Source organism: Spinacia oleracea, chromosome 3 (genome assembly GCF_020520425.1).
Source record: "Spinacia oleracea cultivar Varoflay chromosome 3, BTI_SOV_V1, whole genome shotgun sequence".
Classification (NCBI taxonomy): Eukaryota; Viridiplantae; Streptophyta; class Magnoliopsida; order Caryophyllales; family Amaranthaceae; genus Spinacia; species Spinacia oleracea.
In genome coordinates, this window is record NC_079489.1 from 98,085,781 (window position 1) to 98,157,869 (window position 72,089).

A 72,089-nucleotide genomic window follows, 5' to 3' on the forward strand; every position below is an offset into this window, starting at 1 on the left:
ATCAAGCTTTCTACTTCTCCTTAGTCCCTGCGAATTGGAACATAAGTGTGAGCCACAACCAGTATCTAATACCCAAGTAGTAGAATTAGCAAGATTACAATGTATATAACATACACACCTGAAGTAGAAGGAACGTTTCCGTTCTTCTCATCTTCCTTTCTCTTCAAGCAATCCCTCTTCCAATGCCCCTTCTTCTTGGAGTAGATGCATTCAGAGTCGACAGGAGAACGAGTCACCCTCTTCTGTTTACCAGAACTGGTGCCGTTGGACTTAGGTGAGGGCGTAGGCTTGCCCTTACCCTTCTTACCCTTTCCCTTGCCTGATTTCTTTAAGCCTTTGCCCTTATGCACCATAAGCACGTCGTGCTTATTCTCTTGCTTGAGCGTCTTTTCAGCATAGCATGAAGCTCAGTAAGAGTTTTCTCCATGCTGTTCATGTTGTAATTCAATTTGAACTGATCATATCCACTATGAAGAGAATGGAGAATGATGTCAATAGCCATCTCATTTGAGACGTCATAATCTAGATCTCTCATGTTCTCAAAGAGTCCGATCATTTAAAGAACATGTGGGCTCACTAGTTCTCCTTTCTTGAGCTTAGTCTCAAGGATCAACCTCTGAGTCTCGAATCTTTCGATTATGGCTTGGTCGTGAAACATGTTCTTTAACTCCGAGATGATTTGGTAAACATCCGAGTTAATGAACGTTTTCTGAAGTTCAGGATTCATGGATGCAAGCATCACACATTTGACACCCATGTTGGCCTGGATCCAACGGTTAAGGGCAGCTTGAGTCACCTCCGGCCCGACGGCCTCTAGTAACTCTTCCTCGAGGACATATTCTTTTTCCTCATGCATTAGAACTATTTGCAAATTCCTTTGCCAGTCGAGGAAATTGTTGCCGTTCAACTTCTCTTTGTCGAGAATTGAACACAGGTTGAACGAGTTGTTATTGTTTGCTGCCATTTGATTACTACATTTGAAAAGAATTTGCAATAAATAACCATTCATAACATAATAACTTCAAAATAAATGCTAACATGCAATAATTAAAGCTATGAAAAATTTCATTCATACAAAAGCAAAACATGGTCCAAAAATTAATGAAACGATTCCAAGACCCTAAAAGTCCTAAATCCTTAAGCAGCTTTGGCATGTCATAAGATTGGTTAATAAATTAATACCATAATTTATCCCATTGCCACAACATATGCCATTGTTGTTTGAGTTAAAACCACAATCAACGTGTTCCTTTGGGATACCTTACCATCTAAGTCAACTAAAATAGCACCTCTCTTTGGCGGAAACCTACTACCTTAGATCCCTAGATTTTTGTAAGTGCTTGATTTGGAAGGCAATTTTTAAACTCAATATTACTTTGGACCTAGTTGTTTCTATGTTGGTTTGATTATTTAGTGAACTAAATCTAATCGAGCATACAAACAACATTCATGCATAATATATTCATACAAGCATTATATAGTGCATAAATAAATTGGTGAACTAGTATGGCCCAAAACTCTTGTCTTGAAGCATCCAATCTTCTTCACTATCTTGTTAGCTTGGCATCGTCTTGAATCTTCATTCAATGCTAACTTAAAGTTCTAAACTAGAAATAATAAAATTACATCAAAATTTCAATGGTACGCAGACCATATTTTAAACTTTACATTCAAAGATAAAACGGTTCGCCGACCGTATTTAACTATCCTAGATTGGCCATACTAGTCACTTGGAGTACCTGCATTACATATTATATACATATATATAAATATATATATATATATATATATATATATATATATATATATATATATATATATATACATATATATGTATATATATATACATATATATGTATATATATATATATATATATATATATATATATATATATATATATATATACATATATATATATATGTATATATATACTTATATTCTATGCATTCATCCATTCGTATCCTAAAACGAATGACCCAATTAAATATGCAAGTATTTACGTGACTTATTTAAAATTCACGTTCACATAAACGCGTCCTAAAAGATTAATCAATTTCAAATTATTAATCCTTAGAATTTATTCTAATTAAAATTTTATTTAATTAAAATAAATGCCCTACGAAAATAATTAAAATAATTATTTTATTTTAATTTCATTAAGCGGCTCCCACTCATTAATGCTGTGCTCGTCACTGTGATGCTCGTCGCTGCGCGCAAGGCAAGGCAGCCTTGCCCCTTGCTTGCTCGCAGCTCGCAAGCCAAGGCCTGCCTGCCTTGCTTGCTCACTCGGCCAATGCGCGCGGCACGCAGCTCGCTTGCTGTTGCCGGCGTTGCTGCGCCTATGCTGCGGGGAGGCAGCCCGCATGGCTACGACGAGCCACACTCACTGCACACCCCTTTGTTCGTGCCTTTGGTCCGTGCTAACGAACCAACTAATTAAAAAAAAAATCAATTTCACGAACATATTTGCATTTAGTTATTTTTCAAAAAATTAACAATTTTTATTTTCGAAATATAACAATTTTTAAGATTTAATTAATTTTTACAACAATCCAATTTCCCAAAATTTATTAAATCTAGGCTAACTATTTTCAAATTTTAATGAACGAACAATGTCAACAAAAAAATTTGAACATTTTGATAATCGAATCTAAAATTTTAAATCGTTCTAAACATTTAAATTTCAGATTTTTACCAATTTTGTTTAAGTGTTGATTTAAATTAAAGAATCTAATCAAAATTTTAATCCAATAATTTTTAAAAAATTCCACTTTATATAAAATTATATTCCCTTTCACAATTACCCAAATTTCCAGATCTAAATTATTTTAAAAATCAATTAGCGATCTAAAATTTACGAATTTGGGGAAAGTGAAATTAGGGTTTATTCTTAACATTTATGGCCGAAAATTTTACCATAATTTTAAAATATACCCAACAGAATTAGGGAAAAATTTCAATCAATTCCGAGTAGTTTAGGTCGACCAATTAATTGCAAAACTTTCCAAATTTGTTAATTTTAATTCGTTAATTAACAAAAACGCCCAAAAATGCATTCTTCGAGGTCTGTTTTTGCAATTCTGTTCCCATTAAATGATCTTAGAAAATCGTTTTAAATCAGATTAGGGTCATAAAAGTCTAAATTTTAACAATTTTCGAATTCAGAACTGCTTCCTGCGATATATCCAATAATCCAGAAACATTCGAAAAATTTACGAAAATTATAAGAAAATTCGACAACATACAAAAACATATAATCATGCTAAAAAATTGTTTGAATACATAAGGCTCATGATACCACTGTAGGGGAATAAAGTTAAAAACATATATCATGTGCGGACCATCCCCAAAGCCAGGAAACATGTATAAAGCACAGATTAAGCGTACTTACATTCGAAGCGTGTTTTCCCGAGTTTAGTGTCGACGAACACGAACAAAGAACTCCAATTTTCGTTCCTCTATTTGGTTCACAGACACGTTAAGATCCGTCTTGATAATCGTAGATTAGACAATATTGAAGAGTGTTTTCTTTTTCGGGAAGAACAATTTTGTGTAGAGAGCAAAACTGAAAACAACGTAATTTCAGAATTAGGTTTATGGTTCGAAAAACTGATTAGTGTGTGTGGAATATAACCCTAAGGTTATATTTGTGTAACCGGCCAAGACAAAAGGCCTTGACCGGCCACACACTCACACTCACCGCAAGCCACACACGCAAGCCCACTGCAGGCCGAAGCCCACAGCAGCCGAGAAGCAGCTATGGGCCGCGGGCCTCGCTTGCTTTTCTCTCTGCTTGCTACCCCTTGTGCGTGCACACTTGTGCCGCGGGATGGCTTGCTTGTTGCGCGCAAGCTTGCTAGCTCGTTGAGCCTTGCGCGCATGCGTGGTGAGCGACATTTATGTCTCTCTAAACTTAGGTTTTTGTAGTATTTTATTATGATTTTTTGTAGTTTTAGATAGATTTTTTTGCATTTATATGTCCTTATTCCATCATTGAACTTTTCAGGGAATTATTGGAGAAAGATGGAAAACAAGTGGAAAATAGCTCGAAGCAGGCCTGTGCGATCGCACGGAAATTTCGTGTGTTCGCACGGGTCAGAAAAGTTGGTATTGAAGTCAAGCAGACTGTGCGATCGAGTTCCAGCAAATTAGAGAGGATAGTTCCTAGTTTTTCAAGCTTGGTAGGAGAGAGAAACTTCAATTTGGGGAAGATTCAACTTGTAATTCTCTTTAAACTCTGAATTCTTTTTGCAATTTCAATTCAATCTTTAATGCTTTGCTATTCTTCTTGAGTTTTTGATTGTTCAATTGCTTTGATGTTAATTTTTGTTGATTCTTATTTCCCATTGATTCTCAATTGAATTCTTAGTTTCTTGATTCTTTAATTCAACTTTTCAATTCAATGTCTAGTTGCTTTGAACCCTTGATTTCCTTAGTTAAAGCCATGAGTAGTGAGTAGTTTCTAGTTAGGGGTAGGGGTGAAACTAGGGCTAAATTGGGGGAAATTGAAGGATGATTGTTGATTATTGATGTCATAAAATTTGATTTGATGATAGGATTTCCATGACTAATGAATTAGTAGTTGCAAATGTTAGTTTAATTAGGATTGATTGGTGTGCTTCATCTTGATTTGGCAAGAGATTGTGAATCTCTATGATGCATGTGAAAAGTAGGTCTTCATTGCGATTTGTCTAGTCCTAGGATCATGCGAGAGCTTTTCTTAGATTAGAGGACTTAGCGCGCTCTATCCGAGAGGTGGCGAGCTCGTCAATAGTTTCTTTTCCCCTATATGTCAAGTCATTGCATCGTAATTGTGTGATTAGCCTTTGTCCTTCCCCGATTACCCTAGTCTATCCCCAATTCCCTAACGCTTTCCTTTATTTGCAAAACTTGTTTGATAGCTTAGAATTGTAGTCGATAATTCAATTTCAAACTCCGTCCTAAACTAGCTTAACAATTGAACTCACTTCACTCCGTTTGCTTGGGACGATCCCAATCTTACCACTATAGCTAATATAGTCGGTTAGGTAGGTGAATCTATAAATTTTGTTTGATAAAGGTGTATTCATTCAATGACGGAAAATACCTCTATCAAAATGGCGCCGTTGCCGGGGAACGGTTGTTGTTTTTGAGTTAAGTTGAGTCTAGTTTGACCATAGAAAATCCAAAAATATTTCATTCTTGCTTTAGTTTTTCCTTTGCATTTCTCACGGTTTGTTTGAGTTTTGCATGCAAGATAGGGGTTGAACTCGTCATAGGCCTCTCTACCCTCTCGACCTAGAGTTAGAGAGGACTTTGCAAAGCTTGAGGCGCATCCGAACCCGTTCGTCGAGCTACAATAGATTCGAAACTTTGAGTGAAGCTACGGAACGAGAGTCAACAAGTCCAACCATTGAGAGAATGGCTTTTCCGGTTAAGAACCTTGGAATTCCGGGAGCCTTTGAGGCGACTTGTGGCATTCAAGCCCCGACTACCAATGCAAACAATTTTGAAATAAAGCCCGCATTTATTAATTTGGTGCAAAGTCATCCATTTTGCGGAAAGAGTAGCGAATCACCGCATGAACACTTGAAACAATTTGAGCACTATTGTGATGCCATTAAGCACAATGGAATGACTTCGGACTACATAAGGTTGACGCTATTCCGCTTCTCCCTCTTGGGGCGTGCTAGTGATTTGCTTGGCAAGGAGGTCAAGCCAAACTCACTACGGACTTGGAATGAAGTGACAAGTGCGTTCTTGAGCAAGTCCTATTCGCACGGGAAGAAAACGGAGTATCGTCATAAGATCCAATCATTTGAGCAAAAGCGGGATGAGTCTCTATTTGAGGCTTGGGATCGGTTCAAGGAATAACAAAGGGAGAGCCCTCATCACGGGATTCCTAAATGGCTCCTCCTATAAACTTTCTACTTGGGATTGAGCCGTACCTCCAAAACAAGTCTTGATGCGGGGGCGAGTGGTCCTATAATGAACAAGACGGAGGACCAAATAGAGGAGATCATAGAGGATGTTGTGCAAAAATACCAAGCATGGCATCTAGGAACAAGGAGCTATGATTGCAAGAGCAAAGGTGAGGATAGTAAAGGGTCGATTTATGCAATTGAGCAAGCGCGCATCATCGAGAAGATTAGCTCAAGGTTAGAAAAGCTTGAGAGCACTCCAAGTCAACCCCCATCACCATCAACAATTCCTCCACCATCAGCTACACTTCTCACTAAGGGGAAGATCAAGGTGAGTTCCTATAACACTATGCCATTAGATACATCCTTTTGTGAAAATTGTCATGAGTATGGGCATTTCCCTAACATGTGTCCTTTAGCGCATAATGTTTCATATGTGGATTATGGCCCTTATTATGGAGGAGATTTTGATGTGGAATATGCCAATGCTATGAATGAGAGGCCTAGATATGATGGCCCCCCGAAACAAAACTTTAATAGGCAAGCACCTAGAGACCCCCCAATGCATGGATCCTACCAAGGCATCGGCCAAGGAGGTGGGTATGATAGTCAAGGCCGAGGTAACTATAGGGCGCAAGGCTATCAAGGCCAAGCACCCTATAGTCAATCTCACGGTCTTGGCAATAAAACTCAATACAATCAAGGTAGTTATAACCCTAACCATCAAGGTGGAGGGGGTTACAACTATCTTTATGGTTAGTGTAGGGGTGCTTCTAGTGGGGGCTATCCGTCGAACTCGGGAGGACAATATGGTGTTTCTCAATTTCCTCCTCCCGGATTCAATGGGCCAAGGACCTATGGCAATCAATACCTTCAAAATCCTATGGGTTATGGAAATGCACCTCCACCACTCCCGCCTCTCAAGACTAACCTTGAGGCTCTTATGGAGTCATTCGTGGGGGCGCAAGCCAAGAAAAATGTAGAGTTTGAGGATGGATTCAAGCAATTCAACACTCATTTGAAAATGATCGAAGCCTAACTAGCACAACTTGCTAGCACCATCAAGGAACAACATGTGCATACTAGTCTCCCACCCCAATGTCAACCTCCTAGGAAAATGAATGCCATTATGACAAGGAGTGGGAAGATTCTAGATGGTGGTGCTAGAGCTAGTAAGGTTTCCGAGTCAAAAGGGAAAGATCAAAACGGGATTGTTGAGTCGAATGACGATGATGCGGTAGAAGAGGAGCCTCACATAGATGATGTGAATGATGTTTCAAAGCCAAAAGAGGCTACTCTTTTACCTCTCCCCACTCCTAAACTTCCATATCCCCAAAGGTTTATAAGGCATACGTTGGATGTTCCAATTGTCGAAATTCCTAGAAGTTCTTAGGAAATTGCACATTACCATTCCCTTTACGGACGCATTGAAGCAAATGCCTACTTATGGCCCCAAAACTCAAGGATTAGGGTAATTTTTCTATCACATGTGCTATTAAATTAAAGCCCTTGAGATTGGGAATGACCTATGTGATTTGGGGGCTAGTGTGAGTTTGATGCCTTATTCGGTGTTCACTACACTTGACATTGGAGAGTTGGTACCTACCAATATCACACTTCAACTTGCCGACCGATCGGTCAAATATCCAATCGGCAAGGTTGAAGATGTGCCATTGCGAGTAGGCAAGTTTGTCATCCCCGTGGACTTTGTGGTGCTCGATATTGATGAGGACGCTCATGTCCCAACAATTCTCGGGAGACCATTTTTGGCCACGGCGGGGGCTATTATTGATGTTAAACAAGGAGTGATCACACTTAAGGTGGGCAAGGATAGTCTCACATTTGACTTGACTAACACCATGCACTATCCTAGATCACTTAGTGAGGATTGCTTCTTTGTTGACTCCCTAGACCCCCTCGTTCACGATATGCACGAGCATTTGCTTGTTTCTAATGATCCATTTGAGCTTGCTCTCTTGAATAGGGTAGGTGTAGGATATGTAGGTGTGGAAGCGGCACAATACAAGGAGCAATTGAACACCACCCCACTTGGTGAGGAATGTTGCGTTTTTCTTGACCGAGAGGACGTCCTTGATGATCTTAAGCAACGTGATGGTGAGGAAGCTCCCAAGGTTGAGCTCAAGGCTCTACCTTCGAGCTTGAGGTATGTTTTCCTTGGTTCCAACTCTTCATATCCCGTCATTGTTAATGCTAGCCTTGATGATGGGCAAGTCCTTAAGCTCGTCCAAGTTTTGAGGAGGCATCAAAGTGCTTTGGGGTATACCATTGATGATTTGAAAGGAATAAGCCCGGCACTTTGCATGCACCACATCGAGCTTGAGGACAATTGTAATACCTCGTATTTTTATAATATTTATAAATATATTTTATTATATTTATATTTATAAAGCATTTTACGATTTATTATCATTTAAATAATATTTAAATGCATTTTATTTAATGTATTTTAATTTAATTAGAATATTTATTATTTTAATTAATTACGAAACGAATTAAATTCTTGAGTCGGGAAATTAAATGAGTTGCAAATGATTTTTAAAGCTTCGGGTTTTAAATAAAAAGTCCAGTTCGTTTTATTAATCAAGCCCAATCCAAACAGTTTAATTTAAATCCTAAGCTAGCCCAATTCATCTAATTCCTAAGCCCAACTCAAATATCATAAGCCTAGCCCATCAAGGGATTAGGGAGCCTATAAATAGACTCCCTCATCATTAAATGAACCCCCAAAATTTCATAAAGCCCCTTTTTGCTTTGCTTGCCCCTCACTCCATCTCTCCTCTCTCTTTTGCTCGGCACCCGCACGCCCTCAAGGCTCGTGCCCCCGTGCTGCGCCCGCACGCCAGCACGGCCTTGTGCCCTCGTGCCTGCCCTCGCCCACAACACTCGCCCTCGCCTCTCCTCTCTCGCTCGTGCACTCGTGCACACCTGCTGCCCCTCTCTCGCCCGTGCCCTCGCGCACAGCGCTGCACCGCTCGCCCTCTCTCTCTCGCTCGTGCCCTCGCGCACAACGCTTCCCGCTCGCCCTCTCACTCTCCTTTGCACCCAGCGCGCGCGCGCCCCCTCTCCCCGCTCGCGCTCGTCGCCCTTGCTGCGCACACACACGTTCGTGTGTGTGTGTTCGTATTCGATTTCTTTTTCGCCCAATCACATTAATTCATGGTTGTTCCGTGCTATAGGCCGGATTGGTATAATTCTCTTCTTCCTTACCTATTTTATTTAAATTCCGTATTTTAAATTATTATATTAATATTGTTTTGAGTAATTAAAATGCTGGAAACCGGTTATGAATACCGTGGTTTGAGGATTTGTGTGTTGTGATTCATTAGGGTTGTTTTAATTATTAAAGGATGAATTTTCAGATTTGTTTATTTAATAAAGCATTGATTTTTATGATATTAAACTAGTGTTATTGGGATTTTCAAGTTAGGGTTTTAACCTAGACCTAATGAGTCAATTGATTAGCATAATTAGGTGATGATTTTAATTATGATAATCAATTATATTTTCAGATTTGAATAAAGGTTTAAAATGTCGATTTTTATTGATTTTAAAGGCGGAAAAAGTATGTTTTCGTACTAGGGATCGATTTTGCAAATTGAGACGACTTTACTATTGAAAAACGATTGAATTCTAAAGTCTAAAGGAAGTTTTAATTTTTATAAAGTTGCTGGAAATTTAATGAACATGGAAATAATTTAAGTTTCATTATTTTGATGATAGGAGGTGATTTCTAGTTGAGTGCTCGTTATTGCAAAGTGGCCCCTACGCTTAGGTATTCAAGGTACGTATAAGTCTAGGGCGACCACACCTTTTTGTCAATGACATTTCATGATTGTTGATGATGTGAATTACATTATGTGGAATCATGTTTATTTTGGTGAACGAGCATGTGTTTTGTGATGTTGGATTTATTGGATTAATTGTTGAACAAGCATGTTGAAATTATTATGAGTATGGATTTCATTGTCAACCATGTTGTTCAATATTTATGCATGTATGGTTTATCTCACATGCAAGGGATGGATTAATTATTTGTATGCTATTGTACGGGATGTCTAGCATACTTTGAGCCATTTATTTGTACCTCGTCGTACTATTTATTTTACCACATGTGAAGGGTTAGCTCACGTAAGCCACCGCACATGTAGGGTTCAGTTGGGAATATTATATATGAAATGAATTAGGATTTGTCGTGCAAGGGCATAACCCTCATGTTAATATGCATGATGTGGAGTCTCACTTTGGTGAGGAGGAACATGGTAATAATATCACAAGTGTCTTGCTTGGTCGATCACAAGTCTTAAAGCATTAAAATAAGATTGTTTTGGTTGTTTATTAATGGTATGTATGCATGTTGTCGAGTCTTGAATTCGCCTTTAATAAAATATTAATAAACGTAAAGTGCAACCGGAACAAGCTTCAAAACTCTTGGAACGTATATACCTTGAGTATGAACAATGGGGGGAGTCTTGCCGGAAAGCTCGTACTCCTACTAATGATACAAGACGTTGTTTCATTTATACTATGCGCAGGAATTCCGTCGGTATGGCCCGACACTCGGTATGGCCCGACACTCGGTATGGCCCAATTTTATTATTTATTCTTTGGTGTATGGTTGGCTCCCATCACCTTTCCTTTATGGGATATTCTTTTGGCCCGTTCGAAGCTTATTATTATTAAATTGTGAGTCAAGAGTCGAGTCAAGAGTCGAGTCTTGTATCTCATGATTGTTTGATTTGTTATTATATGTCTTTTGCATGTTGATTAGTACTTAGGGAGTGATGCATGTTTTAGTTTCATTTACTCTATGCTTGTAAGTACTCAGCTTTTGCTGACTACGTGTTTTGTGTGTTTCTGGTCATGGCCTTTGCCTTAATGACCCTATGATGATCCATCATTTGCATTTGCATTGTTGGGGAGTAGATTAATATAGCAGGTTGGTAGATCAAGTACGATCGAAATCATGTGGCTTGGGATGATTGAGAGAGTTGCATGCTTTCGTTCTTTGAAACTATTTTATTTAATATTTTAATTATGTTTGAAATGTTTGAATTATTTATACTTTGGGTTTTGGGCCATTATGGTTCCAAATTGTAGGAGGCCTCAATATTTCATTAATTATGGTTTTTAAAAGTTAGTTGACATTTAATTCCGCTGCGTAATTATGGTAATAGCCTTAACCGTTATCACGGTGGCGGTAATGCTTTAGTAATTCCTTTATTTTAAGTTGGAAAATGGTTTTATAAAAGCAAGGAATTATTAGGGTGTTACAACAATGCCATCCCACATCGGGAAAGACAACACAAGCTTAATCCACCAATGGGTGAGGTGGTTAAGAAAGAAATTGTCAAGCTCTTGGCGGCCGGGATCATCTATCCTATTTCCAATAGTAGATGGGTGTCCCCGGTCCATGTTGTCCCCAAGAAAGGTGGGATGACGGTAGTTAAAAATGCACAAGGCGAACTTATTTCTACCCGGACGGTGACCGGGTGACGTATGTGCATTGACTATCGTCAACTCAATCTTTCCACGAAGAAAGATCACTTCCCCTTGCAATTGATTGATCAAATGCTCGAACGACTAACCAAACACAAGTATTTTAGCTTTCTTGATTGCTATTCCGGGTTTCTTCAAATCCCCATAAACCCGGAAGACCAAGAGAAAACTACATGTACTTGTCCATATGGGACATTTGCCTATAGGAGGATGCCATTCGGGCTTTGCAATGCCCCCGGGACGTTCCAAAGATCCATGATGAGTATTTTTGGTGACATGCTCGAGGAGGAAATGGAGGTTTTCATGGACGACTTCTCGGTGGGTGGTGCCACCTATGATGAGTGCCTCGTCAATCTTGAAAAGTGTCTTGAGAGATGTGAGAAGGTTCAATTGGTGCTTAATTGGGAAAAGTGTCACTTCATGGTGCAAGAAGGGATTGTACTCGGGCATAAGGTCTCACACCTTGGTATTGAAGTGGATAGGGCGAAAATTGAGGTTATAGAGAAGCTCCCTCCTCCGGTTAATGTTAAGGGGATCCGCTCCTTTCTTGGGCATGCCGGTTTTTATAGGAGATTCATTAAGGATTTCTCGTTGATTGCTAGGCCCCTTACCAATCTCCTTCAAAAGGAGTGTGATTTCCAATTTGATGCCGCATGCCTCAAATATTTCAACACACTCAAGCACGCCCTAGTTTCTACTCCTATTGTGTAAGCCCCCGATTGGTCCCTTCCTTTTGAATTGATGTGTGATGCTAGCGAATATTCGGTTGGTGGTGTCCTAGGCCAAAGGAAGGATAAGAAGATCCATGTGATATATTACATGTCCAAAACTCTCAACCAAGCCTAATCCAACTACACTACCACCGAAAAAGAGTTTCTTGCCATTGTACATGCCTTTGAGAAATTCCGAACCTATTTGGTGGGTTCGAAGACTATTGTGTACACGGACCATGCGGCAATCAGATATCTCATGGCAAAGAAGGTGGCCAAGCCTAGACTAATTCATTGGGTGCTCCTCCTCCAAGAGTTCGACATCGAGATTCGTGATAAGAAAAAAGGAGCCGAGAATGTGGTAGCCGATCATCTCTCTAGGCTAGAACTTGGGGATGGGGCTAAGGATGATGTGTCTATTGAGGATGCTTTGTGTGATTATACCTTGTACATGGTAGAGAGCTCCCCACTTCCTTGGTTCGTTGATATTGTGAATTTCTTAGCTTGTGCAGGTGAGCGGCGTTTACTTGACTTACATGAGATTGAAGAGCTAAGAATGAATGCATATGATTCGGCAAGTATCTATAAGGCTCGTTCTAAGCAATATCACGACGCCTGTATTGAGAAAAGAGAGTTCAAAGAGGGAGAGAAAGTCTTCCTCTATAATTCTCGTTTGAAGTTATTCCCGGGTAAGCTCAAGTCCCGGTGGAGCGGCCCATTTGATGTTGTCAGAGTGTTCCCACATGGTGCAATTGAGATTCGGGGAGAAGATTCCGGCCCCTTCAAGGTTAATGGTCATAGGCTCAAGCACTATTATATGGGTGACTCTCTTGGTTCGTTTGCTATCATTGACCTAAAGGACCCCCCATGAATATGGGGGGATTCGTCAAGCTAATGACGTTAAACGAGTGCTACCGGGAGGCACCCCGCGGGTTTTGTGCATATTTTTGTGTGTTTCATTGGTGTGGGTTCACATTTTCCACCATTGCCTTCCTCGTTGATCTTTTGGTGAGTTTGTTTGATTTTTCGGATCTTTGCGGGACTTGCTCCCACGGAATCTCCGGTAAACTCTTTCTAACTCGCATGCATTCTTTTGGGACGGGAATATTTCTTGTGGGGCATTTGGTTGGATGGGTAGCTGTGCCCCTCCTAGTTTTGTTTTAGGCCTTGGGACACAGCCTAATTCAAGCTTGGGGGGAGTTTTGTTGTGTGGTTACTTTGTGTTGATTCATGCCATTGAAATCATGCATTTTGTGTGCTTTGTATATACTTTAATGCTTTCTTTCCTTAGTTTCTTTGATTTTAGTTTCTTTTGTTTTCCTTTTTGTTTTCTTTTGTTTTCCTTATTTTCATTTCTTTTCTTTTCTTTCCTTTTCTTCCCTTTTTCTTTGTTTTCCTTTCCTTTTGTTAAGGCAAGTTTTTCTAGCTTTTTAGGCATTATTCTTGATTTGGGCATAATAAAAATGGAACTTGTAGGTTAGAATGCTTTTATTCCTAATTGGTAGATGTGTGCACGGTTTTCAATGTCTTGGTTCGAGTCTAGTATCTAGGTGTTAAGAAAGTTGGTTAGAACTTTGGGTACGTAGCATGAGTCTTGAACCCTTGGTTTGTGGTAAGACGGTGTCGATCGCTCTAGTGACTTGAAACCGGAAAGGGTAGTATTTGCTCCCATTTGTGAGGTTCATGTTCATTTTGGCCCAAACACAAGTTTTCATATATTGAGTGGCATGGATCCTTGGCATTGACTTTCTTATATCCCGAATTTGACTTTTTCCTTCCCGAGATCGCAACCGAACTACTTTAGGGAACGATAGAGGCATTTCTTTCGGTGACTATTTTTCTTTTTAGTTTAGGACTTTATTTCCTATTTTTCTCATATATTTTTTGTTTGCACTTGCCCCCTTGCTAGCCATTTGAGCCTTGCCCCTTCATTTCTTATAAGCTCATTACAAGCCTATTAGCCTTTGTTTTATTTTCACCCTTAGAAGTCATAGTGAAGCTTTGTGTTATTGTGCTTGATGGTTTTGAATGATTATGCAATAATGAGGAATGATTGATGTTGGTTAGAATGGAAAAGTTTGGGAATTATGTTGTATATAGTGAATAAATAAACAAAGGCAAAAAGAGAAAGGAAAGTTTTGAAAAAGCCAAAAATAGAGAAAAACAAGGCAATGAGAAAAGTTTCAATTGAAACACAAAAAAAAGGAGAAAATCAAATCAACAAAAGTTTAAAAAGAGTTTTAGTTGTGTTTTGTTGTTGAATAAGCTTGGGGGTACCCCAAATAAGTGGTATGAGTTTGTTTTGGTTCGATTTGCTTGAGTAAAGTTCATTTCGCGCTTTACTTTAGGATTGAGCACCAATTTCCAAATTTGTTCCACGCCCTACCCCTAGCTTATACGATACACCCTAAAAGCCCTCTTGACCCTTTTGAGTTGAGTCATTGTCGGTGGAGGGAGGATTTGGTCAAATTTATGGAATGGGATTGTCATGCTAAGATGTCGAGTAACCTTCTTTCCCCTCTTGCAATTCTTGTCTTTTCCGGCGCCTTCGCGGCGTCACGAGAAGCTATCCTTAAGGGTGGATGGGATCTAGAGATTTGACACAGTAAGATCGGTTGAAGGGGAATAGATAAGTGCAAATCCTTAGTTCTCTTTGCTTCACACTTAAATCCTTCACTCGACTTAGGGCATTGGTTAGCGTGCATTCGTTTATTGGTTAGTAATATTAGCATTCTTTCGTGCTCTTTCCATAATAAAGGCCCTTTTCTTGAATTTTGTAGTTTTATTTGTACTTTCTTTTCCGTTCCTTTCTTTTCCTTTCTTTTCTTTTTCTTTGTTTTTTTTCCTTTTATGTCTTGCCTTGATTGTGTTTTTGGAAGAGTTATGGGTGGTTCTCTTTGGAAACCCTTGCGAGATCCCACTCGCCCTCATGAGCGATTGTGGGGTTTAAAGAGCTTGTTGCATGCACTTAAATGCAACCGTGATTCGTACGAAAGTGAGTTAGGTTGTATATTCTTGTATTTCTCGTTTTTGTAGTTTTTAGAGTTTAAATAATGTGCTCATTCTTCCCTATTCTCATGCTTAGTTTGCTAGGGACTAGCAAACGCCTAGCTTGAGGGAGTTTGATGAGCGGCATTTATGTCGCTCTAAGCTTAGGTTTTTATAGTATTTTATTAGGATTTTTGGTAGTTTTAGATAGCTTTTGTTGCATTTATATGTCCTTATTCCATCATTGAACTTTTCAGGGAATTATTGGAGAAAGATGGAAAACAAGTGGAAAATAGCTCGAAGCAGGCCCGTGCGATCGCACGGAAATTTCGTGTGTTCGCACAGGTCATAAAATTTGGTATTGAAGTCAAGCAGACTGTGAAACCAAGTTCCAGATCTGTGTGTTCGCACAAAATCGCAAATCGATGCAAGAACTTTCCAGTTTTGCGTGCGCTGGCACGCCATTTCAGCCCCGCTCGCACGGAATTTTTGTGTGCACACACAGGATTCTCGTGCGAGCCCATGAAGATTTTGTGGAATTTTTCTATCTCATAGCCGTGCGATCGCACGGAATTTTTCGTGTGTTCGCACGGTACGAAGGAGAGAATTCGTCGCTGAGCCTGTTCGCACAAAATAGTAGCCTGCTCGCACAGGTACGATCGCACCTGGGTCTCCGCGATCGCACGGTTGCTCGGGCTTGCACTTTTCGAGTTTAAATTTTCTAATTGTAGGGAACATATAAATAGAATTTTAGATTTTATTTTAAACAAATTAATTCATAATTAGATTTTTCAGCAAATTAGAGAGGATAGTTCCTAGTTCTTCAAGCTTGGTAGGAGAGAGAAACTTCAATTTGGGGAAGCTTCAACTTGTAATTCTCTTTAAAATCTTGAATTATTTTTGCAATTTCAATTCAATCTTTAATGATTTGCTATTCTTTTTGAGTTTTTGATTGCTCAATTGCTTTGATGTTAATTTTTGTTGATTCTTATTTCCCATTGATTCTCAATTGAATTCTTAGTTTCTTGATTCTTTAATTCAACTTTTCAATTCAATGTCTAGTTGCTTTGAATCCTTGATTTCCTTAGTTAAAGCCATAAGTAGTGAGTGGTTTCTAGTTAGGGGTAGGGGTGAAACTAGGGCTAAATTGGGGGAAATTGAAGGATGATTGTTGATTATTGATGTGATTAAATTTGATTTGATGATAGGATTTCCATGACTAATGAATTAGTAGTTTCAAATGCTAGTTTAATTAGGATTGATTGGAGTGCTTCATCTTGATTTGGCAAGAGATTGTGAATCTTTATGATGCATGTGAAAAGTACGTCTCAATTGCGAGTTGTCTAGTCCTAGGATCATGCGAGAGCTTTTCTTAGATTAGAGGACTTAATGCGCTCTATCCGAGAGGTGGCGAGCTCGTCAATAGTTGATTTTCCCCTATATGTCAATTCATTGCATCGTAATTGTGTGATTAGCCGTTGTCCTTCCCCGATTACCCTAGACTATCCCCAATTCCCTAACGCTTTCCTTTATTTGCAAAACTTGTTTGATAGCTTAGAATTGTAGTCGATAATTCAATTTCAAACTCCGTCCTAAACTAGCTTAACAATTGAACTCACTTCACTCCGTTTCCTTGGGAAGATCCCAATCTTATCATTATAGCTAATATAGTGGGTTAGGTAGGTGAATCTATAAGTTATGTTTGATAAAGGTGTATTTATTCAACGACGGAAAATACCTCTATCAATGCGCGCTTGGCTCGACGGGCCGACAACTTCGTTGCGGCTCGTATTCGTGACTAGTGCCTTACGGCTATTATTTATCGTATCGTACACGACGAATCACCGTCATACGATACTATTATTCGTTTCTCCCAGCTTACAAATATTCGCGATACGATATACGATTTCGATGCAAGGTCGTATCGTATATTATGTTTTTCCGAACTAATTCTCGAAAAGCTATTAAATGAATTTTCGATTCATTTAATCCGATGATCTGTTACATGCCATTGGTGTGACCTTATAGGTTCAGTCAAGAGTAAGCTGTGAGCCTAATATAGATTAGAACTCACTGATCGGAAGCATTGCTTCAGCTAGCTGTTCCGATCACTTGATCTCATTGAATTAATTGTTCGTAATTAATCTGAACCATGGTATTAGAGTTAATGCACCTTGGGTGAAGGACACATTTCCTTCAATTTGGGGACTATCTCTTTTCCCCAAGCTTTGCAGAATAGATCAAGCCGCATTTTCCTGTGTATGTGGGTTCAAATAAGACCAAATTTTCCCTGCCAGGTCCAGGTTGGCACCACTTGAGTGACGCTCTCTTTTTCGGGCGTGACTGGGAGTGTCTCTAACTTGTGTTTGGCACCAAAAATCCATTTGTACGCTTCTTCAAAGCGTGTGGCAACCAGTTCGTCTCTGGTTTTCTTGAATTCATGACGGATATCCTTCTTGAGATAGAGATTCTCACAGACATCAGGATATTCGTCATCGGAAACGAATTCCTCGTCAAAGTCAAACTCCTCGTTGAACTCTACATTCAAGTCCACTCTTTGTGTTTGGTGGAAGAAGCAGAAGAATTCAGTGTTGTGAGAGAGGATTTGAGTATGATTTTTTGCTTGAGGGCGGAAGCCCTTCCGAAAAAATCCCCCTTTTTATTTACAGAGAGGAAAGAGTGGGCAGTTAATAATCAAGGGTCACTTCAAAAGTGAACCGTCACGTTGTTTCCCTACTTCCGTGTTTTTGAACAACTTTGGGAAACATGAACTTATCTCATCATTTATTAGGTGATTAAATGACGCTTCGTTTTTCTAAGGGATTAATAAAAGAAAGATTCCAGATTTTTCCTCTTTTATGGTTTTTGATAATAAATTTTCATTTAGATGATCAACAACAATATATTAACAACACTTGTTACACAATATGTTATGTTTCACATATTATGTGACGTACCGAAAATATTATAAGGCATGGTAGCCTAACAATATTACTTGTACAAAATATTTAACTAATATTTATAAGGCGTGGTACCCTAACAATATCACTTGCGCAAAATATTTAACTTAACAAAGGGAATAGGGGTATGAACCTATTTTTGGACTGCCCTTTGTGCCAAAATACATGATCCAAAAGAGAACCTTCCTTAATCATCTTTGTCACTTCCATAATCATTGTCCCTTCTGGCATATCCATCTTCATCCGGTTCACTATCATCCATGAACATTTCAGGATCAGCGCCCTTATAGGCACTAATAGAAAAAATGCCATTTGCTGCAACGCTTTTGCAGCTCACGTTATATATAATCGCTACGAAAATCCCATGGTCAATGCGGGTCAAGTGTTTAATGAACTTTTAGCAACCTTTATGGGCTCCAAACGCTGCGAAATAATGGAAAAGAAATAAAAAATGTAATCGCAACGCGCGTGGTGAGTGAATGATGTAAATATGGGCGCGTTGAAACTTACCTTTTCATCACAATGTTTCTCGCATTCTCCGCTCGCCCATTTCATACTCCCTCAAACCCTAGCATACACCCTTTCTCTCTCTCTCTCTCTCTCTCTCTCTCTCTCTCCCCCTCTCTCTCTCTCTCTCTCTCTCTCTCTCTCTCTCTCTCTCTCCCTCCCTCCCTCCCTCTCTCTTTCTCTTCTTCAGATCAAACATCGTTTAGGTTGGAATTCCGCCGTTTTCATCGATGGTCAAAGGAATGTCGCGTTATCATCAGATATTAAGCTAATTTTGGTACCGATTTATGCTCTCACCAAGAATTCCAGAAATTAGGTCACAGTTTGGTGTTTTTCCACCAGATTTTGGAGCTATTTAAGCATTTTATGACCTGGTATTTATGGAGGAAGCTTCAAATTAATTTGTTATTTTTCTTTGGTTTTGGAGAAGCGAAGCCATGGGAGAAGACAACCATAGTAGGAGAAGCGAAGCTACACGAATTGAACCATGATTCTTCCAGTTTGTTGCTTCGCCAACGGCAAGGTAATCTCTCTCTTTTCGAATTGTTCATCGCCATCTTTTTCTAGGGTTTTCTCTGCATTGTTTAAGGGGTTTTGTAAATCACTAATTTCTTCAACTTTTTGATAAATTTTGGTTGTTGAATGTGTTCAGATAATAATTGGAAACTAGCGGGACACTAAAGGGTACTACTTATTCTTTACTTATTTCTATTTCCATTTTGGTTCTTTGTACTTTGTTACTTAACAATTAGTATTTGTGTTTAATTTTGAGATTCTTTCATGAAATTGTTTCAATGGATTATTCTGTTTATGGTTGTGAATTTAAGCCATTTTCATTTCGCAATCGTCGAGTGTAGCTGGGGTTACTTGTTTTGCTGATTAAGTTATGTGGTTTTGTATTGTTGGAAAGAACACTACTTCTTGCTTTGTTGTTATCGAGAAAGTTTTTGTACTTATTATTTACTTCTTCTCGTACACAAGACTTGATTAAGTTAGAGTTGCTGACCATGTGGTTTGGAGAAAGTGAGGCGAATGTGAGAAATATTTGACGAGCCGAAATTCTCATGATGCCTTAATTTATCTGAAAATTTGTTCAAAATTGCACAAATTTAGGCCAGAGACTAAAAGTTCAATTTGATTGCTTTTATTGAAACACAAAAGCGCATCTGTTTTCAATAGGCTTTCCTTTTATGTAACACCCTAATAATTCCTTGCCTTTTATAAAACATTTTCCGACTTAAAACACAGGAATTACAAAGATATTACCGCCACCGTGATTACAGCTAAGGCTATTTACCAGAATTACGCAGCGGAATTAACTAACTTTCAAAACACATTAAATAAATAGTTAATGGTTATTAAAAAAAGTTGGAACCGTCGAGGCCCAAAACCAAAGTAAAAGTATTTCAAAATCCATTAACTATAAGCAGTAGTCATGACTATTAATAGAGTTTATAAAATACGGAAGAATAAAACTCTGAACTCGAATCCCATGTTAACTTCTTGTAGACACCTAATTTGTGTCTCCCCATTGGGATGATGACGATACCATTATCCTTGTTAGGTAATTGGAGCAACTCCGTGGGGAAATTCCAATTGCTAAAAGCAAGTCCAAAATCCAAGAGCCGCCTTCCAATCCCCGAGGCCGTTCCCCTTCCGGAACTCGGTACAAAAATACAATTTTCAAAAACCAATTTCAAAATCCAAATACAATCTCATCTAGTAGACCATTCCATTGGTTTTACTAAGCCTTTTCCACTCAAAATCATATAAGGCAAGTCAAATTCGGGCGCCGACCCACAAAACCGAGCAAGCCGGGGCTCGTCCCGTAAAACCGAAATTCAAAACCCGAAACGGCTTGTTTTTAGGAGCGAAATCAAGTCTTAACCCCAAGCAAACACTACGTGCCAAATATCGTACTATTCGTACGAAGGTACATCAATACAAGACAAATCAAGGACGGAGCCCGCGTCCTTGTTTTGGTGGCATTCACGCCACGTCACCAGCGCTGCTTCGGCGTGCTGCGCTGGCAATGGATGGCGTTTAGCAGCCATTCCCCCTATAAATACCCCCTAATTCCAAGCATTAACGGAGGCAGATTCAAGACATAACGTCGTAATACAAAAATTGCACCTCAATATTCAATACAAAAATCAATACAAAATCCTCCAAAAATATCATACAATCTTCAAGCTTTAAGCAATTGGGAGTTCTAATCGGAAAGCTTGCCTAAACCTAACTAGGTAATTCCGAATCCAAACCCTAATCTATTCAATGATGTCTTGATTTTCTATTTTCAAAATGATTAGTAAGTGGGCATTTTTACTCTAAAAAATGTCACTTGCAACAATCATACATCTTTTCAAAATCCAAACTTTTCAAAATGAAAAAATGCAAACTTTCAAGATTCAAGGATGTTCAAAGTTGTTTGTAATCACTTCTTTGAACTAGAATCATTCTCAAGTATGGAGTAATCAAAGATGATGCCTTTCTAACTTTTAAAGGTTTATTCTTTGAGATTCAAGACTCCATTTTTCAATATACAAGTTCAAGTTTTCAAATTTCAAGATCCAACAATGTTTAGGGTTGTTCATGACTACTTCCCTAAACTAGGATCCTTTCAAGCAAGAGCACACCAAGGATCTAACCTTTTCAACATTAAAAGGCCCGATCTTTGAGATTCAAGTCTCTTAATTTCAATATTTCAAGTTCAAGTTCAATATTTCAAGTTCAAGTTCAAGTATTTCAAGTTCAATATTTCAAGTTTCAAGCTTTCAAGTTCAAGTTCTATATGCAAAATCTAGGATACTTTGGGATGAACAACTTCTCCCAAGTTGAGATTTTTGGCTTTGAATTCGTGTCGAGCGCACTTATTTTTAAGTAGCCGTTTGGCGTTCGGATCTCATGTGCCCAAGTACAAATTTCAATATTGCAATTTCAATTACGCACCTTTCAATTATGCACTTTCAATTCCGCAATATCAATTCCGCACTTTCAATAGCGCATTTCAATTCCGCACTTCCAATTATGCAACTTTACTTGCCTAGTCCTTCTAGGCAATGTGGACCTACTCTCTAGTCCATCTCTAGGGGGTCTTGTATTTACTAATTCCGCACTTACTTACTATTGTGATGTTGCTTTATTGCTTTCATCACCGCACATGCTAAATACAACAAAATACAAGGTTACATCACGCTTAACAAAGATAATTTCTTGGACAAACCGATCTTAGGTTCCCTTAAATTAACTTTAAAGCAAAGTGACCGCCATACAAAGTAGAAATTTAATTTGTCCTAAATTCAAACCCACATAGTCTAAACTAGGGTATTTTCGAAAATGTTGTGTCACGCACTTGAATTATTTCTAAAGCTCGCGGAATAAGCATCTCGTTTACGGTCCGGATCTCACCCATCCGTTTAGAAGATTCAAGTCTTATCCTAATAGAGTAATTTACGGTCTTTCCAAACAAGACCCTAAACAATGTTTGGTGGCGACTCCGACAAAGTACAAAATACGATGGTTTCTAAAACAACCGCCCCCGTAGGGGAAAATCCAAAAACACCCCCTACAATTCTGGCGACTCCGCTGGGGAGTTCCTGATTTCAACTTCAAAAATACGAGCAGACTTTGGGCATCAAGCCACTGATCTTCTTAAGTTCTGGATGCCAGCACTGGCGCCAGGCGCAGCCTCCTGCTCCCAACGCCACTGTCTGCATCCAACACAGTGGCTCACAGTGGCTTGCTGCCCATATTTTGCTCAAATTTTCAAGTGGGAGTCGGTCTATTTCTGTACTTTGAAGGACGCTCCCAAACCTTGAGAACGAATGTAGAAAAACGAGCTTTTCAAATACAATATTCAAGTGCGATTTTAATTTTCAATTTCTAGGCATTTCATGCATTTTTCGAAAACCATATTTGTGCAAAATGAATTTCTACCTTTGCCCAAACGGATTTGTTCTACATTCGGGCTAGCCCCGGGGGCAACGAAATGGTGACTCTCCATACGGTTCCCGACCAAAGTGTGTGAGCATTTCCGCGCCTACCGAAACTTGGCATTTGCTTGACATTCCCGATGTCAAGTATGGAGGCCGTCTGCCGACACACACGTCCCTTAGGCGGATGTGCAAGTTGTCGCCGGATCCGTCTCTTAGTCAAGTACCTTTTGACACCCAAAGCCGACCACTTGCATCATACAAAACTTAGACCGACCTTAGGTTGAGAACTTTTCATGTCGCATTCATATACATGTTAGTGTGACAACGTGCTATGTGTGCATTGTGTGGGCGTCTTTGCACGCGTGAATGGCTAACCTCGAGTTCTAGCTTGCCAAAACCAATTAGCCTCCAACTAGGAAACCAAACCCCTAGGAGCATCATTCAAACCTCATGCACCTAAAATCGCTGATTTAAGGTCTTTTAGGAGCGCCACTCCATTTGATTCAAAGCCCTCAAACACGCCTCACGCACAAATGCCGAGTTTCAAATCCAAATCCAACGGCGTCATAATGCCGGATTTTCTAGTCCAAATTTCGAGTTTCAATTTCAAATCCAAATCCAACGTCGTCATAATGCCGGATTTTCTAGTTCAAATTTCGAGTTTCAAATTCAAATTCAAAGCCAACGGCATCATAATGCCGGATTTTCTAGTCCAAATTTCGAGTTTCAAATTCAAATTCCAATCCAACGGCGTCATAATGCCAGATTTTCTAGTCCAAATTTCGAGTTTCAAATTCAAAATTCCAATCCAACGGCGTCATAATGCTGGATTTTCTAACCCCAAATTTCAAATTCCAAATTCAAATTCAATCCAACGGCGCCATAATGCCAGATTTTCTAGTCAAAATTTCAAATTCCAGCGGCGTCACGCCGGATTTTCTAGTTCAAGCATCCAACTTCCAAGTTCAAAAAGAATTCAATTCTAGCTCAAGTCTTTAAAGGTTCAATTCCATCCTTCAAAATCTCAAATTCAAATTACCAATTCCAATCTCAAAACCTCAAGTTCAAATGTCCAAACTCATGCCGTCGTAATGCCGACTTTTCCATTCCATATTCCAAACCTCAAGTTCAAAATTCCTATATTCAATCTTTCGAATCTCAAGTCCCATATCCGAAATTTCCCAATTCTAAATCCATGATGGCGTAATGCCGGATTTCCCTCATTCAATTTCAAATTCAAAATTCCATGATCAAACACTTCAAAATTCCAAGTCCACGGCGGCATGATGCCGGACTTTCCCAATTTCGAATCCAATTTCAAATGGCGTGACGTCGGAATATTCAAATTCAAACATCTCATGCTCTATACAAAAATGCTTCTTTCCCATTTCAATGTTCAAACTTCGAATCAAATTCAAACTTCAAACTCATCTTCAAGCTACAAATCCTTGCTTTCTAGTGCTCTCAAATTCAAAATTCCAAACATTTCCGATGGGTTGAAAATCCCTTGAAATAGTACAAATTCAAATTCTATTATGGGTTGAAAATCCCTTGAAATAATACAAATTCAAAACTCTCTTTTCCAATGGGTTGAAAATCCATTGAAATAGTACAAATTCAAATTCTATTATGGGTTGAAAATCCCTTGAAATAATACAAGTCCAAATACCAAATGGGCTGAAACTCCCCAGAAATAATACAAGTTCAAAATTCCATTCAATGGGTTGAAATTCCCCTAAAATAGTACAAAATTAATTTCCAAATTCTATTCAATGGGTTGAAATCCCCCTAAAATGCTTCGAAATCCAATGGGTTGAAATCCCCCTAAAATATTTCAATGCGTTGAAATCCCCCTAAAATACTTCGAAATCCAATCGGGTTGAAACTCCTCAGAAATAATACAAGTTCAAAATTCCATTCGATGGGTTGAAATTCCCCTAAAATATTCCAAGATCCAATGGGTTCAAATTCCCCTAAAATATTGACCGGTTGAAATTCCCTTGAAATAATACAAAAATCAATGCCCTTTCAATCAGGTCGAAACTCCCTTCAAATACTCCAAGTCCAACGGGTTGAAATTCCCCTAAAATATTGACGGGTTGAAATTCCCTTGAAATAATAAAAAGTTCAATCTCCTAGTACAAGTCCAATTTCCAAATTCTCGAAAGGGTTGAAATTCCCCTAAAATAGTTCAATTTCCAATAGGTCGAAATATTCTTTTTCGATATTCCAAGTCCTAGTATAAAGAGTCAACTTCCACCAAAGAATAAAGGCTCCTCACAAACACTTCCAACGGGTTGCAAATCCCGAATACAAGTACAAAATCCAAAATTCCCGAATCTTTGGAGTGGCACTTAGAGTCAAGTCTAGGTCTCATTCATTGCATGCATATCATATCATGTGCCGGGAAGTTCAAGTGCTAAAGTTCTAAATCATGTGGTGTGTCCAAACTAGGAGTCCAAGAATCTTGTGGGTTCGCCGAAGAGGAGAGAGGTTGAAAAGAACTCCATCAGCCCTAGCCTCACTCATAGCCGGCATCAAACGAGCAGCCAGTTCATCTCCTACAAATCAAACTTCCAGTCCCTTTCAAGAATCAGCCCAAATGTCTACCCCCGATCAACTCACCCAGCTCATAGCAGTTGTCGCCAGTCTCAGCACCAATGTGGAGAGCATAAGCAACCGACTCGGTATTGTGGAGCAGGCGGCACCCACCGATGACCTAACCAAAAAAGATCTCTGATCCAAATGGCAAAATGTTCAAGATTACTGTGGGCGAAGGATCTATGATGAGCAAGTCCGAGTCAGGGGATGAGTCTGGATCCGAGTCTAGTAACGAGTCTAAGAGTTTAAGACTAGAGTCTTGCATCAATCAAGAGCCTCTAAAGGCCGAGCTTCAAGTCAAAACAGTCGATGTAATGATTGCAGATTTCAATAACACTTCAATTTCTACTTACTATTCGAGTTCTAATTCAAAACACAATCCTAATCCAAACAATTTTCCTTCACAAGAAGCTGACCTTGAAATTCTAAAAGCTGTCCAAAATCATGAAAACAGGACGCCCATAATTGAGGAAACAGAAAAAATCAACCTTTCTAACAACAGTGATTCAAAACCAGTTCAGAATGGCTTAACTCTTTCTCAAGCAGAGCGGGATGATCTTATTAAGCTACTTTTAGAGTACATAGACGTGTTCGCATGGTCCTATCATGATATTCCAGGGGTTGATCCAAACATCGGTCAGCATACAATTCCCCTCATTCCAGGTTCAAAGCCCATCAAGCAGAAACTCCGTTGCATGAAACCGGACGTTTCCCTCAAAATTCAAGAAGAGGTCTCTAAGCAGCTAGAGGCCTTGTTTATTCAAGAGTCCAAGTATCCAGATCTTTCAAGGTATTGGGTTCCAAGCAAGTGTCCCAATTCATTCAAGAAAACATTATATGCATATATGGTGTTCCTCACAAGTTCATCAGTGACCAGGGAACCCATTTCCAAGGAGAATGTGAAAACCCATTCAACAAGTACAAGATTCAAAATTCAAGTTCTATAATCTCTAACCGAGCAAGGCATCTACAATTCAAAAGTACAAAATTCAAGTTACAAACTCCAAATGTTCAAGTTCTAGAAACATATACAAGCTTCAATAGTTCAAACTTCAAAAGGGGATATCGTATAATCTTCAATACAACAATCCCAACGGGTCCATGCTCCGGGAAATTCAACATCATCGCTCTTCGCCTTATCGCCCACAAACCAATGGAGCAGTCGAAGCAGCCAACAAGAATGTCAAGACCATCATCATGAAAATGACTACCAATTACAAGGACTGGCCCCAGAAGCTGCACTTCGCATTGTGGGGGTATCGAACTTCAATTCGCACTTCAACTGGTGCAACCCCATTCTCATTTGTCTATGGAATGGAGGCAGTACAACCTATCGAGCTGGAGATACCTTCTCTAAGGATAATCCTCGAAAGCAAAATCCAAGAAGCTGCATGGGTACAAGCAAGATATGACAAGCTAATCATGCTCGATGAGCGTCGACTTCAGGCGGCTCACCATGTACAAGTCTATCAGCGCCGAGTGACCAAACATTTCAACAAGAGGGTCAGAACCCGAAACATCAAGGAAGGCGAGCTTGTCCCGAAAGCCCTTCGCAAAAGCATCATGGACCCAAGGGGAAAATTCAAACCCAACTGGGTAGGCCCATACATTGTCAAGAAGATCCTCTCCGGGTAAGCAGTCAAACTAACAGACGTCGATGGAACAGAAGTCAGATCTCTGACCAACCTCGATCAACTCAAGAAGTTCTATGTCTAAGTTCCATGTTCGAATTCAAGAATTCAATTCAAAGTTCTGTAAGGTAGTCAGAACTACGTTCGGCCTGATTCCTTAACGGGACACGTAGGCAACCTCATTCCGAGGCCCGGCCGCTTTAATACAAATAAAATTCAAAATTTCCTCAATTAAGGGCATCCTAAAAATCAAATCAAACTCAAAATTCAAAATCTAATTGTTGTTGTCTTTATTCCAAATGTGCCAATTTCAAAGCAAAGCATGTTCAAGCGGAATTTAACATAATAACTTTTTATTTTACTCTAAGGCCTTCAAAGCTAATTCAAATACAATGTTCGGATCAAGTGAAGCAAAGTTCAAAAGCCTTTTTACTTCCTAAACACATTTTCTAAACACATCTTCCAAACACATTCTTCAAACACAATTCCTTCTAGTACAATTCAAACACATTCAGCCTACAAAGATCTAGGGTCGGGCGACTATGCTCTTGAGTCCTTGCACCTTGAGTACTATCCCCCGGCTCCTCCTACAATCAATCATCAATCTTCCCCTTGCCCAAGCGGCGGGAGAAGGAACTTGCAAGCCTTCCAAAACGAGAGGATGACGAACCTCCTTTGGACTCAGATCGGTCAAGCACTGGACGGGCCACACTCCCGTCACCTTCTTCATAATCAGTTGATGCAGGGCGTCTAGCTCTAGAACCTCGGACTCTAGCTGGTCCGGAGACAGGAATGTCCCCCTGGCTTGGGCTTTTCATCCATATAATATACCCCGCAGACAGAGTAATTGACTCAGGTGGGAACAGAACACTCAAGAATGGTTTGGCGACCCAATACCGCCTCCAAACTTCAAGTCGATTTGCATTCAACGCAACAGGTTTCAGGCTCTCTTCAGCACAATCTGGGACTTCTTGTTTCAAGCCATACTGTCTCATCACTCTAGCAGGCGAGTAGAAGACTAGCATTGTGAGGCTTGGCACCCTCAAAGCAGTAGAACCAGGGGCATGTCTCATGGAAGCAATTCCCCACCAAGGAACTACCCACCTTATACAAGATTCAATCCCAGAGAGTGCGCTTCGCCACTCGTCCAATGAAAGTCGGCCATACATCATGGGCCACACGGTGAACCCTTTTCTATTATAGCTCTCCATGTTCTCCGGTGGTGCCACCAGCATGAGCCTCTCCATAAGCCAAACCTTGGGGAGTATACAAGAAATGAATTTCAAAATTCAACATTCAAAATTCAAATACAAGTACAAATTCAACATACAAGAAGGCTCCAGATCCTTACTTGGAGTAATACCGGACTTCCCGACGACAAAGAGGAGGGGTCTGACTTCAGCATGTCAAGGCCCATCAATGTTTCGCCAATCACAAGCGGTATTGGGTCCCGGCCACTAGCAAACTTCTCTACAAACTCTATTAGGGAGGCATCACCATTGCCAAACCCCTGCTTCGAAAAGAAGAAGCGAGCAAAAATACAAAAACTCAAGGCCCTCAAGTGGAAAACCTTGGGAACATCAAGCCCAGCAAAGTAGGAGACAAGGAGGGACAAGTCCACCCCTCTGCCGTATACAACAGCACTCAAAAGTGGGGGCTTCAAGCCCAAATATCTTTCAAAGCCCAAGAAAAATGTTCTTCAACACTAGGCATGCATGGCTCCGACATAATGGGCCACCCCAATATGGAGCTAAACTCTTCAGGGAGGGGACATACCTCATTATTCCCAAAGCGGAAGACATGATGATTCGGATCCCAAGCCTCCAAAGCAGCAAGAATGAAGTGCAAATCCAGCTTTACAAACCGGAAGGAGGCGAGCACCCCAAGATGCATGCCATCGAGCTACCTTTTCTCCAATTTGCCTAGCGAACCAAGCCAAGAGTTCAAGGCATTTTCAAAGAACATAGCCATATTCTCTCTTCTTTTTCGTGAGGAAGTAGTATGCAAGGAATAGCAGGGAAGGATTGATGTAAAGAATGATCCGACAAGCTCCCTATTTATACAAGAGTCGGCTTGCACGACAGCACGCTGGCGCCAGGCGCCTTGTCCTGCGCCAGGCATAGGGGCCCACAACGAAGAACGAGGCCACCGTCCTCTTTTATGGTTCCGAGTACACACTCTTTAGTGTTTCGGACATCAGAGTATAACCTCCATTATTCAAGATTCCAAAGCCGCAAGCCGCGCAAATTCAAGCAGTCCGGATCAACGCTTCGGGCAGATTTCGGTTCAGTTTATTCAAAATTCAAGCATTCTAGTCCTAGATCGGCGTTCTAAGTCGAGTCTGCATATGCATAAGTAAAAGTTGAATATACTTTGACTTGCGCTTTTTCTTACCAAAAAACCTCAGTCAAAGTGGGGGCTTATAGTGGGTACATACACCCGAAAAAATGGGCAAATTAAACCAAGAGAAGGAAAGAAAAGAAAAAAAATTAATAGTTGTGGTTGAGAGGTTTCGAAGAGGCGATCACCTCACCTCCTTCGACACCATGGGAAGACCTCGAAAGAACCATGGAAAATCTTCTGGAAAACAACCGAATAAGAATAAGGATGCTCTCACTAAGCCTATTACTCGTGCATCCTCGAAGAACACTCAACCTCCTTCAATGGTGGATGATGATGCAATTTCGGAGGGTTCGATTTCAGACCCAGACCCGAGTTTATTGGAACTAGAAATTCTCACCCCCAAATCTTCACTGGCTGCTTTGCAAATGCGTTCACAGGTGCGTAATGAATTTCATGCTTGGATTAATAGAGTTGAATCTGGACATGATATTCGTACCCATTTTTCTTCGAACTTAAAATTTGGCGAGAATGGGGGTAATGGGTCTAGGATTGATCATTCTCGCAATTGTGAACCTGTGATTATGCATTCTTGTGATAATGATGAACATGTCCATGTTGATTCTAATGAAACTGTTGTGATTGAGAATTCCCCTGTTCCATCCCCTGTTACAATTAGACTTGAAGATATTGAGGATGAGATTGCTTTTTGGCAATCAGCTATTGTGTGCTATGTGTTGGGAGCTAATCCTCCTCAACATGTGATGGAAGGATTTGTGCATAGAATCTGGGGGGAAATGGGGGTGGACAAGGTTGCTTTGATTGGAAAAGGCATTTATGTTGTCCGATTCACTACAATGGAGAACTATCACAACATCCTTCAGGGGAATGCTTACTTTTTTGACAAAAAACCTTTGATTGTTAAACCTTGGTTTGCAGATGTCAACTATGCAAAAGACCCTGTGAAACAAGTCCCATTATGGATCACACTTCCTGGGTTAGATGTTAAGTATTGGGGGGAAAAAAAGTCTGTTCAAGATAGCTGGTCAGGTGGGGAAAGCCATTAGAGTGGACCAAGCTACTAAGAATAGAGACAAGTTGATGTTTGCCAAGGTTCTAGTTGAGGCAAATATTGGTCAGTTGTGTCCTAAACAGATTCAATTTGTCAATGAGAAAGGTCATGTAGTTGATCAACCTGTGGAATATGATTGGCTTCCAATCTTATGCTCTCACTATAGAGGGTTTGGTCATGAGAGTACACTTTGCTCTAAAGTTTTGGAGCCCCCACAGAGGAAGGTATGGGTACCTAAACCTATACAGCAGGCAAGGGTGGTGAATGCCCCAATACAAACACATGAGGATGAGACTACCATGGCTCAAGGGGAAGGTACACATGGTGTGGTTGCTACTGATGGGTTTGTGCAGGCCACCTCTTTCAGTAAGCAGCAATGCCAGCAACTGAAGCCAGTTAACACAAGAAATAGCTTCCAGATTCTCAACATGGATGATTATGATGAAGTTGAGACTGTAATGGATGAAGAAAGTCTGTTGGACCAGGGGTTGATGACCCCTAGATCCAATGGATAGTATCTTGAGCTGGAACATCAGGGGGCTAAATAGGAAAGTAAAACAAAATGAAGTGAGGAGATTCATTCACACTCACAGAATAAAACTGGTTAGCCTCCTGGAAACATAGGTGAAGAGGCCTAAATTGGGTGATCTTTACCTGAATGTTTGTCCTGGTTGGAGCTTCACCACCAATGTGAACCATTCTACCTCTGGTAGAATCATCTTAGCATGGGATCCTAATACTTTTACAGTGAATATTGAGGCTATGAGTAGCCAACATATTAATTGTTTTATCACCCCTAGAAGTACTGGTACTGGTTTCTTTGGAACTTTTATCTATGGCATGAATGATATGAAGGATAGAGTCCCTCTGTGGAATGCCTTGATTCAGATTGCTGACCACTGCACTCAACCTTGGGTCATTATGGGTGATTTTAATGCCCTAATGGACATAGATGATAGAGTTGGTGCACCAGTTAGAATTAGGGAAATTCAACCTATGAGATCTTGCATGGCCTACTGTAACCTTTCCACAATTAAAACTATGGGGAGACAATTTCTTGGAGCAATAAATAGGTGGGGGAGGATAGGGTTCTTTCCAGAATTGACAGAGTTCTGTCAAACACAAGTTGGACTTATTTGTTTCCTAATGTGGAGGCTCATATCTTACCTGAGGGTATGTTTGATCACTGTCCAATGGTTCTTAAAAGTTACAATGACAATCCCATCAGAAGACCTTTTAGATTCTATAATATGTGGACTTGTGCAGATAAGTTTATTGAGGTGGTCCAATGTAACTGGAATAAACATGTTCATGGGTGTCACATGTTTAGAATACTCCAGAGACTGAAATGGCTCAAGCTAGATCTGAAACTCCTTAACAAGGAGGGATTCAATGATGTGGAGGCTAATGACGTGAGAACCTATGCAGACCCGTTGACAAAACAAGCTATTCTTCATGCTAATCCTAGTGATGCTATTGCTGCTACAAAAGAGAAACAAGCTGCAGAAGCCTACAAGAGTGCACACCAGGTGTACATGTCCTTCTTGCAACAAATTGCCAAGATCCAGTGGCTTGAAAAGGGAGATGAGAACACCAGACTCTTCCATCAGAGTATAAAACAAAGAAGACAGCAGAATACCATTCACTCCATTCAGGATATGAATGAAAACTGGGTTAGAACACCTGATGGGGTAAAAAAGGCTTTTTCTCAGGTCTACAAAGATCTGTTCTGTAATAAGATGGACCAAAGGTGCCATGTCAACACTGCAATTATGAGTAGAGGCCCTAGACTCAATGATGCTCATAGGGCATTGTTAGATTGTAACTTCACCATGGATGATATCAAAGCTGTGTTATGGTCTATTCCTAACCATAAGGCACCTGACCTGGATGGTTACAATAGTCAATTTTACATTGCAACATGGCACATTGTGAAATATGATCTGCATAAAGCTATAACTGATTTCTTCTACACAGGCAAGATTCTCAAAGAACTCAATGTGACATCCATCACCTTGATTCCAAAACTGCCAGTTCTTGCTTCTGTAAGTGATTTCAGACCCATTGCTTGTTGCAACGTCATCTATAAATGCATCTCCAAACTTATTTATAGCAAGTTGAGTCAGGTTCTTCCTGATGTGATTTCTCACAATCAAGGTGCTTTTGTTTCTGGTAAATCCATTCTGCACAATGTCCTCATTTACCAGGATCTCATTAAGATGTATAATCAATCTCTGACTCAGCCTTGTTGCCTAATGAAGGTGGATATTAGGAAAGCTTATGACACTGTTGAGTGGACATTCATTGAGGAAGTCATGTTGGATCTTGGATTTCCCCCCTTTTTTGTTCAACTTATTATGACATGTCTCTCCACTACAAGATATTCTATCCTCATTAATGGTGAGCCAACTGACCTTATCCAGCCAAGAAGAGGGATAAGACAGGGGGATCCCCTCTCACCATTGCTTTTCACTCTCTGTATGGAATATTTCTCAAGATCCATGAAAACTGTTGGTGAATGTGCTCATTTTAAGTTTCACACCAGATGTAGATCCCTTCAGCGAACCATTTATGCTTTGTTGATGATCTGCTGATGTTCTGTAATGGTAACATGCACTCTGTTGCCTTGCTACTGGAGGGGTTCCAAGTGTTTTCCAACACTACTGGGCTCGAAGCTAACCCAAGCAAGTCTTCTGTATACGGATGTGGTGTTGATAATTCTACAAAGCATGCCATTGGAACACTCTCTGGGTTCTCTTTTGGCACTCTCCCTCTCAAGTATTTAGGTGTTCCTATTAGTACAAAAAAGCTTCACATTGGTGAGTGTGATCAGCTTGTGGACAAAATGGTTTCTAGAATCAAAATTTGGAGTTCAAGACATCTCTCATTTGCAGGGAGGATTCAACTTGTTAATTCTGTGCTGATGAGTATAAGCATCTATTGGGGGCAGATCTTCATTCTCCCTAACCCTGTTATCAGGAAAATTAATGTTGTGTAGGGCTTATCTTTGGTATGGAACCTATGATGACAGTAGGCCAGGTCCTGTGGCTTGGCATGTTCTTTTTGGTTCTAAAACTCAAGGGGGTCTTGGCTTCAGAAATTTAGCTCTCTGGAATCAAGCTGCAGTTGGGAAACTGGCTTGGGCCATAGCTCAAAAACAAGACAACCTATGGGTGAAGTGGGTTCATGCAGTCTATGTGAAAAGAAGGAATTGGGTGGATTACAGTCCATCTATGGCAGCCAGTTGGGCTATGAAGTATATTTGCAAAGTGAAAAAAGAATGTTCTGACAGATTACATTCCATTTCTTGGTTCACTACTACTAGCTACTCTATCAAGGTAATTTATCAAAACCTGTGTAATCAGATCCCAAAAGTCAACTGGCACTATTTTGTGTGGAATAGGTATACTCTACCCAAGAATAGAGTCACCATATGGCTTGCTCTCCAGGATAGACTTAAGACCAAGGAAAGACTCTACAGATATGGGGTTACTATAGATGAAACATGTGCTTTGTGTGGACATGACACTGAATCTAGTGCTCATCTGTTCTTCAATTGTCATTTTAGCAAGGAATGCAGTTCCATGGTGTTGGCTTGGCTTGGCTTCAATACCTCCAGGAAAAATCTCTTCACTCTTCTTAAGTGGATCCATAGATACTGCAAAAACTCTTTTACCAAGAAAGTTACTTATGCTGTTGTTGCTTGTACTATGTACCAGATTTGGAAAGCTAGGAATCTAGCTATATGGGAACAGTCTGTTCCATCCACAGCTTGTACTGTCAAAACTATTCAGTATATTGTTAAACATAGAGTAATGAGCATTCTTAGTCAGAAAGTTAAAGCTAGGGAAAGGGAGTGGCTTCTAGCCTCGTAACTAGCTGGTCTGTTGCTCTCTTGAGCTTCTGTTTTTCTCAGTTTGAGCTTTGAGGGAGTCCTTCCTAGAAGGTTTGCCTCTCCTCTTTCTGAGTTGTTTGTTGGTGTTTAATATATAATATAGCTCCTTGCTTGCTTGGCAAAAAAAAGAAGGGCAAATTTTTTTACAAACTTTGCAAATTTTTCATGCATGCATATAGCTACAAATTTCAAAGCACACACAACGCATACAAAATTCAAATTTTCAACCATACAAGATTCAAAGATTCCAAACCTTGCAAGTTTCAAGTACAAAACCATCAAATAAAATCCAACTCAAGTCATACAAGATTCAAAATTTCAAGCCGTACAAAAGTCCAACCATACAAATCCATACAAATACAACCTGACCTATACAAAATCAACCCAGGCAAGCTGGAACTCACTACCATGCAGGATCAATCCGAGTCATCATCAGCTGTAATATCAACCATGGGCTCCTTGTTACTGTTCCGCCTCCTAAGGCGCTCCAAATCCCGATCCAGCTCTGTCCCAGGGGTACCAGGATCCTGCTCCGAGATACGAAGAGTACCGGGAGAACGGTAGGGTCCCTGATGAGGGGAAGGGTACTGATAAGGCTGCTGCATCGCCATGAACTGGCGCTGTGTCTCGAACATCTGCGCCTAACGCATCCTCTCCATCTCCTGCCAGCAAGTCCAAGGATCTGCACTCCAAGGCTGAGGACCGCTCCCTCCGAAATAGTAACCGGGAGGAGGAACAAAAGGCCTCGAACTGCTTGCACCCCCAAAGGAATGCCTGGTAGGATCAACATATACAAAAGGGGCAGCTTCCCAATCAGCATCAGAGTGCCTCTGATGAGTACCAGCATCTGACCCCTATCCTAGGTCCAAACTCGGTCCCTCCTGCCTCGAGGAAGTCTCCACCTGGGGCTCCCTATCAACGGAACCTCTGCGGCCTTGACGACGCTCCTATACAAAATATAAATTTCAAGAATCAACATCCAAGTTCGAGTTTCCACAATACAAATTTAAAAATCAAGAAAAGCACCTCTCTGTCCCGGCCAGAAAGCTTCTGGGTCAGCTTGGCACAATGCCTCTTCAAAGAATCAATCAAAAGCATCCAGCGACGCACTCTCACCCGAGGCGCCTGCATAAAAAATTCAAGATCAATTCCCAGATACAAGATTAGTTTCAAGAAAATGCAACAGCACATACAGCTGCATAATGCTCGGGTACAACATCATACGATCTCCGGTGCGGAGGAGAAGCTACAGGGATGGTCACCTCCACCTGTTCCCCGTCCGAGTTCTCATAGCGGATGACCCTATCAGCATAGGGAATGTCCTCAGGATCAACCTCATCCTCCTACAAACATTCATACAATGATACAAAATATAAGAATACAATGATACAAGAATACAAGAATACAAGAATACAAGAATACAAGAATACAAGATACAAAGTTCAAGAGCTCACCGAAAGTACGAAGCGTACTGGTGGAGCCAGCCTCCTCAAGAAGTCGTCATAGTTGCCCTTCCTTTGTACAAAGTCCCTCCTAGAGCGGCAAACAGCATCGCCCCTAGCATTCACATAGAGCCGGGCAAGCTCTTCATCCGGCGCCAACATGGACTCGGTGGGTCCTTGGGGACAATCCTATCCCCAGAATTGTGCTGAAAGGATACTCACTCCCCTAGATACCACATGTGGCGATACACCCCCAGGAGCAAAACCCGCCGTCCAGCCAAGAAATGGGCACGAGCAGCCGAGGCAGGTACAGGCGCGTCAGCAAAAGGACGCCACACCACCCACAGAGCAGACAACTCAGGCAACTATACAAGTACAAATACAAAAGAGAAAAATAGTACAAAAATATTACCTCATTAGCAGGTAAAACTCTCCAAGCTCTGCGGGAGGCCGCTAGAGGCACCCTCCTGCACACCGCTCCTATCCAAGAAGCAGCATACGGGTAAGCCGCATTTCCAGTACGATCCGGCGCCAAACTCAGAAAGTGCTCGTACATCCAAATCTTTCAAGAAAGCAAGAAAAACATCAGTCAAGTTCAAAATACAAACAGACAAGTACAAGGCACAAAGTATAAGGAGTCTTAAATACATCCAGCACACTCCACAGAGCAGCAATGCTCGGCTCACTCTCCGGCGCAGTCCGGGAGGCCCACTTCATCTCGTACAAGAGGTGGCTATATGCCAGACCACCCCAGCTGTAGCTCGAGACAACCCTCATGTCCTGCAGAGCTGACAAGAAGCTAATGTGCACCCAACTCACTAGTGGAAAAAATACCTGTTGAGGGGGGAATTTTGGGCTTATTGAGGCGAACAAGGCCCGCTTCGACAGACGTGGCTTCAACAGCTCACATAGCTGTTGAGGCGGGCTTTGTTCGCCTCAACAGGTGGTCTGTTGTGGGGGGCTTTCAAAAGCCCGCCTCAACAGCCCAAAACCAAAGCGAAAAATAAGGACCTGTTGTGGGGGGCTTTACAAAAGCCCGCCTCAATAGACACCTCTGTTGAGGCTCACTTCTTAAATGCCCCCCTCAACAGACCTGTATTCTTGCGCCAATACCTGTACATTGGCGCCATAAATTCATATGTTGTCGAGGCGTACATTAAAAGCCCCCTTCAACAACATTTTTTTTTCCAAATTCTTTTAAAATATAAAATAGGTGGCAATAACCAAATCTATATATATACACCATTGAGTATTGAAACCTGTACACGCACCAATCAACACCAGAATTGCAAAGGTATGAATCTGCTTATTTTTTTTATTAATAAATCATTAAATTAACTTCATTTATATTAGCCTAATAGAGAAAAACGTATAGTACGTACGTTTACAATTTTTAAACACCTAGCTAGCTAGTCTAACAAATTAAAACTAATATTAACAAATAAAGACAAAAGGCTAGAGAGCTAGTCTAACAAATTTCTCTAATCCGGCCACTTAGCTCCCTTTAGATCGATCATGCATTACGTACAAACCTTAATTAAGGCCGTGTTGACTTGCTAATTCCATTCGACTCGATCCCTGCAAGATGGAAGGAAAATATATGAGCTATAGAGTACCAAAGTTCACACTCACAATATTATCTTTACATTCCATTGAAGCATAAAAAGATATAGTTGCAGACTATAGAGATAATTAAGTTGTTAAAAATATGACCTATAACGCTCAATGAGCCTTAAATGTGCATAAATAGATTCGAATGGGTTTTAGAAAGTTAAAACTATGTATATTAGTCATGTAATAAGAATCAAATGAGTCCTTAGGTTCTTTAGTTCAAAGTTGGGAGCGGAAATGTTATTTTAGCTCTAAATATGACCTATAACGACCCAATGAGCCTTAAATGTGCATACGTAGATTGGAATGAGTTTTAGAAAGTTAAAACTATGCATATTAATCATGTAATAAGAATCAAATGAGTCCTTAGGTTCTTTAGTTCAAAGTCGGGAGAGAAAATGTTATTTTAGCTCTAAATATGACCTATAACTGCCCAATGAGCCTTAAATGTGCTTACGTATATTGGAATGAGTTTTAGAAAGTTGAAACTACGCATATTAATCATGTAATAAGAATCAAATGAGTCCTTAGGTTCTTTAGTTCAAAGTTGGCAGCGAAAATGTCATTTTAGCTCTAAACATGACCTATAACGACCTAATGAGCCTTAAATGTGCATAAATAGATTCGAATGAGTTTTAGAAAGTTAAAACTATGTATATTAGTCATGTAATAAGAATCAAATGAGTCCTTAGGTTCTTTAGTTCAAAGTTGGGAGCGGAAATGTCATTTTAGCTCTAAATATGACCTATAACGACCCAATGAGCCATAAATGTGCATACGTAGATTGGAATGAGTTTTAGAAAGTTAAAACTATGCATATTAATCATGTAATAAGAATAAAATGAGTCCTTAGGTTCTTTAGTTCAAAGTTGGGAGCGAAAATGTTATTTTAGCTCTAAATATGACCTATAACGACCCAATGAGCCTTAAATGTGCATACGTAGATTGGAATGAGTTTTAGAAAGTTAAAACTATGCATATTAATCATGTAATAAGAATCAAATGAGTCCTTAGGTTCTTTAGTTCAAAGTTGGGAGTGGAAATGTCATTTTAGCTCTAAACATGACCTATAACGACCTAATGAGCCTTAAATGTGCATAAATAGATTCGAATGAGTTTTGGAAAGTTAAAACTATGTATATTAGTCATGTAATAAGAATCAAATGAGTCCTTAGGTTCTTTAGTTCAAAGTTGGGAGCGGAAATGTCATTTTAGCTCTAAATATGACCTATAACGACCCAATGAGCCTTAAATGTGCATACGTAGATTGGAATGAGTTTTAGAAAGTTAAAACTATGTATATTAATCATGTAATAAGAATCAAATGAGTCCTTAGGTTCTTTAGTTCAAAGTTGGGAGCGAAAATGTTATTTTAGCTCTAAATATGACCTATAACGGCCCAATGAGCCTTAAATGTGCATACGTAGATTGGAATGCGTTTTAAACTATGCATATTAATCATGTAATAAGAATCAAATGAGTCCTTAGGTTCTTTAGTTCAAAGTTGGGAGCGGAAATGTCATTTTAGCTCTAAACATGACCTATAACAACTCAATGAGCCTTAAATGTGCATAAATAGATTCGAATGAGTTTTAGAAAGTTAAAACTATATATATTAGTCATGTAATAAGAATCAAATGAGTCCTTAGGTTCTTTAGTTCAAAGTTGGGAGCGAAAATGTTATTTTAGCTCTAAACATGACCTATAACCACCCAATGAGCCTTAAATGTGCATACGTAGATTGGAATGAGTTTTAGAAAGTTAAAACTATGCATATTAATCATGTAATAAGAATCAAATGAGTCCTTAGGTTCTTTAGTTCAAAGTTGGGAGCGAAAATGTCATTTTAGCTCTAAACATGACCTATAACGACCTAATGAGCCTTAAATGTGCATAAATAGATTCGAATGAGGTTTAGAAAGTTAAAACTATGTATATTAGTCATGTAATAAGAATCAAATGAGTCCTTAGGTTCTTTAGTTCAAAGTTGGGGGGGGGGGGGAGTTTTAACAGACAAAAAAGAACAACCTTTAAAAACAAATGTGAGGCAGGAAATGAAATCTGAGTTGTCCACTTATCCAATTATAACCCAACTGCCAAAACCAAAACACAAAGCTTATTTTTCAAAGTTGCTTCAAATATGGCTACTTCTCTACTGTCAAAGAGTCTAACTCCAATATTCTTCAGTTCTCCTTCCTCCTTGCCTAATTCCAACCACCTTACTACAAAACTCTTGTTTCTGAATCCACTAGAAAACTCACCTAGTGCAAAAAGATCAATTGTTCTGCTACAAGCGAAGAAGAAAAACTCGTGGTTAGATCTATTTTATGACGGAGAGGATGAACCAGATACGGAATACGGGTCAATGTTTAGTGATGGGAAGCAAGATGAGGACTCGTATCCACGGGATAATCCCGAAAACCCATACGGGTTCCTCAAGTTCCCACAGGGATATGCAGTTGAGGTTGCATCATTGGGATCAAAGGTGAGAGGAGATGTCAGGAGATGGTGCTGTGTAGTTTCTGGTGGTGTTTATGATAACTTGCTTTTCTTCCCAGCAATTCAGTTGATCAAGGATAGGTACCCTGGTGTTCAGATTGATATAATTACATCAGCTAGGAGTAAACAGACTTATAAATGAATAAAAATGTGAGGTGGGCAACTGTTTATGATCTTGATGATAACTTTCCTGATCCTGAGTACACTGACATGCTTGGACTTCTTAAGGTTGGTCACCCATTTTTTTCCCTTAAGCATCATACCTTCCAACTGTTAATATCTTGTAGCATATTGGGATTACCATCACAGTTAAAATGGATCACAGAACAGGATTCAAAAGATCAAGCAATAGAAAATCTTGAAAATCAGAACTACATACTCATAGAAAGAGAGTAGACATTATACAAACTGAAATAGCTTATTTCTTTTTGGATTTTCTTGCAGAATAGATATTATGACATGGTACTGTCTACAAAACTAGCAGGATTAGGGCATGCAGCATTTTTGTTCATGACAACAGCCAGAGATGGAGTTAGCTATGTTTATCCCAATGTAAATGCAGCAGGAGCTGGACTCCTTCTGTCTGAAACATTTACACCAGACAGTATGAACCTTTCAGGAGGAGGATATAACATGTGAGAGATTTTAGTTTGACAGAATACAACTAATACATAAGCAAAACTCAATTCCTTATTTTTCTTATGGGATTTTAATGTTACACTAGGTACCATCAGATGATTGAATGGTTAGGCCGGCCAGTTAAGGACATACCACAACATCTAGCTTCCCCCTTAAAGGTTTCAATTTCAAGGAAGCTGAAAGAAGCTGTGGAAGCTAAATATAAAGAAGCAGGAGCAGAAAAGGGAAAATATGTAGTTTTTTGGAAGCAATTTTTACTAGCTCAGACAATGTAAGTTTGTTTTTACTTAAACTAAAGCCACATGAGAAACTAAGGGAAGATGTGGAGGAAATTGTTGGGGAAGAAACAAGCATCGTGTTTATAACAACACCTGGTCAGGAATCATTTGATTCTTATTAGTTGTTAGAAATCAGAAAACAACAGACATCAACCTCTAGTTTTAGTTCTTAGAAATCAGAAAGCAATCAAGACCGATTCTCACTATCACTATCACTTCAATCACCCCCCCCCCCCCCTTTTTACTCATACAAAGCCACAGATAGTGAACCTTCATTCTCAGAATCCCAGTACAAGCAAAAGTTAACTTATAGCACACTTCCGTGTAAAAACTATGCAAATCTAGCAATTCCGAAACATTGAATCTTCGTCACAGTTGCATCTGAGCAGTTGTTTTGAAAGATAACACTGTAAGAATGCAGTCTAAGTGTATATATTCTGACCACACACATGTATACAACAAATTTTGACCACACACATGACCACTAGGTTACTAACAAGACTACAACATTCTGCCTTTTTAGGAGAACCAATTCGAAGGTGAACTAGATCTAGCACATCTGCACACACATTCAACTTAAGGGTATCTAAGGGGCAAACGAACCCCACAATCCAAATCTACAAAAAGAAGATTGAAAAAACAACATAGACCTAAGATTTATGTACTCATCATCATTTCATCTTCAACTTCAATTCATTCCATTAGACTCGGCCAAAACCCCAATTTGTAGGTCGCACTCAAGCAGTAAATACTGGAATTCATGGTCTTAGAAACTGAATCGAATAGAAACTAACCTTGACAGATTGTGTGAAACAGAGTCGCACGGAGGTAGGAAACACGACGGTCGGGGGTAACTCGCCTTCAGATGGTGGTGGTGGAGCCGCGCGGTGAGGAAGGTGGTGGTGGTGATGGTGGTGGTGGAATCGCGGGGTGAGGAGAGCTGAGAAGTCGATCGCCTTCAGATGCGTTGCGTTGGATAGAAGGTTTAGGGTGAGAAGGTTTGGCGTTGAGAAGTTTTAATTAAATTAAATGTTGTGAATCCCTGTTGAAGCGAACAAACATAAGCCCGCCCTTTTAGATAGTGTTTATTGAGGGGGGCTATTAAAAGCCCCCTTCAACAACCTCTATAGAAGCGAACACCCAAAAAGCCCCCTTCAACCTGTTAGTAAAAGGTTTGACCCGCGTTGATTAAGTGGTTATTGAGGCGCGCTTATGTATGCCCCCCTCAACAAGGGGGCTACAATAGGGGTTTTTTCCACTAGTGACTGTTCCTGCTCGGGGCCACCACCCTACTCATCAGAGCTAAGAGGAAGAGCCTAACCCTCTGCTCCGAGGACACACCCACGCTACGGATAGCGTCCATGATCACCGTCACAGAAGCATGGGTGTCATCATCCGACAAGTCAACAACAGGGCCAAGCAAATCCCTGGCAGCGGCCGAGCGCCACGTCAGCTCTGAATCGAAGGTCATGTTCCTCTCAGAAAAAGGAAGACCCGTAATCATGGCGAACACAAAAGGGGTAATGGTGATCTCCCCCCATGCCATATGAAAAGTGTTGGTGGTATCCCACCACCGCTCCAGCAAAGCCTGTAGCTGGGGTTTGATCCCCGTTCTCCTCAGAGTATCTCCCATGGCACGCCAGAAATCGACCAGGCCCGTCTCCAACCAGATCTCCATAGCCTCCTCGTCAGCACAGATGGCTTTAAAAGCCTTCTGAAGCTCTGCCAAGGACCAAAAGGTGCGAAACGGCTCTCCATCGGCCTGCAGATGAACGAATCAGCTCAAAACCTATACAAGTACAAGATACAAATTCAAAGCATAGTACAAGACTCACCAAGCCAGCGCGAGGCCGCTGAGACAAGTGAAACTCCGGTCGAAACACCAGATCGGAAGGACTCCAGCCAGTACCGACGAAAGTGGGTGCTCTCCGGGGAACCATTCCCCCATCCGTCGCATTTACCGTAGCCGCTTCATCGTCCGAAGCGTCCTCCTCAGCAGCTCGAACCACCGAAGTTCGGCAAGCTTCCTCCGAGTATGAGGAGGCATACTAAATCAAGCAGAGTACAAAGTGTCAAAATCAGAAACTGGGGGCTATCCTATACTAGCCCGTACAAAAATCAAAGTTTAGAGGCTATCCTATACTAGCCTGTACGAAGTCAAAAATTCAAAAATCCCCAGTGGCAGTACAACTTTATCCAAGGACCTCTAGTTCAAAATACAAGTTCTACACCAGCGCCTAGGCTATCCGCGCCGAAGCAGGTATACAAGTTCTACACCAGCGCCTAGGCTATCCGCGCCGAAGCAGGTATACAAGTTCTACACCAGCGCCTAGGCTATCCGCGCCGAAGCAGGTATACAAGTTCTACACCAACGCCTAGGCTATCCACGCCGAAGCAGGTATACAAGTTCAACACCAACGCCTAGGCTACCCATGCCGAAGGCAGCATTCCAAAGCTCTACAAACAACATTTAGGCATCCTAGCCTATTCTCTCTTGAGACCCCGCGAGGTCACCAGTGAGACAACTATCTACAAATACCAGGTACAAGATTCAAGAAAATTTTCAAAAATTCAAATCTACAAGTTCCAACAGTTCCAGTTCAGGTGGCTATCAAACAATTCTCAACAAAATTCAAGAAGCTTAAGCATACAAGCATCATTCCAAAATACGAGAAAGTTCAAAGCTACATGCAATCCTAGAGATTATTTCATAAGCAAAAACATGAAATCTTACATGGACAAGGCAAGAACAAGATTAAAGGGAGAGGCTAACCGACCTTTGAGAGAGAAGAGCAAAGACTTCAAGAGAGTGTGCCTGAAAAAATGGCACGGCAAGGGGAGCTTTTATAGCTCAGCCCCGCGCCTAACGCCGAGCTTCGCGCTGGGCGCTGCCTGCTGCATCCGTAGAAATCTACAGCGCGCGGTCTCCCGTGCTGATTGCACGTCCTTTGCTGCTACGGTCTTCCGCACCAAGCATCAAACGTCGAATCAGGCGATCCTTCGAAAATACGGGTATACACCCGTATCTCCAAGCACAAACAGATGAGCGTTTCAAGAATACAAAGTCCAAAAAATACAACGACACAGGCGTTCGACTCCCAACGGACCCAAGCTCCAGGAAAGTCAGCCGAAATTTCAAAATCTTAAGGGCCAATAAAAAGCTCTTTTCCCCAGTAAAGCACATCCCCAACGGATCAACCCCGGGTGTTCAAAATTCAAAAATTCAAAAATCAAAATTCAAGATTAAAAAATTCAAGATTCAAAATCCGAGATTCAAAAATTCAAGATTCAAATTTTCGATGCCAAGCTCCGTCCCGAACCAAAGGCGGAAGAACAATACAAGTACAAATCAGAGTCATCACAACCGCACGGAGGTAGACTCTATCCTTTTTCTAATGCCTGTTTTGTGCAGGTACCGGCGTACAAAGAGTGGTCTTGATTGCAGAACATCTTGATCATTCTCCGTCCCTTTCGAAGTACTTTGACTTGCGCTATCCTGACCGAACGCTCAGTCAAAGTGGGGGCTTCCACTAGTGGAAAAAATACCTGTTGAGGGGGGCATTTTGGGCTTATTGAGGCGAACAAGGCCCGCTTCGACAGACGTGGCTTCAACAGCTCACATAGCTGTTGAGGCGGGCTTTGTTCGCCTCAACAGGTAGTCTGTTGTGGGGGGCTTTCAAAAGCCCGCCTCAACAGGCCAAAACCAAAGCGAAAAATAAGGACCTGTTGTGGGGGGCTTTACAAAAGCCCGCCTCAACAGACACCTCTGTTGAGGCTCACTTCTTAAATGCCCCCCTCAACAGACCTTTATTTTTGCGCCAATACCTGTACATTGGCGCCATAAATTCATATGTTGTCGAGGGGTACATTAAAAGCCCCCTTCAACAACATTATTTTTTTTTCCAAATTCTTTTAAAATATAAAATAGGTGGCAATAACCAAATATATATATATACACCATTGAGCATTGAAACCTGTACACGCACCAATCAACACCAGAATAGCAAAGGTATGAATCTGCTTATTTTTTATTAATAAATCATTAAATTAACTTCATTTATATTAACCCAATAGAGAAAAGCGTATAGTACGTACGTTTACAATTTTTAAACACCTAGCTAGCTAGTCTAACAAATTAAAACTAATATTAACAAATAAAGACAAAAGTCTAGAGAGCTAGTCTAACAAATTTCTCTAATCCGGCCACTTAGCTCCCTTTAGATCATGCATTACAAACCTTAATTACGGCCGTGTTGACTTTCTAATTCCAATCGACTCGATCCCTGCAAGATGGAAGGAAAATATATGAGCTATAGAGTACCAAAGTTCACACTCACGATATTATCTTTACATTCCATTGAAGCATAAAAAGATAATCTTTATGTGGCTTACTACCGTCCTAATTAGGTGTTATAAATCACAGTTCACTGTATCGTTTATGTAATGCTTTGATTCTTCCAAGTAAGTTATGAGTTTAAACTCTTGCACGGGTGTTAATGTTCATAACTTATGAGGGTTTGTTATTTTCACTTCTCTAAAGGTAAGTTTTGTTCATAGAAGTTCCTAACAAAGCTACTTAAAATAAATTGTTATGAGACAGTACAAGCTATACTACTGATTGCAAGTTTGCAACCCACTGTGTGAAAATATATTCACCTCGAAAGCATAACTACCAGTAGAAACATACGATAATCTTAAAGTTGCCAAAATATTAGTACGGAGTATCATTAAATGGTTTTATTTCCTCGTTTTCTGGGGTAATTGAATCTTGAAAAAAAATTCAGATTCACAGAATCACCAAGTTCCTCGTATTACATTAACCTTGATCTCTTAAAAATCACAGGACCACAGGCAAGTTATATCTTCTTGGAGTTTGGTTGTCTTCACTGCTTACTAATTAAAATAAGCACAGATTATTGGTCACTAGGTTACCTTATTCTGCAGAGGTCCCAACATATTTTTTTTTGTTGGTTTTAACCAGGTTACTATAAGAAATGGTAATAAACTAATAACACTAATAGCACATACAATTCAATACCTGAAAAGTGCTATTCACAAGAATGGATGGTTCATATACAAGCAGCTTCCCCTGCATGAACAGAAGGTGCTACCAGTTCCAGCGTCCCCTGTAAGTCTCTCACCAACCAATTGCATTATCGATATAAACCTGGATCAACTTCACAAACCTGCAAAAGTATGGTGATTTCATGCTCTTTTCAGTTTTCACCAACACTGTATTTGGGAACCAGCAATGTTGAAATATATGGAAGTGTGACATTGGGGATTACACTAGAAAAGTAAGGCTGTCAAAATCAATAATTTTTCCATTATTTGATTGGTAAAATACTCAATTTTTCCATAAATATTGAAAGCAAACCGTGAAAAACTAATTTGACCATATTAGGGTAGAAGATATGCACATATTTTTCTGCAAAGTTTCCCTCCAAGAAAATAAGCAAATTAATTCAGACATCTATAGTTGTTTTCTTTGTAATATAGTTTACCCCATTACCTTCGAGTTTCCAAACATACTATAAAACTCCCCCTCTAATTACCAGGACAATATAAAAAGCTCTGGAAATCATGCTGACATTTTCCGGCTTTAATTTATATTTCACAGCATATTAAGAAACAAATGCACAAAGTCTAGATGTATGATAATTAGGTTGCCTTGATCCAAGTTGAGGATAAAATGGTAATAGACTAGTAGGTCAAAATCACACAATAATTCAGATAATATTTTTCTATAGTAAGAGACAATTTTCTAATAATCCCAAAACAAGAACACAACTGTACATTTCTCATATGAAAATTCTTTAGTAGTTATCAAGTGAAATCTACCACCTCGAGGCAGAAGATCCTTGCAAAGTGCAAACACAAAATAGGTAGTGTATTCCTCTAAGGGAGACAGGTTAACATCTCTATAAAAGCAACCATCTATAAAAAATAAATTATCTTCCATGTTAGAAAGTTAAGCAGGATCATGAAAACAAATGCCAGAAAGCCAATGAGACTGCAAGAAAAGGTGTAAGGTAATAAAATGAGACCTAGGGAAAGTAAAGCAGATTAACCACTACATTGTATAATCACTTATCTTGTTGGTGCCAAAATAGGAAAATTATAATCAAAATACCATAGATTCACCAACAATTTACTGATTTAGGATACTTTATAAAACATTCATACCATAGACCGGTGTATCTGTATGCAGTGAACTTAGTTAACCAAAATCACATAAAAGTCACCCCAAATCCAATAAAAGTCAACTTCACAAACGGGTTAAAAGACATGAATGAAATTTAGGGTACCAATCTTCGTTGTAAAACTACACCCGTTGTATATAGGACCTGTTAAAGAAACATTGCCAAGACTCAAAGAGTCACAGGACTGCTGTATAATACATAAAAAGCACTTGCCTAATGAAAACAAGTTATCAAACAACCCAAACATCACCTTGCATATCACCAAAGACATACTTTTATGCAACTTCATAAAAAGGCATTGAATACGCTTGATTAATTGCTAAAGTACGATAATCAAGTACTTAAAAGTAAAAAAATATGAGTAAAAAGAATTCATATCATAACAGAAAGTGAGAAGCAGCCAGAGATATCTGCGAACTTACAAGTGAAAATTGAGTTCCAGATTCATCCATAGTCACAATCTCACCATTCCAAGTGCCTATCTTCTCCAATACAGTGGAAAAATTCTGCTCACCAACAGTAAGTCGAAGTCTCATTGGAGATCTTTTGATGGGAAATTTCTTTACAAGCCGGTGAATAACATCTAGTGCCTGTAATTCACGATGCATAGAATTAACTTATGAGCTAAACTACACAATAGAACCATAATTTATCTTAACTTTATACTGTAATCTAGAAAGTGCAACAATCAAAGATACAGCTAATCAAATGTCCCAAAATAAGACAAATCAGAAGAATTATGCATAGCAATACAGTAGATAAAACAGTGCTAAACCTGCTTTTTGGAACTTTTATGAGGATCAACAGCAAAATGGATGTCATGCATCAAACGTTCGATCATAGTTATCGAGTAAGGGCGTTTCATGTCAGGATTAATGGTGTTTTCCATGACAATGGTGGCAATATCACGAAACTGAAGTGACAATTGAGCCTCCCTTTCTTTCCCTGCAACTTGAAGATCTTCTTTCTCCAGAATCTAACCAAAACAATCAAATATATAAAATCGTGTTCGCTAAATCATTATTAACTAAAACCTCCCCAAAATTACATAAGTTCAATCAAAGAATTCGATTTCAAGAAGATGAATCACCTCTAAACAAATTGTTGTTGCGTCATCTGTCAGAAATGCAGTCTTCAAATCCTTCAGTTTACTACACTGTCGTCATTCCATTTGTTTGCAGACATAACATTATAAAAGAACATTAATTCAGAAAGCTATGAGATGACAGCCAGGAATACAAGACAGATGATGGAAATTGGAAAGCAGTATATGTATATACAAGCAAAAAAATGCATCAACCTATTTTCTGAAATTAAACAATTAGTAGAATACCTCTGTAATTCCACATTGAGCATGGTTGTGATCCTGAAATAAACCATACTGGTCATGACTTCATATAACTCAGCTTTAGATGCTGCAGGACTTGGATATATAGCTGCAAAATAAAATCATTTGTCTTAAAGATCCTACACTTCGGTTGCTATGTGCTTTTGATTCAAATAGCTCCCAAGCCAAGTGCAAAACTCATATATAAAAAGGTGGGAACTGGAAATCAGGACTTGTGTCTGAAAATGTTAGGAAAAATTCAACAAGCAAGCATGAAGTGTCTTGTTCTCTAGCATAATTTTTGGCCTAATTCTTCTTCTGATGATCGATTCAACCTCTGATCAAAAAGAACGAGGGAAGCTGTTGTTGAAACTAACCTTAACGGAGTTCACACAACAAACTGTGATATAATTACTCTATGTCAATCATAACAATGCAAAACTAGAGCTGAGTACAGAAAACATGAGACAAAGACATCTGGGCAACTGCAAGGTACATAGCAAGACAAAAGGAAAATAAACAAGCTGAACACAAGACCATCAGGTAGAAAACATTAGCAGGCAGGAACAACAAAAGTAAAAATAAAAGGGATAACTGCCATACACTCATCTAGTGCTGCAAATTTACTAATAAAAGAACAACTTTTAGCACATATTGCATAATTTCATAGTCTGCGCAAATTTACATCAAAATAAGAATGTAATAAATATTGGTTTTACAAATTCAGATTGCCCTGACATATTCATTGAAGTTGTCCAGATGTAGACATTGCCGCAACCATCTGATGGTCTTACAACAAGTTTCTCCAACAACATACTAACTAGCACTAAGATAAAGCATAAAAGTTCTAAATAGTACGGGCTTGATCCCCTGTTTAGTTGCCTGACTCTCTTCCAATTAGAAATTAAAGGAACTGTATGTTAGAAACTCATCAACGAATTCAGATTATAAACCACCACCACGGCAACTAATTTGAGACAAAAAACCTAAAATAAAAAACCTAAATTCACCACAATTGTAAATCATTAATTGGAACTAATGGGAGTAATTCCAAGAAGAAGAAGAAGATCTATTTACCACCGCAAGATCAGAGCCACCAGCAAGCCATCACCTTGCTTGCGTCGCCTCATCCGACCACCCACGACCTACCGAAACCCGAGCCGCACCTCCCGTTAGAAAATAAAAAATCGTTAAAATCAACAAAAATAATCAAAAACCTAAATTATAAATCAAAAAAGTTAATAAAAAATAATATGAAAAATCAAAAACCTAAAAGAATTGAAGAATGCAGGAGAGATGGAGAGAGATGAAAGAGTTACCTCATTTGGAGAACGACGTCGTCTTCCTCGAGAATGCTAAGTAGATGACGGTTGAATCGATATACCCTAGCTTGAGGAGGGAGACAAATCGACGAGTTTGAAGAGTCGAGGGAGAGAGGTCGCGGAGATACCCTAGCTTTGTAACTCTTCCATGGAAGGCGGAGGAAAAGCTTCCATGGAAGCCAACGACTGTGAGGAGAGGGAGCCCGATTTGTTGACGAAATAGCGGGTTTGAGGAGTATTGAACCAGGAGAGAGAGGAGAGGGGAAAGGGGAGAGAAGAGAGAGAAATGAAACAGATGAAATGAGGAGGAGATAGAATCAAAACCAGTAGATTGTGAAGACTTGTTGAAGCGAACAAACATAAGCCCGCCCCTTTAGACTAGTGTCTATTGAGGCGGGCAATCAAAAGCCCCCTTCAACAGTTTCTATAGAAGCGAACCCCACAAAAGCCCGCCCCAATCTGTTAGTAAAATATTTGACCCGCGTTGACTGGGTGGTTATTGAGGCTCACTTATGTATGCCCCCCTCAACAAGGGGGCTACAATAGGCGTTTTTTCCACTAGTGTTCTGTAGACACCTAATTTGTGTCTCCCCATTTGGATGATGAAGATACCATTATCCTTGTTAGGTAATTGGAGCAACTCCGTGCGGAAATTCCAATTGCTAAAAGCATGTCCAAAATCCAAGAGCCACAATCCAATCCCCGAGGTCGTTCCCCTTCCGGAACTCGGTACAGAAATACAATTTTCAAAAACCAATTTCAAAATCCAAGTACAATCTCATCTAGTAGACCCTTCCATTGGTTTTACTAAGCCTTTTCCACTTAAAATCATATAAGGCAAGTCAAATTCGGGCGCCGACCCACAAAACCGAGCAAGCCGGGCCTCGTCCCGTAAAACCGAAATTCAAAACCCGAAACGGCTTGTTTTTAGAAGCAAAATCAAGTCTTAACCCCAAGAAAACACTACGTGCCAAACATCGTACTATTCGTTTGAAGGTACATCAATAGAAGACACATCAAGGACGGAGCCCGCGTCCTTGTTTTGGTGGCATTCACGCCACATCACCAGCGCTGGGCGCTGCTTCGGCGTGCTGCGCTGGCAATGGCTGGCGTTTAGCAGACATTCCCCCTATAAATACCCCCTAATTCCAAGAATTAACGGAGGCAGATTCAAGACATAACGTCGTAATACAAAAATTGCACCTCAATATTCAATACAAAAATCAATACAAAATCCTCCAAAAATACCATACAATCTTCAAGCTTTAAGAAATTGGGAGTTCTAATCGGAAAGCTTGCCTAAACCTAACTAGGTAATTTCGAATCCCAACCCTAATCTATTCAATGATGTCTTGATTTTCTATTTTCAAAATGATTAGTAAGTTGGCATTTTTACTCTAAAAAATGTCACTTGCAACAATCATACATCTTTTCAAAATCCAAACTTTTCAAAATATAAAAATGCAAACTTTCAAGATTCAAGGATGTTCAAAGTTGTTTGTAATCACTTCTTTGAACTAGAATCATTCTCAAGTATGGAGTAATCAAAGATGATGCCTTTCTAACTTTTAAAGGTCTATTCATTGAGATTCAAGACTCCATTTTTCAATATACAAGTTTAAGTTTTCAAATTTCAAGATCCAACAATGTTTAGGGTTGTTCATGACTACTCCCCTAAACTAGGATCCTTTCAAAGCAAGAGCACATCAAGGATCTAACCTTTTCAACATTAAAAGGCCCGATCTTTGAGATTCAAGTCTCTTAATTTCAATATTTCAAGTTCAATATTTCAAGTTCAAGTTCAATATTTCATGTTTCAAGTTCAAGTTCTATATGCAAAATCTAGGATACTTTGGGATGAACAACTTCTCCCAAGTTGAGATTTTTGGCTTTGAATTCGTGTCGAGCGCACTTATTTTTAAGTAGCCGTTTGGCGTTCGGATCTCATGTGCCTAAGTACAAATATCAATATTGCAATTTCAATTACGCACCTTTCAATTATGCACTTTCAATTCCGCAATTTCAATTCCGCACTTTCAATTCCGCACTTTCAATAACGCATTTCAATTTCGCACTTTCAATTATGCAACTTTACTTGCCTAGTCCGTCTAGGCAATGTGGACCTACTCCCTAGTCCATCTCTAGGGGTTCTTGTATTTACTAATTCCGCACTTACTTACTATTGTGATGTTTCTTTATTTGCTTTATTGCTTTTATCACCGCACATGCTAAATACAACAAAATACAAGGTTACATCACGCTTAACAAAGATAATTTCTTGGAAAAACCGATCTTAGGTTCCCTTAAATTAACTTTAAAGCAAAGTAACCGCCATAGAAATTAGAAATTCAATTTCTCCTAAATTCAAACCCACATAGTCTAAACTAGGGTATTTTCGAAAATGTTGTGTCACGCACCGGAATTATTTCTAAAGCTCGCGGAATAAGCATCTCGTTCCCTTGTCCGGATCTCACCCATCCGTTTCGAATATTCAAGTCTTATCCTAATAGAGTCATTTACGGTCTTTCCAAACAAGACCCTAAATAATGTTTGGTGGCGACTCCTACAAAGTACAAAATATGATGGTTACTAAAACAACCAACCCCATAGGGGAAAATCCAAAAACACCCCTTACACTTCTCCAGCAAGTTATCTCTACAAACCTGCTTTATTAAAAATCTACTCCCCAACAACGCAATCGCAATTGATGGATCATCATAGGGTCATTAAGGCGAAGGCCATGACCAGAAGACATGAAGCACGAGGTCGGCAAAAGCTGATTACGAACAAGCTAGAATCACATTCTATCCTAACATGCTTCACTCGACAAATTAAATAATCCACATGCAAAAGCCATATAATAAACAAACAATCATGGAGACAAGACTCGACACTTGACACGACTCTTGACTCACAGATTTATCAAAAGTAGCTTCGAACGGGTAAAGTAAAGTATCCTCAAAATGAAAGAAAGGGTGATGGGAACCAACCATACACCAAAATAAGTCGGGCTACTACCGACAGTCGGGCCATACCAACAGGAATTCCAATGCACAACATCATAGAAGAGAATGAAACAACGTCTTGTATCATTCTAGGAGTACAAGTTTTCCGGCAAGACTCCCCCCATTGTTCATAATCAAGGTATATACGTTCCAAGAGTTTTGTAGCTCTTTGGGTTACACTTTACGTTAATTAGTATATTATGTTCAAGGCGACTCAAGACTCTACTCAAGACACAACATACAAACAATTGAACAATTAAACAATTCAACAATGACTCTTCATTATTTTACTTCTTTAGGACTTGTGATCAAACACAGACTCGAGTGAAATTACTCCCATTGTTCCTTCTCAAAACACTGTTTGAGATAACCCGACATTGCCTATTAACAAGCGCGGTGTGACCTTAGCACGAATTGTCCTTAATTCAATTCACATAGACTCTCTAACATATTCTACCCCTTGGTATAATATATATTGCTCACTGGCAATATTCGACTGGCTCAATAATTATGCTAGACATCCTGTACTATAGCATAATAATAATAACAACTTGCATGCGCAATACTCATACATGCAAACCAACTTGAACAACATGCTTGACATAATTCAACGATTATTAAAGTCCATAACATGATAGTTCAATAGAATCTATAAAGCATAAATCAATTCATAACATGCTCGTTCACATAGATTCAACAATAATAATAATAACATGCTCGTTCTCAATATCAAACATGAATTCATAATAACATATTCATTCCCAATCATCAAACATGAATTCATAACAACATATAAGTTCACATGATTCGCATTCAATTACTACTACAAAACATGCTATATTTGGACGCCATGTCCTCGACGCATCCGGTAGCGCGTCAGGGGCCAAAAAAAAGTTCCGTGTTTTTTGGATGTTGCTTGGCGTCGAGATTTCCTTGGCTACGTACAGCGTCCATAGTACATGCGCACATTATCCAAAAATCACGTTCCCTGTACATAAGCCCGCTGAAAATTTCAGATCTTCTAATTTCATGTTAACCGCCCAACTCGACCCACTACTACCACTCTCCCAACAGAAACCCTAAACTGATCGATTTAAACTCTAAAAATTCAATATTCAATCTTCTCGTCAATTCACCACCTCTTCGCCAATTCCTTCAGGTTCGTCACCTCCTACGTTTCTGGTTTTTGGTTTCTTTTGCTTTTGTTTTTTCTTTCTTCTTTTGTTGCTCAATCTGATAGTTTTATTTTTTTATTTAATTCTTTATCTTTCTCATGGTTTCCACGAGTCACAGTTGCGGAGAACACCATTAGTTCTTCTTCAATTCACATTGGATTTCGCGGCTTTGTGTTGGAATTTTTGAGGTACCCCATAAACGACTAATACATGTTATCTTGTCCATTCGTGTTTTCCTTTTTTTCAATTCTCTTTGATATTTTCAGTTTGATTGCTATGTGATTATGTAGAATTTTCGTGTTTGATTGCTATGTGATTGATATTTTCAATTCTCTTTGATATTATGCAATTGTCTAGGCTGGTAGTAGTTGTTCTAGTATTATGCCGATAGTTCTTGGTGGAGCAGGACTAGGTGAAGGTGGTGGGTCGGGTATATTTTGCGGCTGAGGGATTAGAATTGATGCCATAAAAGCTAGCAACACTGTCATCAGGAAACACACCTGAGTTATAAAACACGCTTCTGAATGAGAATTTATTATTTAGGGATAAGACTATGTTTAGTTCATCTAATATTTAATTTTTGATCCTTCTATATGACTCACTTCTGATCTAATATGATTTTTTTAAACCTGAATTAAGTAATAAAGTGGAAAAAGAGGAACTAAGCAACTAGCATAGCCTAAATTGGTAAGTCTACATGTAAAAAAGATAAACACTATCAGAAAATGTACTTAAAACAAACTCATTCTAGATTAATTCCAGCTAACATATGCATAGATTTCTTTTCTAAGTTTTAGGTCGTGATCAACGAAAATGTTTAAAGTTGTTTAATAAAAAAACATTTTAATTCTGATAAGGTTTGACCACAAAATTCATATCTAGTTTGGAGCTGTGAAAAGTATTGCAGATCAATTTCTGAAACCTGGATAAAATGACGTAATCAAATTCATAAGATTTACCGTGCTTTGAAATGCGAAACCAACCAACTTAGGTCAACTGTTGGTCCTGTATAATGCGAAACAACCAAAAATAAAACCATTTTATACAAAGACAAAAAATCAGTTTGTTAGGATTAGGAAAAAATCAGTTTGTTAGGATTAGGATAAAAAACAGTTTGTTAGGATTAGGAAAAAATCAGTTTGTTAGGGTTAGGAAAAAATCAGTTTGTTAGGATTAGGAAAAAATCAGTTTGTTAGGATTAGCCTTTTGTCCGGTTTTTTTTACTCCGTATAAAGTTATATATACCCGTAAAACCGATGATGTTAGCATTAGGAAAAAATATTGTTTGACTAGAAACTATAACTATTTGATTAGAAAATATAACTAATTTGTATTTGATTGTAGATTATAATTAATAGTAGAAATGTAGAATAATGTAACTATTTAATCATGTTGAGTAACCATTTGGTAAGAAATTATACTACTTCGTATTTAAGATCTTCATGTTGTTTGGACTTGTGTGATCAGGGTGAACTGGAATCTGCATGTCTCTAGCAATTAAATTGTCATAACATTAGGACTTATCCATATTACCTTGCTTAGAATCCAACTGTTTATTTTCTACATAATCTTAGAAGTAGAAAATAGGCTTCATGTCTTTCCTCTCCTGTCACTATTATTGAAATCTTGGGTTGTCTTGCCAGTGGTCATTTTGAGCTGGGAGATTTTTCCATACATGATATGTCCTTTATTGTTTGGCATGAATCTTGTGTATTGCGTGGGTGTTTCTTGAAGGACGACGAGTGATGAGCGGCATTTATGTCGCTCTAGGCCTAGGATTTTATAGAATATTATTATGCTTTTTGATAGTTTTGTATAGTTTTGTTGCATTTTTATCCCCTTATTCCATCTATGAAATTTTAAGGTAAAAATGTTGAAAATGATGGAAAATGCTTGAGAATTGCTCGAATAGAGCCCGTGCGATCGCACAGAATTTCCGTGTGTTCGCACGGGTCAGCAGAGTTGCCTCCAAAGTCAAGCAAGCTCGTGTGCTTGTGCCCCAGGAGTGTGTATTCGCACGAATTCGGAAAATCGATGCAGGAACTATGTGGGAATTCGTGCGATCGCACAGAAGAAGAGCCCGCTCGCACGGATTTTTGGTGGGCTCGCACAGAATTTCCGTGCTAGCACATGAAGATTTCTGGGAATTTGGCTAAGTCAGTCCTGTGCGATCGCACGGCTTGCGGGCATGATCGCACGGATCGAAGAAAAGAATTCGTCGCTGAGCTCGCTCGCACTGAACCACAGCCCGCTCGCACTGATGCGATCGCATCTGGGTATGCCCGTTCGCACGGCTACGCGGGATTCCCTTTTCGAGTTTAAACTTCTCATTTTTAGGGGTTAATATAAATATATTTTTCATTATTTCTATTAAAAAGTTAATTTCAGAAATAGATTTTAGAAAGTTTTAGAGGTTTTGCTCTTCAAGCTAGTGTTCTAGAGAGAGAAACTCATTGATTTCAAGCTTCAATTCTGTAATTCCTTCAACTCTTCTCTCTTTCTTGCAATTTAATTCATAGTTTCTTAATTCTTGCTCTTGCTTTGTTGTTGATTGTTCTTCAATTCCTTAATTTCTTGAATTCTTGATTTCATTGATTGAAGTTACTTTGATTCTCAATTCTCTAGTTGTTGATTTCAGTTTGCAATTGAATTCTTAATTCTCTTCTCCTACTCCTTCAATTTCATGCTTGCTAGCATAGAATTAATGGATTGCTTAATTTCTAGAATGATTAGTGAGTAGAATTAGGTTAGGAAAAGGGGAGAATCTAGGGGCTTAATTAGGGGAAATTGTTGATTGATTGTTGGTTGACTCATGTGATTAAATATGATTTGATGATAGGACATCCATGCTAGTTCAGTGGTAGTTGCAAATGCTATTCGATTAGATTCACGTGGAACCATAGGATAGGTTTGGCGAGAGATTGTGGGCCTATCTTGTGTGATCAAATAGTGGTGCCTATTATATGCTAGTTAGTTAAATCTAGGATTAGGCGAAAGCTCTTCCGTGGGTTAGACGCTTAGCGTTCCCTATCCGAGAGGTGGCGGGTTCGTCATTAGATGCTATTTGCCTATTCATCATTTCGTTGCATGATTATAATTGCTAGATAGTTGAATTCATTTCCCCCGATTTCCCTAGCCTATCCCCGACTCCCTAACGTTTCCCTTTCTTGATTCAATTCCGCATAATTGTTAGTTTTAGTTTCTTAAAGTGACAATTCAAAACCAAATTCTTGTTCGAACTAGATTGACATATAAATTTGATAACCACCGTTTCTTTGGGACGATCCCTTTACTTACCGCTAGCCGGTTAGTTGAGTGGTTTTATAAATTTTGTTTGATTTGGTTTTTTTCTATCAACGACGGAAAATACACCTATCAAAATGGTGCCGTTGCCGGGTAACGGTCATTGTTGTTGAGTTTAAGTTGAGACTAGTTCATCATTTGAAAATACAAAAATATTTTATTCTTGCTTAGTTTTCTTTTACTTGGCATTGCTCACGGTTTTCTTGAGTTTGTATGCTTGATAGGGCACGTACTCGTCAAAGGATCCTCCTTCCTCTTGATCTTGAGTTGGAGAGGACATTAAGGAGACTTAGGCGTGTTCGCACTCGCTCTTCAAGTTACAACCGGTTCGAACCCTTGAGCAACGTTAGGGGACAAGAAGAAAGTGAACACAATATAGAAGGTAGAGCTCTCCCGGTTAAGAACTTGGGAATACCGGGAGCTTTTGAGGCGACATGTGGTATTCAAGCACCCACAACAAGTGCTAACAACTTCGAAATCAATCCCGCCTTGATCAATTTGGTGCAAAGCCACCCCTTTTGTGGGAAGAGTAACGAATCACCTCATGAGCATCTCAAGCAATTCGAGTACTATTGTGACACCATAAAGCATAATGGTGTTACATCGGAATACGTGAGGTTGACATTGTTTTGTTTCTCTCTCCTTGGGAGAGCGAGTGATTGGCTTGACAAGGAGGTCAAGCCCAACTCACTCGATCCGCACTTGGAACGAGGTAACTAGTGCATTCTTACACAAGTTTTACTCGCATGGGAAGACGGCGGAATATCGCCACAAGATCCAATCCTTTGAGCAAAGGCGAGACGAGTCACTCTTCCAGGCTTGGGATCGTTTTAAAGAGTACCAAAGGGAATGCCCCCATCACGGGATCCCTAAATGGTTGTTGCTTCAAACATTCTACTTGGGGTTGAGCCCAAGTTCAAAGACAAGCCTTGATGCGGGCGCGGGAGGCCCCATCATGAACAAAATCGAGGACCAAATTAAGGAGATCATTGAGGATGTGGTCCAAAATTATCAAGCATGGCACGTAGGTGCAAGGGACTATGATGGCAAGGGAAAGAATGATGATGGGAAAGGTTCGGTCTATGCATTGGAGCAAGCTAGGATCATTGAAAAGCTTAGCTCGCGGTTGGAGAAACTTGAAAGCACGCCGAGCCAACCACCATCACCATCTACAATTCCACCTCCCTCGGCCACTCTTCTCACCAAGGGGAAAGGCAAGGTAAGTTCCAATGACACAATGCCTCCGGGCACTTCTTTTTGTGACAATTGCCATGATTTTGGTCACTTCCCCAATGCATGTCCCTGTGAGGGGTCGAAAAAGCACGAGGCTAATGCGTGACCTCGTCCCTCGTGGGTGTGACGATTCTTTTTATTCAATCAAGTGTAATTGGATTTCCTGTGAGTTTACACCCAATTGACTAGTAATATAGGAGTCGCCATTCAGTTTTTAACAACAATAAGAAAAACTGACAAAACCTGGTTATCGTGACATAAAGGGAGTGCAATTATGTTTGACCACGACGGCCGTAGGTTCCCTTATGATCCCTGGTGTGGGGATCTCTCAACATACACCCGCAAGGTAGAGATTGAGGGTTCGGGGGACTGTAACTACCGAGAGGAGTACTTCGCTCGTCGATAACTCCAGAGGCAGGATATCCTTACTAGCTCAGCATAAATAATTGAAGGGACATGCGTTAACTATTAAACTAATCTGAGTTGATTTTAGCAATATGCAACATATAATACTAGATCGATCGTGATTATCTGATTTAAATAGTATTAAGGGACCTAGCATGATAATTCAATTTCCCAAAAATATTATATTTGTTAGGCGTGATAGAACAATCAGATTTAGTTAGTTTAACAGTTCATAAAAAGGGCGAGGAAAGCAATTAAATCATCGAGAAGGGGCACATTACGACGCACCCTTGAGAGGTGCGTCACGGTTCTCAGAAAACTAACCACTTTGACTTTGCTATTTCTCCTTTTTATTTAACGAATCTCAATTATGGGACAGGATACGTTCTGTTCGATTTGTGGATCGATTGCGACAGAACGCGTGAATAATTTCGCAGCGTGAGGCTTAGGCTAAGGGTTGGAGTCAATACTCAGAATATTAATTGTGTGTGTGTCCTTTTCACGTCGAATTTGGGGCTGTATTTATAGGGAAGAGTTCGTGGAAAGATAGAATTGCAGAGTTCTAATCCACAAAGAATTAGGAAAAAACACGTACCCAGGTATTTTCAGCGCCCAGGCCTGGGCGCCGAAGATTTCGGCGCCCAGAGCCAGGCGTTGAAAATAGGGTCTGGGCTGTTCTCTTAGTCAGATTCGGATTCCTGAAATCCGTAGAGTTTGAGACTTAATCGAGTCTTTTAGCGCGTATCAATTTCATGACGGAATGCGACTGGGCCCGTTACGAACTCTAGGCTCGTTAGGATTTTAATCATATTAGGAATAGGATTCTCATATTTTTCTATCTCATTTAGGATTTATGTTGGAGTGCAACACCTAATTCTGACAGGTTTCTATCTTTTATGACTTGCCACTTTTAACAGCTGCCAATTATGGCAGTTACTACTTTTAGCAGGTTTCCATAAATAGCAGGTTTTGGGTGAAATGAAAAGGGGAATCGAGATTCGTTATTTTATAGGAGATGCGTTGTCAAGTGGAGATTTATGCTTTCATCATCGAACCTTTCCCTTTCGGGAATGGGGACAAAAGTAGGTGTCTACCGTTAGCCCCCACTTTGACTGAGTCTTGGAGTAAGACGATGGTCAAAGTACTAGACGGAGTGCGTCACACAAGCCATGGTGTATGTGACCTGTTTTGCGAGGGTCTCACGAGCCCCCGAGTGAAAACATTTGACTTAAGGGTCATCACTTGAAATGTCGACATATCCCTCACGTGTCATTGGGATTTGTCAACTGATGGTATAGAAACTTCCTCACTTTTTCATTGGAAGGATCTAAAGGTGCGTAGAAACTCCCTCATTTTGTCATTGGGAGTAGCTACAGATGTTTTAGAAATCAAAGCTATAAAGTGTAACTAGGCCTGGCCAAGCCCAATCACGAGGTAAAACGTTTTTAAAGATTCTCATTTTTAGGGCTAGCTAAACGAGAAAACCCCCTTGTTTTTATGGGACGTAAAACGAAGGAAAATCCAGCACATCGCTCTTTTTTTGGAAAAAACGGAAAACCAATCCTTTTAATTTTTGGAAAAGGGAAAACCAGAAAAAGTTATCGCTGCAGCGACTAAGGACCTGCGCGGTTAGTGGCGCAGACCCCGCCGGCTAAAGATGGCGAGCCTGTCCGCTAAGGGTGGACACCCCGTCCGATAGAAGTGGACGAATCTGTTTTTGAAATTTGAAAATAAGGACCTACGCGGTTTGTGATGTAGACCCCGCCGGCTAAAGATGGTGAACCTGTCCGCTAAGGGTGGACACCCCGTCCGATAAAAGTGGACGAATCTACTTTGAAATTTGTTTGTGCTTTTTGAAAATAAGGACCTACGTGGTTTTGCGCCGTAGACCCCGCCGGCTAAAGATGGCGAGCCTGTTTCATTTTGTTTTTGAAGACTTCATTTTTGGAAAACTGAGGACCTGCGCGGCTAGTGACGCATACCCCGCCAGCTGAAGGTGGGCGAGCCCTGTCCGCTAAGGGTAGACGTCCCTGAATTCGTTTTTCGACTTGGGAACTCGCGGGGTTTGTGACGCGATCTTGCCAACTGAAGATGGGCAAGTTCCTATTTCTTTGGTTCTTTGTGATTTCTTTTGAGAATTTCTTTTTATTCATTCTTGCAAGAGCGAATTCTTTCGAGGGATGCTCGAATTTAGTTGTAACCTGAACGTGGGCTGACAACGTGTTCAGACGGACCTTTGTCTTGCGACCGTCTGCTTTCGTGATTTTGAGCTAGTCCTTACGGCTCAATTTTGCCACTACCTGGGTCCTTGATTGGGGGACCATGTATAAGTATCAACGGCGACCTTTGTCTTGAGGTCGTAAACCGGTTCTTTTTCTTTTGAGATTATCCAAACACGGGACTTTGTACAGCGTAGTCTGGGAATATTGTTTTAAATTTGCATACCTTTTTTTTGAGATATATTTTTTCTTTCGAGCCACCAAGTACTCGTGCTTCGCGGTCAGTTCTTGTCAAAGAGGTTCTTTGGGGATACGCATTTTGTAATGTCCTTGATTGTGTTTGGGATCGTGCTCACAAGTGCGAGCGATCTTCGTAGTGGTGTGCTACTCTTGAAAAAGTCGTGAGGTGCAACTTTCAGTAAGGAAATTGGCAATTTTTGAGTCAAATGGATGCGGCAGGGGCCCAATAGAAGTTAGGGCCTTTTTTGGGCCTGGGTTCATTTTCGGCGCCCAGGCCTGGGCGTTGAAATAATTCACGCCCAGGTGGGGCGTTGAAAATGTTGTTTGGGCTGGTCTTTTGATGACACAGTTGGCCTCTTGTTCATTCGTTTATTTCACTTGGAAGTTCTATGTATTCTCTTCTCTTTTGTTTTTTCTTTATTTTTAGAGCGTGATGATTTTCTTAAGAAGCCGTAGCCGATTGGTGGACTACGGTGCTTGTCGCTTTGGGGCGATTATTTTAAGGAACTGTTGCTCTTTAAGGCGTACAGTTATTGCAATAGTTGGGCGAGTCTATTTGGCCCGAGGAACATACCTTGAGGCGTAAGATTTTGATCGCTCTTGTATATATTTTTTTTTCTTCTTTTGAACGCGTTCGTGAATGTTCGATACTTAGAATGATGATATGTATGTGCGAACGAGCGTTCATAGAACGGCCGTCGTGTGCAGTCCATTAATCAGTTTGCTTGAATCATTTTTTTTTGAACAATGACTGATTTTGAATAGTTTGCTTAGAAGCTTGATAGGGATCAGGCCCATTCATGAAGTGGGCTCAAACATCGTGCCCTTTCGTTTGTTCATACATTTGCTTCGAGATTTTTTTTATTTTGCTATGGTTGTTTCGTAGCTTGGAGCCCCCAAGTATGCATGTTGGGATGCTTCCTTTTGGCGTACGATTTTTGTAGGTTCTTTCGAAAAAGATGCCTTGGGGTTCCGCTCGTGTACGTGCGAGCTATCCTTCCGTGGTAGGTAATATTTTGCTACCTTTAATTCTTAATGTAGAAGTCGTGTGGCTTGCATTTTGAATTTGGGCGATAAGTAGTCTTTGCCTCTTTTACACATGCTCTTTGGTCGTGCTCGCATTAGTGCAGTATGCCTTACTCTCTTTTTTTAGACTTTGTACCGTGGGATGGTCGAACTTATGGTGCGACGTAGGCTTGTGTGGCCTAACCGCATGTATTAGAACATTTCTCCAGGTGTTGGGATATAATTATTATTTTTTGCCTCGTTCAGGTGCTCGAACAAGTGTAGCACCTTCTGCGTGGGTTTGCACGGCTTATTACTTCGTTCGATGCGAGGATTCATAGGTGTTTCTTTCTTATTTTTATATCTGGGCAAAACATGGCTAGCAGAAAGAATCAGCGCCCAGGCTGGGGCGTTAAAGATATTGGGGCCCAGCTCTGGGCGTTGAAAATTATCTCTGGGTATATTTTGACAGTTCTTATCCTTGATTTTTCTTTCGCTTTTGCTTTGGAACGACGTAGACTGTGTAACGGGCGCTTATAGGGCGAGCGTTAGGTGCAGTAGTTTAATCGGAGTTTTGGTGACTCGCGATTTTCAGTTACCCTTGTTAGTGGGGTGACTTTATATATTCTAAGTAGTGCTTAGAATTTGGGAGGGGTTGTAGCCATTCTAAGGTTCGTTTTACACGATTAGAGCTTAGGATTGTGCCCCTATGATGTATGTATAGCATTAGCGTCGAAAATTTGCGATAAAATCGTCATTTCGAGCATTTTTAGAGTGTTTTCCTCAAGCCCCCAATTGTAGCTACGGGATTTTCTTGGTGCTATAATGCTTGGCATACGTTTTTATGCATTCACGGTGACATGGATCATGAATAGTTTGAACCAGACTCGTTTAGTGCGAGGTACGTTCGAGTAGTGATTTTGCTACTTCTCTTGTAAATGTCGTATTGTGCGACATTGCCATGGTCAAGGTAGTCACATGTTGAAGTGTGCCTTGACCAAAAGCTAGGTGCCTTTCTTTACCCATAATCATATTTAGAAATCTTTTGACTCACTTGCAACATTGAGATAAACGCATACTTAGCTTAAACCAACGACACTTTATTATGTTCAAGGAAGTCTTTGAAAATCATTTGAAAATTATTTAAAATCCGAATCCTACTGTGTACAATCCGAGGTGTCCTAAGTAAGTAGACTTATAGAAGGGTTCGCACAGGATTACTTGAGTGAATCAAAATACTGTTACGATTTTTGGAATGCTGTCTAAGGATTTGCTGGAGGCCAGGGTGCAGGCGTCAAGATACATTTGTGCCCTTTTGGCATATGCTTTAGGCTTTTAGGGCCATCTTTTCCAGAATTGCGGGAATATAAACCGTTTTCAAATCGACTTAGATTTACTTGGTGTATGTCTGCACAAAAGGTCAAGGTATACCTAGTTCTTTCCCCAGCTCTTTCATTTCAATTTTTAGCCCCAAGTTGCTATTATGTCTTCCCATTAACGATGTTTTTAGATTTCGATTTTAGATGCCCGTGTCATATGTCTGAGTAGGGTGAGCCTTGGTTAAGTGCCAAGTCCTATTGACAATGTCTGATTTTTTTATTATTATTTTTTTTTCAAAAGGGATTAGCAAGCATTTGAATTACCATGAACGGGTGCCCTGAGTTCGAAGGAATGATGGGGCGATGCCGTAGAACAATCCTCTTTATTGCAAGCTTACTGCCTTTACTACTTGTTGGCGATTATGACTGTGTCTTAGTGGTGAAAGAAGGTCTTTAAGCGAACGACTATGTCTAGTGGTGAAAGAAGGTCTTTAAGTGAGTTAGTTCGCTTTAGGGAGAGTCAAGTTGAGTACTTTAGAGGTCATGGACGCTTGCGCTAGCCCCCATTCAATTGAGGCAAAGCGATCTTTTGAGTCTTGGCTAAGTGCCTAGGAGTGTGAGTGCTCCTTCTAGCAAGGGTACGTGCCCTTTATTATTTTTCGATGTGTGCTCATTAATTTTGGCATCTTGATGACTTGGATTCTTCCTTTGACTTAAATTTTTCTTTCGACTTGGATTGCAAGTAATTAAATTTCAATAAAAGACTCTATTCTTTATTCTTATTATTCTATAGGCTTTAATATTTTTGCAAATTAGTTGGACCGAATCATGGATTGCCTACGTATCCGCCTTAAATAGATTTAATTTGGAATCAGGTCTTGCGTAGTTCTTAGCCTAGAAAATGGTTTCATAGAGTGCCGATTTTAAACAAGTATGTTCTGAGGTGGATACATATTATTTGAAACGGTAGAATAAGTGAAGTTTATTATTATTTTAATCTGCCGCTTTGCTGTAAGCCAAAAATTTGTTTTATATTTTTTGAGTACATAATTTTTTTTTGAGTACATGTATTTTTTGGTACGTATATCTGAATACGTGCTGTACCCCTCCAAGTGTTCGTTATTTTTCCGTGCATGTGCGGATAAAATGACGAGCACTTCTGGACAAATTTTAGCAAGCAGAGAGATTCAGCGCCCAGGATGGGGCGCTAAAGATTTCGGCGCCCAGCCGTGGGCGCTGAAAATTATTTCTGGGCGGATCTTTTTTGGTGCGCTAAATGCTTCTTTCCCTTTTTAGACTAACTTTAGAGGCGCTTTGCAAAGTTTCTTTTTTATTATTCACATTTTTTTTATATTATTTTTTTATTTTTACGTTGAGCGTAGAATGTACTTTTTCATTTGTCTCTTTTTTATTCGTGACTCAAGACGGTTTGAAAGATGGGTTGTATGAGATAGGATAATTTGTATAGGTATTGGTCAAGCATGAGGATTACATCTACTAGGACTCACAATTTGCAGCCTCGTGCTAGTGTCATGAGTTTACATCAACCAAGGCCAATGAGTAGCATGGGGATGACTCAAGGGTATATCAACAGGATGTATCCAAACAAGTTATATGGTCATTATGCTAACGGCGGTGTAAGAGCAGGTTTTGGAAACAATGGGTATGACTCACGTGTCAATGACCGTGCGTGGTTTGCAGTTGACAACAAGTTCAGGAACAAGAGTCGAGGTAATGGTTTCTTGGGTTATGGCAATGAGAACATGGATGGGTTAAATGAGCTGAACAGGGGCCCCAGGGCGAAGGCGTCTAAGAACATAAGGATTGGAAAGGGTAGACATCGTAGAACTTTATGATTTGGATTGGTTGACTCAATTCTCTTCCTTCGTTTACTTGGGTAAATTTCGCACTTTGGGAGGTACGGGCTAACTATTTCATGGCTCGCTCTTTTCGCTCTCCTTTTTCTCTTTCTATTTTTTTTTCTTTTTGCTCGGGATTTCCCCCCAACATAAATCCTTCAATCAAATTTTTTATTTGGGCTAAAAGGTAGATGGTTGTGGTCTTTGAGTCACGAGGCGAGACTGAGTGAGCCTCGTTTGGTAGGCCTATAGTGGACCTTTAATTTTAGTAGGCCTAGGGTGGACCTTTAATTTTAGCAGTCCTAGGGTGGACCTTTAAATTGCCTTACTTTGCAAGCGTATTTAGTCGTTTCTTAAAATGTGCAAATAGCGTAGATTCGAAATCTTGTTTTACCTTATTGAAATTTAACGAAAGAATTGCATCAGAAATAATTTTTTGTTTCTTTTCAGATTCCGGTTTTACGGGATTTAATCGGAAGTTGTGATTTAGACTCAAACTTTCATTAATCTTTCTGATTATAACCCGGGTATGAATATAAGGAGGTGGCCTAGACTCAAAATAATGACGTGGCATAAGCCTATAATACTTGACCAAGCGACTCTCAGACTTAGGCTAATTGGACCATAACTTTCGTTGGTTGACACTTTAGATTTTAACCCTTGGGTGTTCATTTGTCATGCGCCATTTTGCTTAATGTTGGCAAGGTAGTTAATTGGGGAGATCGAATTTTATTTTTGCAAGACTAGAATAATTAGTGCGGCTTCTCTCTTAGTGTGTATTGTTTTACCCCAATGGTAGCCTTATGGTATGCCGATCTGGGTATTTTCATGGTTGGTCATGTTGCATTCATGGAAAATCTTTTAGTCCGTACTTAGGAGTAGTTAAAGGAGCGAGTGGCTCGAGAGGACTATGATAGTCGTGACCCAATGTGATTACAAGCCTTGGGGCCATTAATTTTTCTTTGCCAATGGTATTAACACCTTAGGTTCACTTTGGGGGTTGTGCGACTATGGGGGAATGATTTCCAGAATGTGACCGTTTCCATTTTGCAAATACTATAATATATTCTTTTTATTGGTGAGAGAGAGTATTGAGGCCGTGGATTCCTAGCAAGGGATGACAATTACATATGGGTGTTTATTGATTTAAATGTTAGGAAGGGAGACTCAATATGGTTTGACCTTTTAACTTGCAGAACGACATCAAGCATTAGGACCGATTCTATGGATAAGACAACTAAGACTTAGGATTTAGATTGTACTTTGGCATAGCCTAGTCTAGACTCGGATTTTTTTTTTTTTATTTGAACATTATTTTTCTTGAAGACTTTATTCGAACATCATTTTTTGAATTCTTTGCCCATGTGACATTCAAAGTTTTTTTTAAAATGAGCATGCTCGGTTTTGGTGTCGAACATTGTCGTCATAGGAGGCCTAACAACGACACAAAGAGTTATTTATTTTTTATGAGTCGCTTTTTAGAATCGAGTGCTTTTCTTACGCCTTCGTAGCAATTCTTTTACGAACGTTTTTTTTGTGCTACGTATTTTCCTTTTGCGCGGGCACCGAGGCTGTTGCGCCTGACCAGAAGGCCAAGCAGCAACTTCAGCGCCCAGCGTAGGGCGTGAGAAATTCTGGCACCCAGCCAAGGGCGTTGAAAATGCGTCCCTGGCTGGTTCTCGTTTTCTGTTTGCGTCTACTTTTGTTTATGCGACTTCGATTTTGCGTGCTTGCCTAATAACGTCCTTTACGCGTTGTGCAGCGTTTGTGGGACTCGTTACAGGCCATCCCGAGCGTCGCTTATTTTTGTGGCGATCGTTCGGGTTTGCGGAACACGTGTTTCGGTATAACTCTTTGGCAAATTAGTTCATGAATGTTTGGGCAATTTTTAAGGTCGTTGGTTTTCTAGCATTATTTGTCTAGCATTATTCGTACGCACAATCATAACATAGTCACATATTTCGCTACACATAACTACATTACAAACATGGATTTGAAAATTAAATATGTCACGTAGTTTATGATAGGCTTCTATGGGTAGTATTTGCGTCTGGCTTGGTACCGCTTCTATCGTAGATCCAACACATGCCCCGGTCGAGGTAGTGTCTTCAGCAGATGAATTTCGCTCAAGAGGCCAACTCGCAAGTGCAAGCCAAGGGGGCATGCAGGCGAGAGGGACCTAATGGGCGAGCGATTGGGTTTGGGACGGGTGTACTACTAGCGAAAGCGCCGAGTGGACAACATTCGAAGCGTATGCACCCCCCGGTTGGCGATGGGTATCCTTAGTCCCAACTCCCAAGATGAAACACCAAGGGAGCCAAGATTCGTTATGCGGTTCTGTCCGTTCACATTAATATGCTGATTTTCAGGTCGTCCCAACTTGATTGGGAAATAAACGCGGGGTAGGATCGTTTCACCCTTCGGCTATTTTGATTACCTACAAGCACGAGTATTTCCTTCACTATCCCCAGTGGAGTCGCCACTGTGAGGGGGTCGAAAAAGCACGAGGCTAATGCGTGACCTCGTCCCTCGTGGGTGTGACGATTATTTTTATTCAATCAAGTGTAATTGGATTTCCTGTGAGTTTACACCCAATTGACTAGTAATATAGGAGTCGCCATTCAGTTTTTAACAACAATGAGAAAAACTGACAAAACCCGGTTATCGTGACATAAAGGGAGTGCAATTATGTTTGACCACGACGGCCGTAGGTTCCCTTATGATCCCTGGTGTGGGGATCTCTCAACATACACCCGCAAGGTAGAGATTGAGGGTTCGGGGGACTGTAACTACTGAGAGGAGTACTTCGCTCGTCGATAACTCCAGAGGCAGGAGATCCTTACTAGCTCAGCATAAATAATTGAAGGGACATGCGTTAACTATTAAACTAATCTGAGTTGATTTTAGCAATATGCAACATATAATACTAGATCGATCGTGATTATCTGATTTAAATAGTATTAAGGGACCTAGCATGATAATCCAATTTCCCAAAAATAGTATATTTGTTAGGCGTGATAGAACAATGAGATTTAGTTAGTTTAACAGTTCATAAAAAGGGCGAGGAAAGCAATTAAATCATCGAGAAGGGGCACATTACGACGCACCCTTGAGAGGTGCGTCACGGTTCTCAGAAAACTAACCACTTTGACTTTGCTATTTCTCCTTTTTATTTAACGAATCTCAATTATGGGACAGGATACGTTCTGTTCGATTTGTGGATCGATTGCGACAGAACGCGTGAACAATTTCGCAGCGTGAGGCTTAGGCTAAGGGTTGGAGTCAATACTCAGAATATTAATTGTGTGTGTGTCCTTTTCACGTCGAATTTGGGGCTGTATTTATAGGGAAGAGTTCGTGGAAAGATAGAATTGCAGAGTTCTAATCCACAAAGAATTAGGACGGCGCCGAAAATAGGGTCTGGGCTGTTCTCTTAGTCAGATTCGGATTCCTGAAATCCGTAGAGTTTGAGACTTAATCGAGTCTTTTAGCGCATATCAATTTCATGAAGGAATGCGTCTGGGCCCGTTACGAACTCTAGGCTCGTTAGGATTTTAATTAATACGTAACTCTTATTTCCGAATCATATTAGGAATAGGATTCTCATAGTTTTCTATCTCATTTAGGATTTATGTTGGAGTGCAACACCTAATTATGACAGGTTTGTATCTTTTATGACTTGCCACTTTTAACAGCTGCCCATTACGGCAGTTACTATTTTTAGCAGTTTCCATAAATAGCAGGTTTCGGGTGAAATGAAAAGGGGAATCGAGATTCGTTATTTTATAGGAGATGCGTTGTCAAGTGAAGATTTATGCTTTCATCATCGAACCTTTCCCTTTCGGGAATGGGGACAAAAGTAGGTGTCTACAGTCCCTTAATTCAGAATGCGTCTTTTGTGGATTATGGCCTTTCGTATGAAGGAGATTTTGAGTTGGAATATGCCAATGATATTAATGAGAGGCCTAGATATGATAACTCCAATGGTCAAAATTTTGCTAGGCAAGCACCTAGAGGGCCCCTATGTATGGATCCCACCAAGATCATGACCAAGAAAGTGGGTATGATAACCACTACAAGAAAACCCGTTTTTTGCAACGACTTTTTACAACGACAAGATTTTGATCGTTGCAAAACATAGTTTTAACAACGACGAACGAATGTTGTTGCGTATGTCGTAGCCATAAAACAAAATTTCATTTCCCACCAACAAAATACTGCGCGGGTGCTGGATTAAAATTAGAAATTATTTTTCGTAACAACATTGTCGCCGCTAAAAAAAACATAGAAGTATAGCAACGAGGCTGTTGTTGCAAAATAAAAATTTATTAGTACAGCAACAACGAAGTCGTTGCTAAATCTAAAAGGAAGACACAACCAAAGTCAGGACCCATCATTCTTATTTGTAAATATGCTCTCTAAAAGTTAGAAAACCTAGAATCCCTTCCTATTTCCGCCACCCTCTTCAACAATTTCGTGCTTCTTCTCTGATGACCCAAAACTTCGACCTTTGTTTCTTCTATAGTGACCCATAGATCCGACCTATGCCATTCCATAAAGATGCTTAAAGGGGAAACTCATTTTTTTCGTTTTCTTGCAGGAGCGTGAGTGCCGTCAAGGTACCTACCGAGCGAAGGAAGCGATATCCGTTAGTTGCAGTCGTCGCCTCTTCGCTTCGCTTCTCTATCATGGCTTCTCAGCCCGAATTCCGTTGATTTTATACTTGAACTGTCGAAATTCGGCCGGTATTTCTCACCCAACTCTCTCTCAAATACCCTAGTTTAAATATTCGGTTTCTTCTCAATTATTTAGGTTTTATCGGGGATATCTAATTGAGTCTGAAATTAGGTTAATGGAAAAAAATTGCTGTGAGTATGCTCTAAAATTTCAAAAATATACTAATAATTTTTTGATCTTCAAATTGGTTGTTCCGATAGTGAATCAACTACTTTAATCAATCAGATAAATAGGAAACATTCTCAACAATTTGATCTTTTGTGCATCGGGTTTGGATTTCCTTTAAATGTTTTAATTTTTCTCAATGGTTATTGCTTTTTATAACAAGAACCAAGGGAGGGTTATAATTCAAAAAATATTCTTTCAAGGAATGTTCCTAACAAAATCTTGTTTTAGAGAAGTGATTCTGTTGGTGGGTTACTGAAGTTTGGTGAATCGGGTTTGATATTTTGCTGCAATGGTTATCATCAGATTAATGTTAGTGTTGGTTTGTTGTGAATAAGAGCAAAGTTACTATCTTCAATTCTATTTGATATTTTTTATAACTTATAATTGAGCTGATGCCCCAGCTTGTTACGGTTTATCTTGGCAGCGAAAGGGTTTCTTTTTAATTATTTTCCACTTACCCTGCTTCAACAAGAGCGTATTTGTTTGCGGGGTGGGTGGAGGTTAGTTACTTTTATCTATGTAAATGTAAGAGGGAAGGTGGATTTAAAGGGTTTTTAGCTTTTGTTGATCATGCATATGCCTCCCAAGCAGAATGGCTCGTTATACACTTAAAGATAAGCCTATCCATGCTTTAAGTTTTCATATTGAATTTTTGTTTTCTTCGATGATGTGTGGGGGTTTGCCTTTGTGGATTTTCCTCATTACAATGATATCTCAAATACATATAAGAGAAGGCAAATGAGTGATTCGTTGCTGATATTCAAAAATTTTATTTTACAAACTACCGAGCTCTTAGCTTTAGGCGTGAAGGTTTTCCTTCTGTCTATCCTTGGTGTCTGTAACAAATATGCATAATGGAATCAATGAATTCCTTGACGTCAATGATTGTTTTCATGGTTTGGGCCTTGGGAAAAACGGGTGGGGGTCATTTGGTACTTCAAACTTTAAAACTTCAATTCGTGCCAACTTCTATTTTATTAGACCTGATATTGCTTATATCTGGTATTTAAAGTAGACAAAGTGCATTATTTCTAGTTTTTGTCTTGTCTTTTTACATTGCTTTCTCGTATGTCATTTAATTCACATTGTTTGTTGTTATCCAGCCACTCCCGGAGTCTGTGGCCCTTATGGAAATCATTGCAGTGGAATATGTTACTGATTTGGTATGTAAGTCCTGATTCTGCATTCGAATTTCAGTTCATTTCCATGTCTGATGTTCTCACCAACTATACACTGCACTTAGGTTCACAAGGCCCAAGATGTGGGTTCAAAGAGGGGGAGGCTATTGACAGAAGATTTTTTGTTCATAATCTGCAAGGTAATTATATATTTTTTGCCTTTTTTGGATTATATCATGCCTATGGCACATGTCATTTAAAAGTTCTTCGGTAATTTCATTGGAACTTCAGGAAGGTTATTGATCATGGATAATAATCCCTCTGTTTCTTAGTTCTTGTTTACTGGAAAGTAAACAATAAACCAACATCAATTCTCCGTATGTTAGTTTGCTGATAATACTTTATATATTTGCCCAATTTGGCTTGATTTAAGGGGCAAGACATTGTTTCAGTGGTTTGTAATATTACATGTCTTTTTACTATTTGAGATAGAAGTAACAGATTTGCTGGTGATTTTTGCAGTCTTCATGGTTTCTTGATTGCTGAAATAGTTGTTGGTTATCTTGCTTAGCTTCATGTTTTATAAAGTCCCTGGTGTTCAATTTTAGGAAGGTACTAGCACCTGCTTCCTCTTCGAATATTCTTGATGTTCAATCACAGTAAGATCTAATAGTACTGTTAAAGTAGCTCAATTCCGATGTTAGGGCAGCCTGGCTCCTTGAGGTGACTACTGAGGCCTGAGTCCTCTCATTTTTTCTTGTGGTATTGTCTCAATTGCACTGATAGGATTATAAAACTGGGTATTGGGTATTGTTGCTCTAAAAGTGTAATCAAATGATGCCTACTCTTGTTTTTATTATGAGAAATCATTTTCTGAAGACAAATAAAGATGGTTGGAAAAGGAGCAAGAAAACTGGTAATCATA

General features: G+C 39.8%; 1 protein-coding gene, 2 long non-coding RNA genes, 1 other non-coding gene and 2 pseudogenes across 4 annotated transcripts in view; 4 read left to right on the forward strand and 2 right to left on the reverse strand.

The window, feature by feature from the left end:
- Nucleotides 1-5,774: 5,774 nt before the first annotated feature.
- Nucleotides 5,775-5,880, reverse strand: LOC130471150 (small nucleolar RNA R71). Its single transcript, XR_008931814.1, has one exon. It is a non-coding gene; the product is annotated as a small nucleolar RNA R71 (small nucleolar RNA).
- A 12,549-nt stretch (nt 5,881-18,429) lies between these two features.
- Nucleotides 18,430-19,542, forward strand: LOC110783425 (uncharacterized). Its single transcript, XR_002532055.2, has 2 exons — nt 18,430-19,106; nt 19,236-19,542. It is a non-coding gene; the product is annotated as an uncharacterized lncRNA (long non-coding RNA).
- Nucleotides 19,543-30,191: 10,649 nt separating this feature from the next.
- On the forward strand, nt 30,192-32,756 carry LOC110783434 (uncharacterized). Its single transcript, XM_056839432.1, has 3 exons — nt 30,192-30,617; nt 30,787-31,134; nt 31,236-32,756. The coding sequence occupies exons 1-3, from the start codon at nt 30,192-30,194 to the stop codon at nt 32,754-32,756; spliced, it is 2,295 nt and encodes a 764-aa protein (XP_056695410.1).
- A 6,485-nt stretch (nt 32,757-39,241) lies between these two features.
- LOC110785879 (photosynthetic NDH subunit of subcomplex B 1, chloroplastic-like) lies at nt 39,242-40,648 on the forward strand (annotated as a pseudogene).
- A 1,581-nt stretch (nt 40,649-42,229) lies between these two features.
- LOC110795075 (uncharacterized) lies at nt 42,230-48,871 on the reverse strand (annotated as a pseudogene).
- Nucleotides 48,872-69,470: 20,599 nt separating this feature from the next.
- Nucleotides 69,471-72,089, forward strand: part of LOC110783452 (uncharacterized) — a 3,119-nt gene continuing 500 nt past the window's right edge. The window contains exons 1-3 of the long non-coding RNA XR_002532062.2: nt 69,471-69,886; nt 71,150-71,209; nt 71,290-71,364. This is a non-coding gene — a long non-coding RNA (uncharacterized lncRNA). The remainder of the gene's footprint in view (nt 69,887-71,149; nt 71,210-71,289; nt 71,365-72,089) is intronic.

Coding starts and splice junctions, on each gene's coding strand:
- LOC110783434 (XM_056839432.1), top strand. CDS start 30,192: ATGTTTGCCAAGGTTCTAGTTGAGGCAAATATTGGTCAGTTGTGTCCT. Junction 30,618..30,786: donor ATTATGATGAAGTTGAGACT/GTAATGGATGAA, acceptor CTGGAAACATAG/GTGAAGAGGCCTAAATTGGG. Junction 31,135..31,235: donor ATGATAGAGTTGGTGCACCA/GTTAGAATTAGG, acceptor AGCAATAAATAG/GTGGGGGAGGATAGGGTTCT.